The sequence below is a fragment of the Coptis chinensis genome, chromosome 9 (assembly GCF_015680905.1).
Source record: "Coptis chinensis isolate HL-2020 chromosome 9, ASM1568090v1, whole genome shotgun sequence".
Lineage (NCBI taxonomy): Eukaryota > Viridiplantae > Streptophyta > Magnoliopsida > Ranunculales > Ranunculaceae > Coptis > Coptis chinensis.
This window is the reverse complement of record NC_141464.1, coordinates 79,312,886-79,366,278: the sequence shown is the minus strand read 5'-3', so window position 1 is coordinate 79,366,278 and position 53,393 is coordinate 79,312,886. Positions and strand designations below refer to the sequence as shown.

Here is a 53,393-nt window from a genome sequence, read left to right as displayed (position 1 = left end):
TACATAATGACGGAATATCAAGTACTCAAATTGCAAATAAAACTAACTAGTGAAACTCCTGAAACTAACATTGATACAAACCCGTTACTTGCTAAATGAAACTGAATACAGTCTACAAACAGTGATATAACCCCGTTACTTGCTAAATTCATTGCAGAATATCAGACTAGCTAGTAACATACTAACATGGTCCACAGACATAATTCAATGACAAACTAGTGGCATACGATCAAGTCGCTCCTAAGTTGTCCGTGTACAAAAAATGAAAGCAGACACGACTGAGCCATTACCGCACACTACTCGAGCTGCATTCACACTAATAAGGCACTCGATGTCTAAATTACTTGAAATTCAAATCTCAGTCTTGGCAATTGCTAGCAACTTGTTATTGAGTCATTGCAATAAGCATTAAATTAAATAAAACTGCTGAAAAATCATAAACAATGATCTTAAAGCATGGTTCAATTTTGTATGGAATTGATTTAATGACCATACAGGAATAGGAATAATTAGTTACAAGTTACAAGTTACAACTACATGTCGATGTATAATCAAGTAAACTAGACAAAAATCAGCTGCAAAGGTATAAATACATATACATTGAAAATGAAATTGACATATAAATCAAAGAGGAACCAAGCAATTGCATATATTGAAAGGAAGTTACCTGATCTTTGTACACTACTTCACTCCCAAAAATCAAAATCAAAATAGGAAAGAATGAAGAAAGCAACTAGATATTGTTAATAGATGCAACTAAGGTGTGAGTTTCTAATGGATGCAACTAGATATTGTTAATGAAGCAAGTTATCTCAATTGTTTTTATGAGCAACTTAAAAGTATATACCTTCTTGACATTTTCCTTGCTATGGGCATTGATTCCATAACAAGTGCAATTCTGTTCCTTAAAATGCCTTATATATCCACTCCTAAAAATGAATAAGAACCTTATTACAACTATACTTCGAAAAAGAAAACTATAGAATGGATCAGACAAATCCATGTAGAGCTTCCTTATACAATTCCCTAAAATATTTTGATAAAGGAATTTAATTACCTTTGTTTGAGAACGACCTGCAAGGTCCATCTTGTTGAAGACTATTTTCTCATGTGTTCATATGCTGGAGAAATTTGTATTTGAGAACAATAATTTACAATGTACTTATAGCAATTTCACATTGCTTTAAAATCAGTCAAGAATTTATTCAAATATTTTGCACACACAAAGACCATCAGGTATGCTCCTGTAAATCCCAAAACCATCAGGTTATTATTATTTTTTTATTAGCCAAGCAACGAAATTATCCCAATTGTGAGCATAAATTTAGATTCCAATGTTACAGTTCCCACACAAAACTTAAATTCCCCAAATTTATCAGCAAGACAAACAAATAAACCTAATTTGAACATTTCAAGGAGCACAATTAAAAAAAAAAAATCGGAAATTCGCTAACTAGGGTTTCAGTAGAAGGAGAGAGAGAGAGAGAGAGAGAGAGAGAGAGAGAGAGAGAGAGAGAGAGAGAGAGAGAGAGAGAGAGAGAGAGAGAGAGAGAGAGAGAGAGAGAGAGTATATACCTTGTTATTTTTCATCTTCGTCGGTGAGGGTTTTTTTATCGATGTGGAAAGCATGGGAGATCATCGAGGAAAACCTGTTTTATTCAGTTCTAGTCTTTTTTTCTGTTAGTTCCACATATTCCACATATACCCTTCTTGTCTTTGTGTTCCACATTTTTTATTTGTTTCGTAACGGACGTAGTTGTTACCAAACTTTAAAATAATACTTTGATAATAATTGAAAAAATAAATTGAAATATACTAACGGATACCAAGGAGCCTCACAGTTATGTCTGTTAGAAAAGTAGTAACAGATATATTCGTTACAAATGAAAATTTTGCCCTGTTAGAAAATGGCCCTTATGGTGTAGTGCTTGGGTAAACTTGAATCAAGCCTTATGTAGTTCATCTCTATCTACTTATAGATATTTGAGCTGACCTTCCTTATTTGCTCCAGGCAGTTATCAAGTGTAGATCCATATTTTATACTATCTTGATGATTCGTCATACTTCTGTTGTTACAAAGTAAATGTCTTCTTTATTGGTGCGTTGACTGAGCTTCAAGATCGCGGTAGATCATTTGCTTCCATATATGGCTGTGTTTGATATTTGAGACGACCTGAGTTTGGGACTACCTGAGTCCTAGTGGCGTGGTACGATCGACCTGGTGATGTACGAGCTGTGAAGATACGATATGGTGTGTAAACACGCGTGCTATATTGATATGTTTGAGAACGGAGGGTACTTATACAGCCCCACTTTATTTTATTTATTTTTTGGACAGCTGTGGTGTGAAAATAAAAGATAAAAGAAAGCTCTTTACACATGTTAGACAGCTGGTTTATTTGAACAATTTTGGAAAATGTGCGGGGAACTGTTGGATCTGATCCTTGGGCCCAAGTCGCGGCGGATTTATGGGCGAGGTAAGTTGGTTATGATTGTATTTTGTTGGGGAATGCAAAACATTTTGACCTTTTTGAGGTCTGTGCAGCTGAAGGGTTTAGGGTATGGCGGTCTTTCATTTCTTCATTCTATCAACACAAAGGAAGAAAAAAGCAGAGAAAAAAAAAACCAAAAACTTTCTAACGTTTCCTCTTCAGGTGCGTCTCTTTTGAACTCAAAAATTTGATCTTTTTGTTTTCCATTTTTCTTTTGTCATGTCAATTACTAGTGATAGTTTGAGTGGAGAAGTTGCCTTGGATCAATGGAGAGAGAGAATTGTGAGTGATGGAGATTGTGGTGTTAGGGCACGTAGTGGAGGTGAGGCGTCATCGTCCTCCTTATTAGAGATGATAGCTGAGGAGGCGGTATCTAGGTCGGTGTTTGATAATTTTAGAGATTTGAGAAGGGATTTTGGGATTGAGAGTCCCGATCTGATGATATACGACCTGAGTGGTAAGAAGAACGTTTTTAGTTCAGACTATATTCCTCGAGATGGTGAGGTTGTAATTACGTATGGCCAACTGAAGGCGGGGTTGAGGTTGCCATTCTCATGTCTGACCTTGGACGTTCTAAAATTTTGTAGGAAGGCACCTTTGCAATTTGTGAGTAATAGTGGGAGTGTTTCATGTTATGGATCTGTTGGGATAGAGGGTTACAATATTTGTTTGTCTGACGTGCTAGAGCTTTTTACTGTGAAAATATCTTCTGCTATGAACTTCGGTTTACAAGTGATGAAGGGTAAATCATAGGTGATTGTTGGTGTGAGTAAGGAAGAATGGAGGCATAGGCCTCTGTTGATTGTGGGGAGTTATTGTCCTCCTAGATGTGAGTTGGAGAATCATTATGTGAGGACTGACTGGTAGGTCGTTATCTGTGTGGGTCATTTTCATGTGTAGGTCATTTACTTATGTAGGTCGTTTGTTTGTGTAGGTCGTTTGTATTGGTTACGAGTTGATATGATTACGTTATGACATTTGTTTGTTTTACAGAGGTCGTAATTCGTGGTCGTACTTCTACGGGGGCTATTAAAGAGTTTGCGAGGCTGAGTTGGGAAGAAAAAGCGTCCTTGTTGGAGGAGGTTGCACATTACCTCAAAAGACGAGGTGGTGCAAAGATAAACTTGAAGAAAGCTAAGCAGAAAAAGAGGGCTCGTCGGCTGATTTGTGTTGACTCTAATTCGGATTCAACTACTGAAATGGAGATAAGTGAAGGGTCAAATGCTAGGGGGGAGGAGTTCAAAAGGTGGTGCTGCTGCTGGGAGTCGTGATGTGTCCAGACGAGCTGGGGAGGGAGGTGAGAGTGATAGAGGAGGTCGTGGAGGTGGTAGTGCTGGGGGAGTTGGTGATGCTCCCACTCCCTTTCGTAGGCCTCAGTTGAAGAGGCTAGCTTAGGTCGGCGAGCCTGAGGGGGCTAAGAGGACTTGAACTGAGTCTGAGGAACGACCTGTTATGGTGGAAGGTAGTACTTCATCAGGTTAGGCTCCTTTGATGATGATGAACCTGAAGGAGCTGGCGGTGGATGTTGGGGTAGCTGATGCTAGGGGCAAGAAGAAGACTACTGACAGTTACCCAAAAATGCAAAGGGTCTGGGAGTGCGGGCCAAGGTGATAATAAGGCTGGTGAGTCTGACATTCTGGATAGAACGGTCACCTACTACGACCCAGTGAGTGGGTTGACGTGGCTAGTGAATAATAGGGACTGTAGTTTCAAGTCTTCACTGGTTTTGAATGGGTTGCTAGAAAGTATTGCCCAAGATGGAGATAAGCATCAGCTAGAGACTGAGAGGGATCTGGAGGCGAATCTGAAAGACATGGATTGCTCGATCTATTTTGTAAGTATCCTTCTTATATGAGTTTTTGTTTTGTGCTTTGAGTTATTGCTTTTTTATTTATTTTGTTGGTTTGTCATGTTCTAGCTATATATTGGAAGCTAAAAGAGATTGCAATTATCTCTGACCTATACAAGAAGGAGTTGGAGGTTGCCAAGGAGGCTTATGACAAGTTGTTGGCTGTGCAAGAGGTTGAACGGGCTGAAGTGGTGGGGCTAACGGCTCAAGTCGAGGATTTGGCTGGGAAGGTGGCCTTATTACAGTCATCTCTTGATGCTTCGAGGGTGGAGGTAGCACATTGGATTGCTGAGAGCAAACAATCGCAGGCCATTGCTGAACGACCTTAGAATGAATATAACGACCTGGTCGATCTGGTAGAGAGTGGTGATGTCTATGTTCTGGTGGATTACTATATGGAACTAGAACGTAAGTACAAAACTCTCAAAAGGTCTGTTGAAAGTGGGGCTTTAACAATAACTGTAGAAAATAATGTTGTAGATGCTAGTAGACAATCTGATCTACCAACCGACATGGGTGCTGCTCCAGCTACTCAGCCCACTAAAGATATTTCCACTGAAGTGCTTAATGTAAGTGGTGATCGAGCTAGTGGCTCTGTTGGTGAAGAGGGCTGGCAACTGGATCCCTTGAATGTGGAAAATCTGCCTCGTGTCAACTGATTGTGTGTCTTCTTGTAATTTGATTGATGATGTCTGAAGTTTTTGAATTATATTTTCTTTTGTTGTTGATACTGATAATTTCTATTTTTGATGGGGATGCTGAGGTCATTTTCCCAGGATAACCTAGGGGCTTCTACTATCTAACCAAATTTGTAGTAAAAAATATTTAAATTACTTACTTGTTTTGAAATGAGATTGTCTGTGAATTTTGTATGAGTGTGATTTCTTCTCATGCTTTTTGTGTTGTTATTTGACGACCTGTGTTCAGGGCCGTCCCTGAGTTTTCAATGGCCATGTGCAAACGGCGAAATGTGGTCCTCTTCCAGTCTTCCATCAACACAAATTGGATCATCGAAATATTTCCCTTATCACATTTTTGGCTGCAAAATCATCAATGAAGCTTTCAAAGTTAATTTTATTTAAAAATTCATTTTCAATAGATATTAACGCTAGCCCATTTAGACTTTCTTGTGACATAGTCGATCTAAGGTATGATTTCAATAATTTTAATTTTAAAAAATTTCTTTCTCCATACGCGACAGTAATGGGAACAATCAACAAAATTCTATAAGTTATGAATGCATTAGGAAAACAATCATGTCGTTTCAAGAAATCAAGTTAGGTGATGAATAATATTAGACTAGATTACTTTGGAATTAAATTGAGTTATTGAAATAATATTTTAGAAAAGGAAAAATTGATTTTAATCTCTAACTTACTTGAAAAATAATCAAAATTTAGGTGAATAAGTAATTGAGATTGATCGAAGTGAAAATTAATACGGATCCACAATTGTAAAGAAAGAAATTATTGAGAATGAGAGGATACTAGATGGTTATAAGGTGAATGAGGGTTTTTTTTTTTTACTAATTCTTTTTGTATTTGAGTAATTGAGGACAACTCAAGCAATTAATTGGAGTGATTTTCCAAAAGAAAACGTTATTAATTAGGAAGAGAGTGATCTAGTCATTGAGAAGATCTCCTCATCTATTATATCTATTGTTATTTTCTTTTTTTATTAATATAATTAATGAGGAAAGAGAATATGAGAGAATCGACTGTTTACTGTGAAATTTTTGGTTTTTTAGGTTTTTCATCGGTTTGGGCTTTTGATTTGCGGAATAAGTTTTTTCCACTAAAACTATTTTTTTGGGCCTTATATATTGGGGGCCCTGTGCGGTCGCCCACATGGCACCTGCTCAGGAACTGGCCTGCCTGTGTTGCATAGTAGTAGACTCGACGACCTGTCATACTTTGGTAGATTGTTTGATGCTTGTAGGTCGTAAGTGTTTGTGTATGACCTAATAGATACGCGTAGTTGACACCTAGGCTTCTTCGTGTCCTTAGGTGTGTGTATTGATTGAGTGGTTCCTTTTGGAGGAACTTCTTATTGATTGTTGACTGATAATTAGCCTTTGAGTGGTAATTATTGTTGAGTCAAACTTAACCCTTTCAAAGGCCTTAAGTTGACTTGTGATCCTTTTGGAGGTACCTTGGATTGTATTTGACTGATAATTAGCTTTTGCGTGGCAATTATAGTTGAATCGTTCTTAACCCTAGCGTTGGTATTAAGTTGACTTGCGGTCCTTTTGGGGGACAGTAGATTGAATTTGATTGATAATTAACCTCTACGTGGCAATTATAGATGAGTTGTGGCAAACCATGGCGTTGGTGCTAAGTCGATTACTTTGATATCCCAAATCGGGCAGCAAGTGTAAGATGCGTGGTAGTCATGTAATACAAGGAGAACATTTATACGTGAAATGCTAATGAAATTCTATTCATATTGATTGATAAATCTAAAGAAAAATTTATTGGTAAAAGCGCTTGAGTAGAGCTGTATTCCAAGGTCGGGAAAGCACATCACCGAGCTGAGTTTTGATCCAGTAAGCTCCATTTCCAACGACTCTATGCACTATGTATGGTCCTTCCCACGTTGGATCAAGCTTGGCTGGTGCTAAGGTCTTTTTGAGGACTAGGTCGCTAGATTGGAAAGATTTTGGGATGACCTTCTTGTTGTAAGCTCGTTGGATAGTTTGGTGGTACCGAGCTAAGAATATTGCAGCGGTTTTCCTTCGCTCTTCTAGGAGGTCGACTTCTTTGGATAAGATGTTGTCGTTTTCTCCTGATTCGACGATGTCATAATGTATAGTTGTGATTGGTATTACTGTTTCTAATCCGAAGCAAAGTGTGAAAGGAGACTCGTTAGTACTAGCTCGGGCTGTTATTTTGTATGCCCATAAGATGTTCTCTAGTTGTTCTGGCCACTGGCTTTTCTTGCTATCTAACTTCTTTTGGAGATTCTCTTTGATGGATTTGTTTGTAGCCTTTGCTTGGCCATTGCTTTGTGCATATCTTGGTATAGAAAATACTTGAGTGATACGCCACTTTTGTAGGAATGTCTTAACTTGTGTGCTGGCAAATTGGGTTCCGTTGTCCATGATGAGGGTGTGGGATAGACCAAATCTTGTGATGATATTGGTCCATATGAAGTTGATGATGTGGACTTTCTTGACTTAAGCAAGTGGGATTGCTTCAACCCATTTGGTGAAGTAATCTGTGGCTGCAAGGACTTATTTGAGTCATGTTTTCTTTTGTGGGATAAATGGTCCCATGATGTCTAGCTCCCACATATGAAAAGGCCACGGGCTGGCTATGTTGATCAACTAACGTGCTGGACTTAGGTGGTTGTGGCCAAATGTTTGACATTGGTGGCATTTAAGAACATATTTCTTTGCCTCGATGTGTATGCCTTACCAATAATACCCTTGGGTGATTGCTTTATGAGCCAGAGATCTTGCTCCTGCATGGTTGCCACATTCGCCTTTGTGAATTTCGTTGAAGATGAGTTGGCATTCGCATGGAGTTATGTATCTTAGGTGGGGTCTTCCTGCGGATTTACAGAACAATCGTTCGTTGATCATGGTATATCTAGGAGCTCAAAATTGTATGGCACGAGCATTCCTTGTTTCAGTTGGGAGCTTGCTATGTAAGAAAATTTTCATAAATGGGCCTATCCAAGATTGAGTGATCTCTTCTTCGGATGAGGGATGGAAGTCTGTGAGGCTGTTAACACTTTCTTGTTGGTAGGCGGGCCTCTCTAGGATGTCAATGTAAACTGTGCTGGGACATGCATCTTGGGTTTTTAGGCTAAGAAAGTCAAGCTGTCTGCATGTATGTTATCTTCTCGGGGAATGTGTTCCAAGGAGAATATTGTGAATGAGTTGATGATATCATTGACGACCTGAGCGTACTTAGCTAAGTTTGCTCCATTTGTCACATACTCTTTGGTGATCTGTTTGACGATTAGTTGGGAGTCATTGTAAGCTTTGAGCTTTTGGACTTATAATTGTTGTGCCATACGGAGGCTTGTGATTAACGCTTCATATTCCGCTTCATTGTTGGATGTTGAGAAATCAATCTTGATTGACTTTTGTAACTGGGTTTCTTCTGATGAAGTTAACACAGCCCCCAGTCCACTACCGCTGTTGTTGCAAGCTCCATCTACGTAGAGGTGCCATGTGTCTGGGGTAGGTGGTTGGTTGATGGAGTGAAGTAATGGGCTCAGGTTCCCAGTTGATATCTTCGTCAGAGAAGTCGACATCGGCCTAACCTTTGCGAGACATTATGGGAAAAAATTCGATGTAATGTTCTCAGAGTTCTTCAGCCCATTTAGCCATGCGAGCTATTTTGTTGGTGGAATTCAAGATCTGCTTGATGGGTACATCTGTTAAGACTTTGATGTCGTGAGCCTGAAAGTATGGTCAAAACTTACGAGCAGAGTATAACAAAGATAACATTTTTTTCTCAATTGGAAAGTAATGCTTTTCTGAATCTGTCAATGTCTTGCTGGTGAAATAGACTAGTTTTTCGAATCCCTCGCTTTTGCAAAAGAGGACCGAGCTGATGGAAAAATCGGTAGTCGCAAGGTAAAGCCCTAGTGTTTCTCCTTCATTTGGTTTAGACAAGATGGGCAGAGTTGATAGGTAAGCCTACATGTCATTGAAGGCTTTGTGGCATTCGTCTGTCCATGTGAATGTTGCGCCCTTCTTTAGTATTTGTAGGAACGGTCTGCATTTGTCAGATGCACGTGAGATGAATCTGTTGAGGGTTGACACCATGCCAGATAGCTTGTAATTTGTTGTTTGGAAGTTGGTTCTGGCATTTCAAGGAGAGCTTGTATTTGTTCTGGGTTTGCTTTAATGCGTTTTTGTGAAACGAGGTATCCTAAGAATTTTCCTGAGGCTACCCCAAATACACACTTTGCTGGGTTGAGCTTCATCTTGTTTTGGTGCAATCTTTCAAAGGCTTTTTGCACGTGAGAAATGTGATCGCCAGCCTTTGCGCTTTTGACTACCATATCATCTATGTAGACTTCCATAGTGTCGCCCAGCAAGTCTTTGAACATTTTCGTGACGGGTCTCTGGTAGGTCGCACTAGCGTTTTTTAAGCCGAACGGTAGGACGTTGTAGCAGAACATTCCTTGTTCGGTTATGAAGGACGTTTTTTCCTGGTCTTCTTCTGCAAGTGGTATTTGATTGTATCCGCTATATATGTCCATAAATGATAAAAGTTTATGGCTGCAAATTTGATCTGCCAGTATGTCAATCCTGAGTAGGGGAAGTTGTCCTTTGGGCAATGCTTGTTGTCGTTGGTGAATTCTATACAGAGTCGTACCTGGCCATTTTTCTTAGGAACAGCTACAATGTTAGCTAACCAGATCGGGTACTCGACTTTTCTAATGAATCCAACCTTTTTGAGCTTTTCTATCTTTTAATTGATGACTTTTTGAAATTTGAGTGCTAGTTTCTTAGGTCATTATTTGATTGGCTTTATAGTTGGATCTACATTTAATTGGTGGCAAGCAACCTGAGGGTCGATTCCTGGCATATTGATATACGACCAAGCAAAAACATCTTTATTGAGAGATAGAAAATTGAGAAGTTGCTCCTTGAGCTTGCGGTCTAAATCAGCCCCTACATAAACAAATTTTGGGTCATCATTTGTGCCCAAATTGACTTTCTCTCCAGGTTCGACTTGTGCTTGCTTTTCCTTGAGCTTGTCTATTGTTGATGCTGGAGGGCTGAAAGCTTGGGGATCTTGCAGCTTTGGGATGTCTTTCGTCTAGACGACCTGAGTTTTGGCCTTGGTTGTTGTGCTTACTTGATTGCATCGATGAGCTTCTAGTTTGTTGCTTATGAGCTCCATGATGCCTCGGGGTCTGGGGAACCGCAGGACTTGGTGCAAGGTTGATGGAACTGCTTAGATCTTGTGAATCCACTTACGTCCTAAGATGGCAGTTTATGATGACTTGATATCAATCACACTGAAGCGTGTTGAGGTCTTGACCATGTCCTCTTTTTCTCCCATGGATACTGGTAGGATGACGTCTCCAATGGCATATGTGCGGTCTCCATTGAACCCGTATAGTGGTGCATTTGAATCTATCATCACCGAGTCTGGCAGGTGTTTGTATGTTTGGTAGAAGAGGATGTCACAGGAGCTGCCTGGATCGATTAGGACCCGCTTGACTGTCCATCCATTAATTTTGAAGTGCACTACCAGAGCATCATTATGAGGTAAGCACACCTTGTCAAGATCTTCCTCGGTGAATGATATTGAGGTTGTAGATTGAGTGCTGGCAGGAGTGACCACTTCAGTTTTGTAGGATAGGTGGTAGATTTCTTGCAGTGCTCCTACGCGCCTGGGCTTTTCACGACCGGAGGTCTCGTTACTGGAGGTGTCTGTAATCATGTGGATTACTTTTTCCTCGTCGTGATCAGAGGAGTGCTGTCTTTGGTTGTGTCTCGACAGACCTGGAGATTTAGATCATCGGGTTGTTCTGCTTCTGCTCCTTCTACGAGCAGGTTGTTCATGACTACGACTCCTGCTCCTGTTGCGGTTGGCATTCAGTTTATGCCTAAGGTCACTTTCTGGTAGGAACTCTTTCAGTTTTTCCTCTTCTACTAAATCTTGGAGATAGTGCTTGAGGCTCCAACATTCATCGGTATTGTGGTGGTAGAGTTTGTGGTAGTGGCAGTATGGACGTCCTGATATTGCGATCACCTTGTTGATGTTTGGTTTAAAGTAAGGTTCTGTATATATCTTCTTCAGGATATGGTTTGGCGTCCTGGAGAAGTTGGAGAATTCTCTTTTGGTGTACGATAGCTTGTGGGAGTTGGTGTACCCTTGTTGTTGCCTGAGTACTGGTTGTTTTCTTTGGTCCCCGTTTGTCGCTGACTGCGAGGACTTCTTTGCCTTTGCACTTGACCATCCATTCTTTGTACTTCATGTACTTGTTGACTATGTGGTACAAGTCGTCTAGGCGTTCTGGCCTATTGCGCATGAGAGACCCTGCTAGCTCGAAGTCGTCTAGGAAAGCGTTGGTGAATGCCGAGGTTGCAAAGCTGTCCTTGAGGCCTAGCTCCATTGATAGCAGTTCCTTTTTGAAATGTCCTTGGAAAGCATGAATATTCTCGTTGTGTGCTTACTTCAGCTGGAACAACAAGTCTGGGTCGGCTTGTTTCTTCCTGTTGTGGACGAACTCTGCTGCGAATGTCTCGGCCTGCTTGTCAAAGTTGTGGATTGAATCAGGAGTTAGCGTGTAGAACAAGTCTAATGCTCCGTCTTTCAAGCTGACTGGAAAGAGTTTGCATTTGAGGTAGTCAAAGTCTGGAGTGTTGTAAAGCGCCAAGATTTGGCTGAAATGAGCTATGTGCTGGCCTGGACCCAAGCTTCCGTCGTATAACAGGAACTTTGGCTGGATAAAATCAATGGGAGGCTATTTGTCCCTGACTTCTGTGGTGAATGGTGACACTTTGTATGACTGGAGCATCTTTTGTACGATCTGGGTTGCACTGGCTTTTTCGCTTAACTTCTCCAACTACTCGGTGAAGTCCTCTAGTCATTATTTGGTGGTTATAGTGAGGGTTGTGACTGCGTTGTTTTCAATTGTGTCTGGAGCCAGGTTGTTGGTGTTGGAGGTGGTTTGCTCGCGCATAGCTTGGTTCTCTTGCTGGAGCGTGGTAAATGACTCATGGAGAAACTTTACTTGATCCACTAGAGCTTTTAGTTGTTCTTCCATGGTGGTTTTCTAACCAGTTTCGTGGGCTTGAGAAAATAGTGTAAGTGTTTTTCTCAAGGAAACGAACTGGCAGACGGCGCCAATATAGAGATATGGATTTGTATCTACGACCTAATGTTGAGGTTGATAGGGAAGGGCTACACTCTATCTTGGGATAAAAGTTGCCTACGTATCAAGTCTCTTGGGTGAACTTGAATCAAGCCTTACGTAATTCATCTCTCTCTACTTATAGATGTTTGCGCTGACCTTCCGTATTTGCTCCTGGCCGTTATCACGTGTAAATCCATATTTTGTGCTATCTTGATGATTCATCATTACTTTTGTTGTTACAAAGTAAATGTCTCGTTTATTGGTGCGTGAACTGAGCTTCAGGATCGCAGTAGATCATTTGCTTTCATATATGGTTGTGTTTGATATTTGAGACGACCTGAGTCCTGGTGGCATGGTATGACCTGGTGATGTACGAGCTGTGAAATATGACCTGGTGTGTGAACACGTGTGCTGTAGTGATATGTTTGAGAACGGATGGTACTTACAATGCACAAAGAAGAGGGTACCTCCATAGTCCAGGATTTCAAAATTACTAGAATTCCGACGGTTCCACTAACCATAAAACATATTCCGACTTAAATTCGGAATTTACATTATTCGTAATATTGTTATTTTAATTTCTTCAAAACCTAAAAATTTGACGGAATTCCGAGATTCTTTTTGAAATCATGGACTATGGATATTTTATATGGATGCTCTCACCCTCATAGTACAAAATATCACGATATATCGCTATAAATATCAAGATTTTAACAAAAGATATATAAATATCACGATATGTTTAAAGATATATAAGACTGCTATGATATTTGTGATATTTGGAGATATTTAGCGATGTTTGGAAATATTTGATAATATTTTATATAAGTAACAATTTTATTTAATATTTACAATTATATTTTAAATAAATATAAATTATATATAATTATATATCAATAAATATTTATAATATTTATCGATATTTTGAATATATCTACGATATCTGCATATGAAACAATGTCAAATATCTCCAAAAAGAGATATATATCCACAAACATATTCATAAATCAAGAATTGATATTTTGCTATATCCTAATATTTTCTACTATGCTCACACTGATTAGACCAATGTGGTATCTATTTTGTAGTGTTGATATGTCAACGATTGTGATTGATCAGTGTGAGAGTATAATTAGCACGACATGTAAGCTCATCAAATAATCTTTGGTGCCAGGTGAAGATGATCACATTGATACTCAGACGAAGCTCACATTTTTAAGCCCCCCCCCATCCTTAAAAGAGTTTATGCACTCTTTAGGCCAAGACTCAAGAAGGGAGTGGGCAGTTGCACTGTTCGGGTGTTCGGCAGGATACCTATGAATCTATGATGTTAGTGGGTGCATGATTAATGGTCATTTAAAAGGGAGCGGCTGGAAGTTGGAAATTTAGTAGTAAAGATTTTATATTCACTAAAAAATAAGGAGTAGTGCTACGAATTTACTTTTTAGACTTATTATTGTGCCTTACTATTTGGATATTTGGATAACATTGGTTTGCATTGTAATATATATGAATACGTATCTCTATGTAAATCAATGATTAGAACTTTTGACACATTAGTAGGTCAAATAAGTGAGTCGGTGTAGCATTACTGAAAAATAAATCCATCAAAAAAGAAATGAAAAATTAAAATAAGGTAATAAGTCACGTGGAAAAATTCTAATAAAATTTTATTTTAAAGAGTTGTATATTATAACATATATGGTGTATAACAACTTAACCAATGAGGCTCTCACTCACACTTTCCCACTGATGTGGAAAGTACTTGTTGTTAGAGAAAATGATACCAATCGATCTCCACTAAGATAGTTTGTATTTGGACAATCTACTACTCTAATCTAAAATATAATCTTTCACTACAACCAACAACTACAATCTAAACTATAGATATAACTATTCACAAACAAACAATTGAAATATAAAGCAAGTAAAATATAACACAACACAAAGATGTACCGTGGTTTGGCCAATGATGTCTACTTCCACAATAGCTAATCCTTTTATAAGTATGGAAAAGAAGATTATAATCACTCCTTTCAAGTCTCTCTAACTTACTAGATCACTCCTCTCTTCTTACAAGTTTTTCTCTTTGCAATAGTTTTCTCTCAATTGTGATTGCTTTCAAAATTGGATTTTTATTCAAGACTTGGTTTTCCAAAACCTAATTTCTGTGTTTTATAGTAATATGAAATTTCAGCGTGTCTGTGAAATTTCGTGTTTACTGTAGAAAAATAAGAACCTGAGATGTTAAGGCATGAGCGGACGACTTCACTCTTGCAAGGTTAACTGAAGCGGCTTGGCATCTCTTATTTTTTCATCCCAAAACTTCCAGTAGACATGTTTCGTGAGAGGGCTAAAAAAAACTATCTTCTTTTTCACGCAAGGGCGCTGGCGCGCCTTGGTCATGACCAATCTGAGTGCGTGCGCGCTCAGACCTCTTCACACGAACGGTACCTTATTTTCTCATTATTCCTTATTTTCATGCGAGGGATAACACCAACACTTGTATGTATCACAACTCTATATATTATATATTTAATATAACATATAACATATATTTTACTAATAAAAGAAAAACATTTATAGGCATAATTGCAAACTTGCAATGTAGACATGTGTGGCATGCTAAAAGAGCATATTTAGGTGAGATACTATCCTATCATCAAACACCAAATTTATAATAATTTGATATTTCATCAAACACCAAATTTATAATAATTTGATATTTTTTCATCTTCAGGAGAGACACATGTTGATAAAAACACAAAAAAAAATCAAACCAAACACCAAATCGGCCAAAATTTGGTTTAAGTTTTGGTGTTGTATCAAATCTCTCTCGCGGTTTTGAAAAAATCGCACGGTTTTTTTATTACCGCATGGGCTTAGGCTAGAGTGTGGGCTTCAATTACGCGGTTTTGCAAAACCGCGCGAGAGATTTGGAAAGAGAAAAAAGAAGAAAGTTAATGTGCGACACATTGGGCGGTTTCTGAAAAACCGCGTGGGCTTGGGCTTTTAAGATGAGATTTAGTGGCGCGGTTTTGAGAAAGCCGCGTGAGTTATATGGCGCGGTTTATCCAAAATCGTGTCATTTGATATCGAATATTTGATGTTTCTCCTGAAATTGGTTGGTGTTTTTTTTATTTGGTGTTTGGTTTGGTTAAAAAAATTGGTATTTTATTGGTTTTCTCCTAAAAATGCTCTAAGTGTATGATATTTTTTCTGGTAGTAGAATTGATTTTCTAATTCGGTACAGTACGTTATGGTCGACTCAAGGATTTGTCTAGTGTTTAGGTAATTAGGTGTCCAGATTACGTACGTTAAATACAGCCATAATTGAAGACATTAGGCATGTTGATGTTATGTGGATGTAATTTCTTGAATTAACGCATAATTTACATAGAGATATTAATTCATCGACTTAATTCATATAAAAAAAACATAGAGATATTAATGCATCTCCTTGCTAAATCAATGTTTTGTTTTGATTAGTAAAAAAGTGTCATATTATAGATAATGAGGAGATACAAGGGAAAGATCTAACAGTGTATCCTTACAGTGATGGAGATCTCACATAACAGAGAAAAAATCGAAAAAATTAAGTACATAGCAGTATTTTAAAAAAAATCAATGCGCTTTTTTGTTGATTAGATTGATCACAACCAACCTTTTATGACAATCAATTCAAATCAGTGGTCGCATGGCATGCACTCCTCGCTTTCACACGGGCCGTATCTATTCTATGCCGTTAGGGCACGGGCAAATACTAGTCCAACACAAGTGACAGATTTTAGATTGATAATAGATAAAAAAAAAATCAGATAAACAATAGTATTAAAAAAAGAGTCCAGTTCCTTTATAACCGGTACATAAATGAAGTTTTGTAACTGTGTTATTGCACCGTTAAATCTGTATCGAGATACACAACACACATGTCGAGTTCGAAATCTGTATTTCGAGGCAAATATGTGTATTTTGAAACAATCCAACCGTGCAATAACACGGTTATAGAGATTCATATTTGTATCCGGTTATAAAAGAACTAGACTCCTTAAAAAAAAAACATCAATGCGTTTTTTTGTTGAATAGATTGATCATAACCAACCACAATCAATTCAAATCAGTGGTTGCATGGCATGTCGTTATACACTGGTTTAATAACATAATCCACACCACTAAAATTATTAGGTTGCGCTTATCCCACACACAAGTGGGCTGATAGCAGCCGACTTTGTGCAAACACCGAATTTGGAATAAAACCTCTCGACGTAACAGATTTTTTTTTTTCTATAATTGGTTTAACATCTGAACCAGCTGGTGGGACATAATCGTACATTGACGCTACAGTTAGTACATAGGTTGCTTCTTAATGTTCTTATCATTAGTTCATTAGTCATTACTCTCTGTCTCTCTTTTTTTTTTCGCTATAATTTTACTCTTTGTCTCTATTATCATTAGTTCATTATTATGAAGTATTAACATTGGCAAAACTATTGTTTTTTACCCTTTTTTAATAATAGTTTTGTTTGCATTTTCTATAGAGGAAATGAACAGATATTCATGCAGGTGCTAAAAAAGATGGTGTAAAGCTTTTAGGTGACTATATCCATGGGATTGTCAATCAATATATATCATAGACAACGGTGCGAAATTTTTGGAATTATTTGTCAATCTGAATGCTTGAAAGTTTTGGTAGTTCACCAAATACACCGGGCCAGCGTACGGTAAGTCTGTAATACATTGTGCCAAGTCATTCCATATAGGCGCCACCTAGATGTCATTAGGATTTTATATTTCTAATTGTATATTATTGTAGAGTCTATAAATATCCACTCTCTACCCTCTCCAATAGAAAAGTGTTAAAAAAATATATATTTTAAACTCGGACGACGTCCCTCTTTAATTTAAATTGGGACGTTACTTAAAGTTAAGTGACGTCTGAGTTAAAAAAATTACTTTAGAATTAGAGAGGGACGTTACTCCGAGTGACGTCCGAAAGTTATTTTATTGAGACGTCAGTTCGAGTGTCGCCCGAGTTTTTTATTAACTAATAGCGAGAGGGGAAATTTCTCACCTGAAAAGAGTTTTTTGATATTTGGAGTATAAAATTTCCACTCTATACGGTTTACACCCCTCATTGGAGATGCTCTAAAAAACAAGTTTTCAGACTTTGAGACGAAATATATATATGACAATAATGACATTTATATTTTATAAGAGAAATTTAAAGAGCCATCCTTTTATGTTAGAAGCTTACATAAAGTCCCACCAATGATAAATAGCACACAACTCTATACATTGCTCAGATCACACCAGTTGTGTAGTGGTGTGGTGTAGCCTCATTGTTAAACACACATTTATTTTGTATAATTTGTGTCAATCAAATTTCAATAAAAAGACCATGAACACTGCAACAATCAAGTCCTAAGGAATTTGAGCTCATCTTTGCACTTTATGCTCAATTTACAGTATTAGTAATTGCCATATATAAGTATGAAATATTGATAGAATATCAGAAAAACATTGGAAGATAGAATGTGACACTTTTTTTTTTTTTTTGGACAGGGTATGTTGAAGGAATGAAAGTTTAACTTGAAACAATGATACCGCATAGAGATTTTTTGGTGTAACGATATCAACAACAACCAAATTTGATAAAGGGCGCCATAAGTAATTGTTGGACACGTTTTTGTTTGGATCTGCCAAAGGGCAGGCCAGTCAAGTTTTCAGAATTGTAGAAGTAAATGGTCCATGCTTCCCAACCAGATTCACAGATTGACCCGAAAGGAAGGGGAACAAATGCCAATCAATTAGAAAAAATGGGAAAAAGAGAAGTCCTCCTTAATAAAGGCTCCAAAGTTTCCAACCATATACAACATCAGCCAATAGCACTTAAACAGCAGCCAATAGGCCAAAAACTGTTTCAGTAATAAATTGTCCAGCAGGATAACCCAATCTACTTTTAATGAGTTCAATTCAATGTAAGAATGGGTGTACTGATTTGGGTCGAGATTGTTGACACAGTCTAATTTTGGACAGACATGATGGCACAAAAGCTAGGCAACCTATTAGTTAAACCGACATGATGGCACAAAAGCTAGGCAACCAGTTAAAGTTGAGCGTTAAAGGTGAGAGTTAAAGAGGAGAATGACTATTGCACATTGTTTTTTTATTAAAAAAAAAAGACTATTGCACATTATTTTAGTACAATTACCATTTGCCTTAAAAGGAGACCTTTGTTATAGGAAACAATAAAAAGAATAGAAAGAAAAAATTATAATATTTTGCACTCCCAAAGACATTTTGATGTCAAACTGTTGTCTAAAGACACTATTGTTGAAATCACCCTACAATCCAGAAATCTAATTAGATATTTCTATTTTCTAGCCCTTCCTTCAAACTTTTAGCTTTGATTTTTTTTGGTAAAGTTTTTTTTTTTTTTTTTTTTTCTTTTTTTATTGCCACTCATTAAGTAAATGTACCTAACCTACCCTAATAAGAATATCTGGTTCAGCCTTTGACACCATCGATTGTGCACCAAGGGTCCATTGGTCCAAGACGCGCATCTAGTACAATTTTGAGGTTTGATACTTTGATGCTACCTTAGCTGTAGTGCAGTACTACATTTGACTTCTACCATTTGGCATTTTTGAGCGGGTTGAATAGTGCAACTCCGTAAAGGTATTGGCGTATTGCTGCTTAGCGTTCCTATTGCTAGCTTGATATTAGATGGGTTGGCTGTTAAACCGATCAACAGTTTGGCGCATTTATTTTAATTATCACAAAAATATATTATGAACTGTGAGATATATGACTCTGCGAAGAGTTCAAAAAAGATTTCTAAGCTTTCAACCCAAGTGGTTGGCATGACAGGGTGTTGTGCGGAGAGAAGGGTGTTAAACAGTTAGAGTAATGAATGCATGAACTGATGAACTAAGCGTGCTCCCATAATAACAATCTGGGCCCGTTTTTGCATGTTCATGGAAGAAGGATGCATCCAAAATTCATGCATCATTCAATTTTTTTTCCTGCCACTGCACCTCCAATCTTCAAAGCAGCTTAGCTAGTTTGCCAATTGTCTATATCCCATCTCGAAACTTGGACCAAATCCTTGAATTTTCTTGGATGTATACATGATTTTTTTTGAAACATGAATGAATCTTCCCAAACACCATTTCGTGCACAGATGAAAGTTTTTGTTATACACTTATATCTGACGACCAAATGTGCTTAACGTTTTGGTATTTCAATAATCAACTTCAAGACCTACAATAGATTTCGTACTGGTCTTTTGATATGTGCTGAACTAGTTTGAATTATATTTCACTTATATTTCATGAATAATAAATTTGGTTTTTCGGGACTTCGAATTTCAGCCAGTTAGAGATCGATTTTTATTCATGTGTTGAAACTTCTCTGGCCACGAGACTCTACCCTGCAATATTCAGTTTATTATTTACTTGAAGAACAGGTTTTAGGATGTTTACATGTATGATTGATGTATGGCTGCGATTTATGGAGCTACCTAAATAGAGTGGTGATACTCCGTGATACATGCATTATCATGCATCATAGAAAGGTCGTATTCAATAAACGGTATTGAATTTGTACATATGTTGTCAGCACAAGGAAACAGTTAGATTCAGCTGTACATAAATTTCGTATCTTCATTTATAACTAGTGCCTGAAATATTCAATATTCATACCTACAACCTTAAGGGAAGTGAAACTGCCTTCAAGACTAAGTTCTATAAAGCGAGCAGAGAAGAACCCCATCAGAGAACAAAGAAAAGAAGGAAAGAAGGATGGCTACTAATCCTGGAATTCTCACTGACTGGCCTTGGACAAAACTGGGAAGGTTCAAGGTATTCTCAAATTATTTAGCACTTCTTTTCTTCCTACTTAAGTGAATGTTTGATTGCACTAGTTTGCTAGAAGATACAAGTATTAAGATCATAACTGCTTGCAACTGTTTAAAAAATGTTTCTTTCTTTGGTTCAAACTTCAAAGGTGGGTCTTCAACTATTTCCTGTCTTGCATTTTGTAGTTAGTGGCTGCATTTTTGTGTACTTTTGGCTTGCTCATTGCCTCATTGTAGTAAATTTCCTGTAACTAACTTATTTCGCTGGTCTTATGTACATATAGGGTACTTAGAGTAGTCTCAAATTGATAGGAATGATTAAGAAAATCACAAATGCTACAACACTTTTTTGGTGTAAGATTAGATAACGTCATGCGCATTATCATATGAGACCGGTTTCTCTATAACCGGGTACAGAGATTGATCTCTGTATCACACACACACAGGTATCGAGGCACACACACAGGTATCGAGGCACACACACATCTCGGATTCGGATCAACAGCGAGATAACACGGTTACAGAAATGATCTCTGTACCCAGTTGTAAAGATCTCGAATCCTTATCATATTCATATGCATTGTATTGAACAAGATTGGGGGAGTGGGGCATGCCATAGAAAATGAAATGAAATGAAAAAAAAATAAAAAAATAAAACGAAAGACAGAAAGATGCCAGAGAATGTTTGCAAGAAAACAGAGATCGACCACTTTTCTTTATACAAGTAGTTTATCAGGACTTTATCTGTTTCTGTGAATCGAGAGTATTCCCCCACATTAAGTTGTGACTTGTAACCAATAAAGGTTACCACCACATGTTAAGTGGATTGTATATTTGTATGTAACCTTGAGGGGTAGCACAGCTGGTCTGGCCTTGGGTTTACTCTCTAACGCGCGTAAACTGGCCCAATGAATTTTTAGTAATACCTAGAAACCATTCAATTTAGCATGCAGAAAAAAGTGGCAGGGTAAGATTATGGGACCCTACAAAGCCTTTTGATACCAAAAATAGAAGGCTGCAACCATGATTTCATGTACCATGTCTTAGCATTAATTTGCGTTATAAATAAAACAATGGTAAATGATGATATGGCAAGTTTGGTAGGTGGATCAATGAATGGGCCACTTGAATTCAACCGCGGTCGCTAGTATATATCGTTTTCATGCTTCTTTGATCTTTCTTTCCATAAAAAAGATCTATGTTGTAACAATATATTTTGCATTTTATGTTCAGTAAGCCGTAAAATTTTCTACTATGCTAATTTTTCTTCTCGTTTGTTTGAAGTACATCGTTTTGGCCCCTTGGGTGGTACGTAGCATATATTCCTACACAACAAAAGGAGAAGGAGAGAGGGATTTGACCAACTTTCTGATTCTCCCTATGCTTATATGGCGAGTAATACACAACCAAATGTGGATTAGCTTTTCCCGTTACCAAACTGCGAGAGGGAAGAACAGGATTGTTGACAAGAGTATTGAATTCGAACAAGTTGACAGAGAAAGTAACTGGTAAGTATTATTCATAGCTTTAGTCTTATTTATTTAAGTAACAATGTAACCATACTATATTCAGGAGGGAACCAAAAACTAAAGTTCCGGGTACGAATTACATGTATTATAAATTTATAATTGACCTCTCAATTTTTCAACCTGGGCACACCCCATGTTTCCAGGGCCAGCCTTAGGCCTATGCTGTTTAAGGCTTTTCATAGCCCCCAATATAAACAAAAAAAAATAAAATCCCGTGAAACTCTTAAAATCCCACTATAGTTTTAGAAAACCAGACAAAAACCCGTTAACAAGAAAAGAAAAAGGAAACAAAAGTCCAATTGTTCGGACTTTGCATTGGGCCCTTTGAAAACTCAGGGCCGGCCCTGCATGTTTCCATCCTTGGTTATATGTATACTGTAGGTGGTAACTCTAACTATGATGTATAAATGGATTGTAATTAATTTATTCGGTCTAATAATATGCTTGAGTTTGATGAATGGAGTGCAGGGATGATCAGATTATATTCAATGCTTTGCTATTTTACGTGGGGAATAATTACTTAAAAGGAGGCCAAAATCTACCACTCTGGAGAACTGATGGTGTTCTGTTCACTGCTCTAATTCATATCGGTCCAGTGGAGTTCCTCTATTACTGGCTTCATAGAGCATTGCACCACCACTACCTTTACACACGCTACCACTCTCACCATCATTCCTCCATTGCGACTGAACCCATAACATGTAAGACTATCAAATTGGACTATATATTATATATTTCAACTAAGTAAAGGCGCAAATATATGTACCAACCATATTTTGTAAACAATTTTTTGTTTTCAAGAACTAATCTGTTTGGTTTATTTCAGCTGTGATTCATCCATTTGGTGAGCATATCGCGTATTTCTTGCTGTTTGCAATCCCAGTATTGTCCCTTGTCTTTACTGGAACAGCTTCTGTAGTAGCTGTTGCTGGGTATGTCACATATATTGATCTCATGAACAACATGGGGCATTGCAACTTTGAGTTTCTTCCCAGGTGGCTCTTCAAAGTATTCCCTATCATCAAGTATCTCATGTACACTCCATCGTAAGTGCATAATGTTTGACAAGACAAAAGCAACCAACATTTCAAAATTTTCATTTTTACTGATATGGATAATTTACTCGGTAGGTTTCACTCTCTCCATCACACTCAGTTTCGGACCAACTACTCACTTTTCATGCCATTCTACGATTACATATATGGTACTATGGATAAATCTACAGATACCCTATACGAAAGCTCACTTGGCCGACGTGATAATTCGCCACATGTAGTTTATCTCACTCATCCAACTACACTGGACTCAATCTACCATCTACATGTGGGATTGGCCTCCTTCGCGGCTGACCCCTACAAATCCAAATGGTACATGTGGATGCTGTGGCCACTAACCCTGTGGTCTGTGTTGCTAACTTGGGTGTCTAGTCACTCCTTTGTTGTGGAAAGAAACATATTCAATCATTTGAAAATGCAGACATGGGCGGTTCCAAGATATCGCTTCCAAGTAAGAATTATGCTATATCTCTGATATTTTCAAATCCAAATCATCTCTGTCAGGGAGTCAATATTGAATTTTATCAGCAACGTAACGTTGGAATTAACACGCTTTTAATTTTCTTGCAGTATCTTTTACCATGGCAAAAAGAGAAAATAAACAGATTGATTGAAGAAGCCATCTTGGATGCAGATGCAGCAGGTGTGAAGGTGTTGAGTTTAGGCCTTCTAAACCAGGTGTTGACACGAACTATATTTCATTCTGAATTACATCAGTAACATATTCATGATCACTAGGGTGTAGAACATATTTGTTGCCTCCTCTATAATCTTGTAGTAATCTCAAATGAAAACTTAACATTGTAACTCAATTTACCTTAATTTCTCATATTGGATTAACATTTTTTCCATTTCTTCAAACGTACAAATACTTATATGCTCCCATACATGCAGGGGGATGAACTTAATGGGAATGGTGAGCTGTACATCCAGAAACACCCAAATCTAAATGTGAGGCTGGTGGATGGGAATAGCTTGGCTGCTGCTAGTGTGGTTAATAGTATTCCCAATGGCACAAAACAAGTACTTCTGAGAGGAAACCTGTCTAAGGTGGCTTATGCTGTTGCCAGAGGATTATGCGAAAAGGGTGTCAAGGTGCATAAACTCACTTGTATCTATTGGTTTCATGAAAATCATTTCATCGGAAGTTTATCTGTTAATTTAAGTCATTTCTGGATATTTATTTATCTCTAGATGTAGTTTAAACAAAACGTATTTATTAACTAACCCCTTAATGAACAGGTTGCCACACCTTGCAAGGAAGAGTATGAGAAGCTCAAAGGAAGGCTTGGCTCAGAATTGGGAAGTAATTTGATCCTTACAAGCAGTTATGCTGATGAGGTACATTGTATATCAAACTTATGTATATAAGTTTGTTGTAGCTAGGTAAACACATAGTTTAACAAAGCCATAAACTAACTTGCAGGTATGGTTGGTGGGAGATGGACTGACTGATGATGAGCAAAATAAGGCAGGAAAGAACACAATATTCATTCCGTTCTCACAATTCCCTCCTATTAGAGTTCGAAAAAATTGCATCTACTACAGTACTCCTGCATTTATCATCCCCAAAGCTGTCGAAAACATGGACTCCTGTGAGGTTAGTAAGACTTCAATGAATCACATCCATGCTCACATTAGAATTACGTTCTAAAAATGTTCTAGTCTCATTTTGTCATACTCTTCAAGTATTCCAACTAAATATTTTCTGATCCTCTGTTTTCATTTGCAGAATTGGTTACCAAGAAGGGTGATGAGTGCATGGCGGGTGGCTGGAATAGTTCATGCCTTGGAAGAATGGGGCAAACATGAGTGTGGCGAGACAATGTTTGATATAGAGAAAGTATGGCAAGCAGCTCTTCGACATGGATTCCGTCCATTACATTCCACCTGAACCAATCACACCAACTATTGTTCTTCTACGGATATAAATGTACTCTTGACTCTTGAACAAGACTTTCTATATGATATCATACGTATATCTATGTATTAGTGACTTTTAGTAAAAGCTATGTTTTCAATCAGTTTTGTGTCCAAGGCTTGATACTCATCTTTATATGACCCTGTTATGACTGTTTTGAGGGAAGGAATGTTCTTCGATCCACCAGGATCAAGCTTTTTTTGAGTTCCTTGGTTGACAGATAAACTCAGTGTGCATGGACGTCTACTCAATAGATGATCTGAATTGATTCACACTTGAATATCTTGTGAAGATCTCTTCTCACTCAATTATATAGTGTTTCACTCTCAAATATTAAGCTCTGAAAGAAATCTCTAAAATTCTCAGAAAATGTCATCAGTGATTTCTTAATATAAATGCAAATAGTAGTTCACAAAGTAGGCAAATATACATCGTGTCTGTGTGGACTTACAAGAGTTGCAATTCCGATAGTTTTTATATTATTTGTGCTCCTGAATTCTAATATTGTAGGAGTTGAAATTTTCCTCATATAAGTGAGAAGTTCTGTTAGTCTTAAAGAGCAAGGAATTTAGCAGTGTGACTACAAAATCATGACTATCCCTACAGAAAACAAACCAGAACTCCCTGAACGTCACACCTGGTACCTTAGCAGAATTTAAACAACGCCTTTATTTGGTAGGAGTGTTGGCAAATCCATCTGTAGATACTGAAGCAATGACATACTATAGACTCAAGGCATACCAATCTTGATATATATCAAGCACTATAACTATGTCCATGGAGAGGAAAAAAAATGTATGATTTCAAAAGATTACAACTAATACAGAATATCGCTTTCATGGAAATGAAAACCAAGAAAGAAAACAAAGAATAAGTAATGAAGAACAGAAAATTATATATATAAAAACTACAGGTAAAGTAAGCATCTGGCCCCTGCTCCTTGCCTTGTATTTGAAGGATCATCTTTACACCCCACACATTAATGTAACCCAAATACTCCTTGCAAGAAAAGAACCAAAACCTTTCATACAAACATATGTATAAGAACACCACACCCTTTAGCTCATTCTATACCTTCTTTGAGCTATCTTTTGTAACATTCTGTTTCTTTTAGATCGACATTGTAGTGATGGCTAACGATCAGTTAAAGCCCATTGCAAGTTTACTTTTGCTCCTCAATTTCTGCCTGTATATCATTGTTGCAGCAATTGGAGGATGGGCGCTTAATAGGGCAATAAATCATGGTTTCATCATTGGTAAGTTCATTCACGACATTGTTTTTCATGGCTAAAGGGGCACATATGAGTATAATCAGAAATGTGTCAGGTGTAACATTAAGGTTATCAACTTAGTTAGTGAAAAAATTGATGGATGTTTACTCAATTTCCCTTTGCTGATCATTTTTCTTCTCAAGTGTGTTTGAAACTTTGAACAGTCTTTCTCTTAAACGGACATGTTCTTCGAAAAGCTTATATAGTGTCGTCCGTTAAACAAGTTAATAAACCATAAATTAAAAGGTTTTGGACGACATTGTATAAGCTTTCCAAGACACTATATAACCTTCCCAAAGACATGTCCGTTTAAGAGAAGGCCTGAAACTTTGAATATACTAATGTAACTTGACTTCGTTGCAGGGTCAGAACTTGAACTCCCAGCTCACTTTTCTCCCATCTACTTCCCAATGGGAAATGCTGCAACTGGATTTTTTGTAATATTTTCATTGATTGCCTCAGTTGTAGGTGCCGCGTCAGCACTTGCTGGTATCAACCATATTCGACTCTGGCACGCTGACAGTTTACCTTCTGCTGCATCAGTAGCTATAATGGCCTGGAGTCTTACTATCCTTGCCATGGGGTAACGTCTTAATACCTAGTCTCTCAATGTTTACGCATGTTATGAACTACTCTAGTTGGACAAGTTTGAGGTTGTTTTTCTTTACTAATCACTACATTTATATATACAGGTTGGCCTGGAAAGAAATTGAACTAAATGTCAGAAACGCGCGTCTGGTAACAATATAAACAGCTTCATCTGATTTGACACAATATACTTATTCACATTTATATTTCTTCTTAAGATTATAAGGTATTTAACGATAATAGAAGTATTCATGTGTATTTTTCCTCATTTACAGAAAACCATGGAGGCGTTCTTGATTATTCTTACTGCTACACAGTTCCTATATATTCTGGCCATTCATGGCGCATCATCTGTAGCAAGAAGATGAATTAGACAAGTAAAAAAGGAGATGAATTAGACAAGTAAAAAAGGAGATGAATTAGACAAGTAAAAAAGGAGATGAAGTTGAGATTTTACTCAAATGGATTGTGATTTTCTTTCCCTTGCATTGTTATATTGTTTATTAATTTGGTGTGGAGTGTGGCATTGGGTTTACTGTAAGTAAATGTGAATTGGTTGTGTATATGAGAGTTCGTGATAGTGACCATGAATTGTTTGAATGTTCCACTTTTGATATACGTACGGATTCGTTCTATATAAATTGTCCTCACTTGTTTATGTTATAATGTAAACCTCTGATTAAGGCTTACCTTAGAACAGGGTAAAGCTGTAATGTGTTGCTAGATTACCTCAACTGTCAATCCCCCGTTGTTTAGAACTTCGATAGTTTTCATTAGCATATTATGCTATATACAGAGAAAACTTGAAGCTGACATACTGGATATGCATAGCATGTTCATGCAGTTTCAGCAAGTTAAGGGCATGATAATTTCCAAGTCTCAGTCAACCAATGAGAAAACATAATTTTTTTGCCAGCGATATGTATCCAGTGAATTAACTAGGCCGAAAAGAACTGTTGGAAAAGAGTAAAAGACAGCCTGTTCACAAAGTCCAGAGAAAAAAAATGCCTTAATCTTCATTTAGAAATTATCCTGGCCATACTGAACGGAATATATGGCAATGTCTACAAGAAAGTACATGATCAACAAAGCGTATTCAGTGACAATCCATAGTTGCCAGACAAGATAACAGATGCTGGTAAAGAGCAACAACAGATTGGAGCCGAAATGCCAACTAAAGTTTTGATATCAAAAGATGCTGACAAAGAACACTAGGAGAAAGGAAGCAAAAGTTGAAACAAGTGCGCGTGGGCAACTCATAAAGCATACCTACAAATTATACGTTGGTTTTGCAGGAGGAGTTGATGGGCCTCATAATTTGAATAAAAATCTACGGTGATAAGAGTGAGCATGATCTTGATAGGTATAGTTGATGAAAAACCAGGTGGCGGTTGGAAGGAGGAGGAAAAGGGTCATCTCAAAGACCAACTGAGATTAACCTCAAACGAACTAGAAATAAGTAATATCAGTCAATCGAGACGTAATGATACAAGAGGGGTACAAAAATGATAAAATTCAGAACATGCTTCTCAATAGGAATCAATGCTAGTTGAAGTGGTTACGCTTCCAAGTGAGACCCTGTATATTATGGAATGGTTATCAAGTTGTTACTTGCATATTATACTAGAGAGTCGAGACCACATTTCCACAAGCAAACTGAAATATATTATTGAAGTAAGAGACACAACCAATGTTAATAAAAGAATGACTTCATGTTTGTTATGCTACAAGTTTAGCAGTAGCTCTGTACACAAGCTATAGCATAACAGTGATAAGAAAAACAATCTTTGTATGGCGGCAAACTCCAGGTCACACAATTGCTTATAATTATCATAATGTTTCTCAAAAAAATAAAAAAACTGCTAGGACCAGAAACAATACCTATCACAAAAGTTCTATAGCAAGACATTTTGCAAGGGTTTTAAAGTCAAGCCTACCAAACAACAGCATCATCAACATCATCCCTGTTCCGATTCCAATCACCTTGTATAGACAGCGGCCTCGTCGTGTCTACTGGATTCTTCAGGAAAATGGCACTTAAAAAAAATGCTCACAAAGTGCAAATTATAAACAAATTTGAAATACCATACTCGCCAGACCTAGTCCTCAAGCTTCATCAATCAAATACTGAATTATGATTTTCTTTTTACAGTACATCTGCAACACAAGAAGACAGTAGATAAAACACGAGTCAATGCAAACATATTCAATCACTGGGCATGCTGTATATGTTTGGCATATATCCTTAGGTTGTTGAATAATTGATTACGGCTTTACCTTTAAAACAATTCAGTTTCTAAAAAAGGCTAATGAAAAGACAGAAGTAAACTACATGGAATTCCCAGACACTAATAGCAATATTCCAACAGAACAAGGAAAATAAAAGCAGACCAACAGAAATCTCTCCGACAGACGAAAATTACAGGTTGCACACATATCACATTTCCGACAGACAGAAGGAAAATCACATTATAAGTTCATGGAAGAAAGGATCCAAAACTGGAAAAATTCAGTATGAGGCAGCCAGGCAGGAAACAAAATAGAAAAAAAAAATTAACTGCCAACTGCATTACTATATAAGAAATGCTACTTCTAGAAAGCCATTTTCGAACAGGTTATGTGGCAATAGATCATTCTGCCGAACATGATAGTAACAGAAGTGATACCAATTTTTGATAGGATAACAAGCATCACACATTGTTAGAGCACCTCAGAATTACATAAGATGAGACAAATGCTCCTACTGCTTCCTTGTCCAGTGCAGTGCACCATGAAGTATATAAATGTTTAAACACCCCTACTTCAGGCCAATATAAATGTTTGTAGGAAAGGGTGACTTGAACCAAGATGACGTAAGGAAAGCTTCACTGACTATAATTAGCCCCTTGATCTCCCATGAATGCGTACTGTAAGATGCACAGTGATTTTTGTTAATTGGGATAGACTCTGTTTGCAAAAGCAGGTCAGTGGTTGTTCAGCTCTTCCGTTTAAGAGGCTTATCCTTGACTTCTTAGTCATACTGCTCTCTTAAAAACCTTCAGTTTTCTATTGCTCCTTTCTCATTTGCTAGATACTAGAGTTTATCCGTGTTTCTCAGGCATGTATTCTTCTCAATCTCCTCTGCCGTATGCTATTTTTCCCTATGACTTAGTTGCATTCACAATTGCATTCTTAGATTAAGAAGCAGTAAACTACATATCAAGAATAGGACTTTTTTTTTTGCCAAATGACATGGATGAAGGTGTTGGACAAAACTATGGGAAATCATAATCACAGTCCTCAGCATTCAAGAATTCAACAGTTGAACCAAAGGGGAAAATGAGAGGAAAGAAAATTCCAGGACAGAATAACAGTGCATCAAATATAAATCAGATGTATAGAAGGTAAATCAAAGAAAAAGAGGTGTAGGCTACATTAGTCTTCACTAGTTAGTCGACACCTCATCTAAGACAGAAAGGCCTGAGGATGAGCTTAATATATTGGTATCTCATTGTTACGAGGGGAAGGAGATTAAAGGATTGCAAATTCCTTATAGTTCCCAGTGAATTTCAGTAATGGTTGACAAATCAAAAGGGATAATAAAGTGATAACAGAGCAGTTCTACAATTGACTAGTGGTGTCTCACATGATAAGGAGAAAGGGTTGTTAGTGAAACTTATGTGTAATGTGGATTATATTACCTTATTTATGGTTTGTTAGTTTAGTGTTTCAAAGTGGAAACATGTTTGCTCTTCAGAAATCATCTTTGGTTAACATTTGGAAATTCCATATTACTAAACCAAGACCTGTATAGATGATCAAAAATTCGAAGACTCAACAACTTGCAGAATCTCCATTCTACGTACAGCTAGCAACAACAACTATAATTCAATCATCTTCCATTAACACATATTTGACTGATGAATACAGACAATTGAATCAAACAGGAGAGGCTTTTTCACTTACTCTTATCTATTGGAGCCTGATAGAACATCAAACAATCCACAACAACTCTTCCATGTAGTTCTCTGCACCAACGGTTGAATGAAAGGCACATTTTCCACCTCCTGATCCATTAACACGGTTAAAGAATATAATGATTTGCTTAACAAACAAAGCAGGACAGAAAAAGCACATATATAAAACAACTAAAAAAATCTTTTCACCTGATTTTGAGGGACTTCAATAGAATCAGACTCTTCAGGTTCATCACTAGTTTCAACAATAGCGTCTCGCGACAACACCAATTTGTCCTCATTTTTCTCAGGAAGCAATCCAGTTACACTTGAATCCCCAGTTTTTACAGCAGGATTGTCTTCCAGAACTTGAATCATCTCTTCAGAAATCAAAACAGCCTTATCAATAGGATGAGAAGAAACCACTTCAGTGGTTGAAGAGCCAGCCTCTTCAACCTCAACAGGACGAACAGCTTCAACAAATGAATCCTTATCTTCTTCTTTCAATAACACTGGCTTCTCATCTACCAAAGACTCATTCTTTTCAACCATTTGAGGCTCTTCAAGAGAAGTAGTGCCTTCATCAACATACTCAATGCTAACAGCTCTACTCACAGAATCACCCTCAGATTCATTTTCTCTCACAACCCTTTCCTCCTCCATTCCTGATTCCGGTTTCTTCTTCAATGGTTTTTCACCTCCATCATTCCCAGATCCCTCCATTAAACTTGATTCTAAGACAAGCCCAACAGTACTGGTAGAACAACTCTCTTCTTGTATTTTTCCATTTTGTTTACGATCATCAGATGTAAAGGTGACACAGCCACGTTCATTTTCTCCTGTTTATAAAAGAGAAAACATAGATATATGCAAAACAGAGAAAATGAGATGGAAAGCAACGTCATGGGCACACATACATGAATAAGTTGACAGAAGTGATGTAGACATAAAACTAACAAGTATATCATGCAAGCATGTCTTGTTGAATAACAGGTAAGTACGTACCTTGAAAGTTAGTTGTAGGAGAATGTACGTCGTTGATGCCTTTGTTGTTGTTGGTAAATTTGTTGTAAGATTTGTTTTTTTTCTTTTTCTTGGCAGCCTTTCTTTTCTTTTTTTTATTAGAAGAACCTGCTGAAGTCATGATGATGATTGTTTATTCCGCTTATTTCTTGTTGTGTGGAGCTACTTTAAGAGAATGACAGAGAGAGATGATTGTTTTTCTATCTTTGGCGTCTTCTTTATTTGCTTACCCTTTGCTTTTTCTTTCCAGCCTATCTTTCCTATTCAGTTTTCTAGCATCCCCCTCCCCCACACACCACCACACCCCCAAAAAATTTAGGCCAATTAGCTTTATCCACACACACACCCCTTTTTTTAATCTAGATATTTATCCCCCAAAACCACATCACATCCAAGTCAACCATGCTTGACTATTATCTTTTTGGTAAATAAATATAAAAAGACTTCATTGTCTTTTGTCATTTTAACAGATTTTTAGCTTTACACCCTCCCCTCCCAGAACTTACGTCAATTAGTTTTAGTTCTTTAATCTAGAGGTTTACACACACCCCTCCTGTAATTTCATAATGTTAAGGGTGTGGATGTCATTTGATAAGGATTGGTGGTAGCCGTCAGATAGAGTTAACAAGATCAAGACATGTGTCCTTGATGATTTGAATTCCAATTTTGTCTTTGCCAAAATCACAGGGTATTTATGAAATTATACATAAACCAAAAACATTACGGTCAAACTCAATTTACTTGGATGTGTTAATAATGACAAAGGGCAATTAAGTCTTTTTACATGTATTGACAAAAAAGATAACAGTGAAGCATGGTTGACTTGGATGTGATGTGGTCTTAGAGGGGGATCTACTATCTATATACTAAAGCAGAGAGTTTTAAATGAGGATTTTCTCTCTCCTATGTGGCACTTTAATATGAGAGTTAGTCTTTTCTCTATCCTATGTGGCACTATAATATAAAAGATAGTATTTTCTGATAGCCTACAGTCCCATGTAAATGGAATCTCTTTGGAGAGTTTGAGTGTATTTCTAATTCTTATATTTAGAGAGTTTGAGTGTATTTCCAATTTTTATATATTTGATCAAATAAAAAAAAATTGCTAAAAAATAAGTAATTTGTATAAGGTAATTTCCTATTACGAATTAAACATTTTTAGTGTTCCAATTATTATTAAACATTTTTAATGTTCCAATTATATATGCACCGGCTCTTTTGAAAATATTTAATTTTTTTTTAGAAAATTAGAACTACTGTTTTAGTCGCTAAACCGTTTTAATTTTCTAACAAATTGTTTTAATTAAGTTTTAAAAACCAGTTTTTTTCAATTGGGAGAGAGATCATGTTTTAATAGGAGAATAATTTCCGTTTTAATTAGATATGCTAGATTTTCCCTTTTCAATAGGGGAGGAATTTTCATTTTAATAGGAGAATGATTCTCGCTTTAATCAGAAGTGCTGGAATTTGTTTTAATAGGATAGGAATTCCCATTCTAATAGGAGAGAAATTCTCATTGTATAAAAAGATTATCGTTTTTCAAATAGGAGAAATTCCCGTTTTAATAGGAAATGACGTGGAATTTTAATAGAGCTCGAAAAATACCCCTTGTGGGAGCTTTAATATTAAGATATAGATTTGATCAAATAAAAAAAAAATTGCTAAAAAATAGGTGATTTGTATAAACTAATTCCCTATTACAAATCATACAATTTTAGTGTCTATGATAAAGCACCAATTTATTTCGAATATCCTTAACACGGCCTCCAAATATAGTTAAAAATAATTATATAAAAAATAATATCACAAAATATATAATAGAAAATGAAAAAATAAAAAATAATAACGGTAAAGCAATAATAACAAATATTTTAAAGTATGTATAATACTAAATGAAATTAATGTAAAAAAATAATTAATGGGGAACCAAAAACTGGATGCAAAATGTCTCAAACTAACCTCAAATAATATTTAACGAGAAATCAGAAACTGAATACAAATGCAATCATTAAACTAATATTAAAAAGTAATTAATAGAAAATCGGAATATGGATACAACTATATTAAACTAACCTTAAATAATAATTGACGGAAAATCAAAACTTGGATGCAAATACATCAAACTAACATCAAAAAATAATTGTCAGAAAATCAGAAACTGGATGCAAATGCATTGAGCTAACCCTCAAAGATTAAATTAACAGAAAATCGGAAACTAGATGCAAATGCATTAAACTAATCTCAAAGAAAAATTAATAATAAATTGGAAACATAATGCAAATGCGTAGAACGTACTAATCTCAAAACATAATTAACGGAAAATCGAAAACCATAAACAACTGCACTGAACTAATCTCAAAAAATACACTGGATGCAAAACCTCAAGAAATAATTAACGGGAAATCGGAAACTGGTTGCAAATTCATTTAACTTACCTAAAACAATAATTAACGAAAAATTGAAAACTAAATGCAAATGCAAATTTATCAAATAATAAACGAGAAACCGAAAACTGGAAACTGGATGCAAATGTATTAAACTAATCTCACATAATAATTAACGGAAAATCAAAAACTGGATGCAAATGCATTGAACTGACCTCGAAGAACAATTAATAGGAAATTGGAAGTTTGATGCAAATGTATTGAACTAACCGAAAAGAATAATTAACGAGAAATCAGAAACTGGATGCAACTACATTGAACTGATTTCAAAAAATAAATAACGGGAATTGGAAATTGGTTGCAACTGCATTGAACTAATCTCAAAATATAAATAACGAAAAATTAGAAACTGGATGCAAATGCATTGAACTAACCTCAAAACATAGTTGGGTTATATGTTGTGGGAATGTCTCGATAAATATAGTTTTGCATTTAAAATGATGTTTATCTTATCTTTTTCTGTATGACTAGGAACTCATTACTATTCAAATAGCTTCAATATATATGAACTTCGTCTTATTAGGCAATCTCACAAAACGATCAATCAAACTTCTATTATTAAACAACAAAATGAAGTTGTAGGGTTTTATCAAATGTGTTTTTTTTTTTTTTTAATGGAGAGTGAGGTTTTCACATTATAAGAAATTTGGTTGAGTGATCAATATAATATTAATATATAATAGTTATGCATATTTGCAAATATTTTTCAGAATAATTAATATAACAACACCCGTTCGTAGATAATCTTTAAAGATTCCACATAGTGAGTCATGTATAATTGAAAGAATAATTAATGGGAAATCAGGAACTGGATAATCTTCGATGATCCCACATAATAAATTAAACATAATTTACTTTTTATATCATGTTTGCAAGGACACTACAGATAGATCAATAGAAGTTGGTATTACACACCACATTGGACAATTATAAATAAATCGGAAACTGGATTCAAATATATAACTGAGCTCAAAGAGTAATTAATGGGAAATCAGAAACTTTATGCAAATTGAATTAAACTAACGACAGAGAATAACTAATGAGAAATTAAAAATTGGATGCAAGTCTTTTGAAAAATATTTAACGAAAAATCGGAAAAGGTGTGAAAATACATCAAACAAACCTAAAATAATAATTAATGGGAAACCGGAAACTGTATGCAAATGCATCGAACTTAACTCAAAAATTAATTAACAGAAAATCAAAAACCGAATGCAACTGCATTGAACTAACCTCATAGAATAATTGCTGGAAAATCGGAAACTAAATACAAATACATTGAAATAACCTCAAAGAATAGTTAACAAGAAATCAGAAATCAAATATAATTGTATCGAACTAACCTCAAAGCATAAATAATCAGAAACTAGATGTAGATGTATTAAACTAACCTTAAAGAGTTATTAATAGGAAATCGGAAACTAGATCCAAATGTAATGAACTAATCTCAAAAACTAATTAACGAAACATTGAAAAATGAATGAAACTGGACTGAACTAACCTAAATGAATAATTAACAGGAAATTATAAATTTGATATAACTGCATTGAACTAACCTCAAAAAATAATTATCGGGAAATCAGAAACTTGATGCAAATGCATTGAACTAACCTCAAAGAACAATTAACATAAAATCGGAAATTGGATGCAACTGCATTTAACTAACCTCAAATAATAATTAACGGAAACCAAAAACTGGATGCAACTGCATTAAACTAAAATTAGATATTAACTAACGGAAATCAGAAATTGGATGCAAATGCATTGAAATAACCTCAAAAAATAGTTAACTAGAAATCAGAAGTCGGATGTAACTGCATCACACTGATTTCAAAGCATAAATGTCCACTTTTTTAGCCTTCTCACATGAGTAATTAGGAACCCAAAACGAAAGTGAGTTTATAAAAACAGACTCTTACATGTATGCAAACTGTATAGAAATTATAAACTATCGAGCTAACCTAGAAAAATAATTAACGGGAAATCAGAAACTGGATGCAGATGTATTAAACTAACCTCAAAGAGTAATTAATAGGAGATTGGAACTTGGATGCAAATGCAATGAACTAATCTCAAAGACTAATTAACGAAATATCGAAAATTGGATGCAACTGTACTGAATTAACCTTAATGAATAACTAACGGGAAATCATAAAATGGATGCAATTGCACTGAACTAACCTCAAATAATAATTAATGGAAAATCGGAAACTTGATGCAACTGCATTGAACTAACCTCAAAGAATAATTAATGAGAAATTGGAAACTGGATGCACGTACTACATTAAACTACCCTCAAAGAATAATTAATGGAAAATCAAAAACTTGATGCAAATACATTAAACTAATAACCCTAAAACATATTTGTATTATATGTAGGGAGAATAAATGTCTTGACAAATATAGTTTTGCATTTTAAATAGTATTTATCATAATTATTTTATTGTGATTGGTTGGAATGTCTTACGATTCAAATAGCTTCAATATTATCTTCGCCGCATTGGGCATTCTCACAAAACTTCAATTAAACTTCTATTATTAAACCTAATAATAAAAAGAAGTCAATGAGTTTTATCAAGGTTTGATACTTCCTTTTTATAGAGAGTGGTGCAAGAAATTTAAATGAGTAATTAATATAATTTTTCATATCTCATAGCTATGCATAGTTGCTAATATTTTTTAGAATAATTTAATATAATGACACCCGTTCGTAGGACACATTTATGTGATAAATTTTTCAAGTGGGAGTAGTGTATTCTTTGAGGATATGGAAACAATCAATCTATTTTAGTGATTTGTACACATTAATACGTAAGCCGAACGGTGATGATTTACCGCTAAATCACTATAAATCTAATAAAACTATTATACAAGCTAGATCGAGTTTAAGATAATTCAATTTGAAAATTACAGATTAATATTCTAAATCACAAAGTGAAGGGTCTATCTCAATTTGATTAATTGGTTTCCAAGTACTTATGAACTATTATCGCTGCTCATTAACGTATTTCGGTTTATTTTCAATAAAAATATATTCTGATTCGAAAATTTGCCGCTAAATCACCATAAATCTAAGAAAAAGATAATTCTATTTGAAAATTACGGATTAATATCCTAAATCACAAAGTGAATAGGCTATCTCAATTTGATCCCTAGTTTCCAAGTACTTATGCACCATAGTCGCTGCTCATTAACGTATTTTGGTTTATTTTCAAATAAAAATATATTCTGATTCGAAAATTTGCCGCTAAATTACCATAAATCTAAAAAAATTATTATACAAGCTAGATCGAGTTTAAGATAATATAATTATATTTGAAAATTACGAATTAATATCTTAAACCACAAAGTGAAGAGACTATCTCAATTTGATTCCTTAGTTTCCAAATACTTATGCACCATAATCGTTGGTCATTAACGTGTTTTGGTTTATTTTCAATAAAAATATATTCTAATTCAAAAATTTGTATGAGACATTTTGTAAAGTCTTTTCAGCACACAAAATATTTAATAGATCCCGGGCGTATGCCCGGTCCAAAATCTAGTAAACCTTTAAATGAAATAATTAGGGGGTAGAGCTAGAAAACTGAAATCTTATTCACTAAAAATATTTATTTTTTGAATTTACCCAAACACCCTTACAATGTATGGCTATTGGTTGTATTATGTATACTTTTAGGTCTGGTTGCATGAATGAATCTAGGATTCATCGTTGCTGATCAAACTATGCATCGAGGCCTAATGTTACTTCTTCATATGTCCACGCTTTTTTTAAATCACCATTTTGGGATGGCAGTATGGCACATTACTCTGAGAAATGATATCAGGCACTGCACCGAGTGAGCTGCACGCATGCTACACAAGTGAAGATAAAAAGTGCGATGAAATCCTAAACTTGTAGACCATGATTCAAAGGAAGAACATGAAATTGGTTCTAGGCGTTAATTGATTAGTAAGTTTTAATCCCGTCTTTTTGCTTGCAGTCAGACCACCTAAAACTTTTGTCAACATGCTTGCAAAGTCTAGGCACTCTTTCGCTTTTCTGCTGAAGTTCCAAACCAGTCCAAGCCAACATATCAAGGTCGGTTTTACTTTACTTTAGCTGAATTTCAAACTTGAATTTTGCACGATAAAGCTAATTGACACAGAAGCAAAAAAATTTAAAAAAAAAAAAAAATACTGACTAACTGGCTGAGCCTTCTTGTCTGAAAGAAGCTATACAAATATTGTTGACAATAACCACAGTTCTATACTGGAAATGGAAACAGAGAAATTAACCAAAATCAGTAGTGGGATTGGTGTCGCCCAGAAAACTAATCTGTTGTAAGCTGCAAATTACCTAAAAAGTAACACAAAAATGACCCTCCCCGATTAGCAACTGTGTATCTTCTACATCATATAAAACCATATATGCATCTCTAGGCTACCAGAAGAAAACATAGTCCTTCCTTAAGCATACTCAACCGACACGTCAGGGTATGACGCCTCCATTCACAACCTAAGAATACTTTCGCTGTCTATGTCACTGCCGATATGTCTCCATTGTGGGGACTGCAATCCAAATGATGCTTCAGCTGCACTGTATTTCACTTATTCCATGGCCTTTTAAGGCTCCTTGCTAAGTATTTTGTCAAGTAATCTAGGCTCCATTAAGTGAAGATTGACAATGTGAACATATCGAATACCACTTTACTGTAATTCTTTGGAGTTCTACTACGTACTAACAACAGCACACATAACAGTCTGTAAATCACATTCCCCTTTCTTCCAATTAGGAGGAACTAGCTCCTTTGCATCATAATAGATGGGAATTGAGTTAAACACACAAGCAAAAGCACAACTAAACATTCTGTAAACTATTTCAAATCTAGTTAAACTAGTAGATACTTGAAATGGCTTGACCTTAGAGTGTGCAACATGTTGCAACTCTAAATACCCTCTGTACTTTCTTTTTACTTTAATACATTTAACCTTACCTAGCAAAAAAAGAGAGAATATATTAGAGTCTAACATCTTCAAGTCACTCAACAACAATTATTTCGTATCTGACACCTCCAAGACTTCCAATCTTCCTAAAAATAACTACCAAGTGGCATAACCTTCACTTCCACTATTGATTGTGTTGGGGTTAAACACCGATACCAATCGATTCTCCACTACACAGATAATTTGTATTTGAACTCAATTCAACTCCAGACAACAATCTCAATATCAAATACAACCTAGCTAACATGCCCAACTCGCTAAACAACTATTAACAACAGATAATAATGTAAACCGGTAAAAACAAACCACAACACAAAGATATACCGTAGTTCGGCCAATGATGCCTACTTCCACAAAAGTTAGTCTTTTTATAAAGTGGGAAGGAAGATTACAATCTCTCCTTTCAGTCTCTCACCTTACTAAATAACTCTTATCTCTTTACAGAGTTGTATCTCTGTAAATGTTATCTCTCAATCTTGATAGCTTTCAAGATTGGATTTTCTCTGACTTTTGTGCTGCCTCTCGTGTGTTTGGTTTTGCCAAAAATCCAAACATATAGTGCAAAACTCGCGGTTCCGCAAAAATAGAATCCTGCCAAAATAGGCATGGGCTCGGGCGCGCTCTTTCCTTGGACGATGTCCAGGCGCTTGAGCGCGTGGCGCGCTCTTGCCTTGGACGATGTCCATGCACTTTAGCTCGGGGCGCACTTCAGAATGGCTTGTGGAGGGCGTGGGGCGCGCTCTGTCTTCTCCACACAAGCTAAGCTGATTTCTTTCCTTCTCCTCATGTGAGGGATAACTCCAACAATCTCCCCCTCCCGAACAGTGAGGGGGGATACCTCCATGCAATTTCCAAATCAACAGGAAGAGTCTGCTACCATTACGGCGGTAGCACAACAAATATCAAACTTACCTTTCGGTAAGACTTTGGTCATCATATCCGACCCGTTCTTGTCGGTATGGATCTTCTCGATACACAAATGCTTGTCTTCGAGTACTTTTCTAATCCAATGATAACGCACATGTATGTGTTTGGATCTAGAATGGAAACTCGGATTCTTGCTCAAATGGATGGGCACTCGATTGTCATATAGAACTACAAACTATTTTTGCTTTAGCCCTAGTTCGTCGAAGAATCTCTTCATCCATAGCATCTCTTTGCAACACTCAGTGGCTGCGATATACTCGGCTTCTATAGTGGAGAGGGCAATACACTTTTGCAACTTTGATTGCCAAGAAACTGCTCCCCTTGCAAAAGTAACTAGATAACCAGAAGTGGACTTCATCGAGTCAACATCACCTACCATGTCTGAATCAGTGTAGCATTCAAGTAAGGGCTTACTTCCACCAAAGCACAAACACGATTTGGAAGTGCCCTTGAGATATCTCAATATTCACTTAACACCTTCCTAATGTTCCTTACCCGGATTTGACAGAAATCGGCTTACAACACCAATGACGAAAGCAATATTCGGTCTTCTACACACCATTGCGTACATCAAGTTGCCCATTGCATATGCATAAGGAATCTTTTCCATCTGACTCTGCTCATGCTCACCCTTTGGACACATCTCTTTGGTCATACAGAACTGGCCACCAAGCAAACAACTAACTGGCTTCGCTTGATCCATGTTAAATCTCTTCAACACCTTCTCAATGTAGCTTTCTTGAGAAAGCCACAACTTTCCACTTTTTCTGTCTTGAGTGATCTGCATCCCAAGTATCTATCTTGCTTGACCCAAATCCTTCATCTCAAAAGACTTACTCAAGTCTTTCTTTAGCTTGGATATCTTGTTAATGTTTGGGCCAACTATCAACATATCATCCACATACAGCAATAGTACTATGAAATCCCCATCTGGAAATCTCTGAACAAACACACAATGATCAGAAGTAGACTTCTTGTATCCTTGCTTCGCCATAAATGAATCAAACTTTATGTACCACTGTCTCGGTGCTTGCTTTAATCCATACAAGCTCTTTATCAACTTGCATACTAGGTGCTCCTTGCATTTGACCTCAAACCCCTCTAGCTAGTCCATGTAGACATCTTCTTTGAGGTCTCCATGAAGAAAAGTTGTCTTAACATCTAGCTGCTCAATCTCTAGGTTCATACTTGCGGTAATACCCAATACCACCCGGATAGAAGTCATCTTCACTACAGTAGAGAAAATCTCATCAAAGTTAATCCCTTTTCTTTGACCGAATCCCTTCACAACAAGGCAAGTTTTGTGCCTTGGGTGAGGATTGTTCTCCTCATGCTTGACTTTGTATATCCACTTATTCTTGAGAATTTTTCGTCCTTATGGTTTCTCAACTAACTCATAAGTGTGATTCTTATGCAAAGAATCCATCTCGTCATGCATGACCTTCAACCACTTTTCTTTGTCTGTACCTTCAAGTGCATCTTGATAGTACATAGGTTCTCCACCATCCGATAGTAGCACGTGCATATATGGTGGATACCTGGTTGAAGCTAGTCTCTCTCTATTTGACCTCCTTGCCCCATCTGCTGGTGCCTCAGGAGGATGCACTTCTGCTTGCTCTGGTGGTGGTTCATGCACTTCATCTGCATCTTCTATACCAATAGGTTCTATCCCATCATGAGCAATATGATTCTCATCATGAGCTTCAAACTCATGGTTCTCTGCATTCTCAATGCCTCTGCACGTTCCACAGTAGAAACTTCTGGTTCTGAATCAACAAGATCATTGGTGAAAGCCTGTAGCTTCTCACCCTCCTCAAAGTCTACTATGATTTGGTCTTCCAAGAACACAACATCTCGACTTTGGATTACCTTCTTGTTAATCGGATCATAGAGTTTGTAACCAAACTTTTCATCTCCATAACCCAGAAAAATGCACTGTTTGGCTTTGTCATCAAGCTTGGATCTCTCATCCTTTGGAATATGCACAAATGCCATGCACCCAAATACCATCAAGTATCCATAATCAACATCTCTACCTGACCATGCATCTCTCTCTGGATAATCACTATTTAGAGGCTTTGACGGCGATAGATTGATCACATGCACGGCTGTACGCATTGCTTCTACCCAGTAGGTTTTAGGTAGCTTAGAGTGAGACAACATGCATCTCATCCTCTTTACAATGGTATGGTTCATTCTCTCTGCTATTCCATTCTGTTGCGGTGTCTTGGGAACAGTTTACTCATGACGAATCCCATGACTCTGGCAATACTATTCAAATGACCTAATGTACTCACCCCCATTATCTGAGCGAATACACTTCAACAACTTTTCAGTCTCTCTTTCCACCATGTTGTGGAATTTCTCAAACACACCAAGTATTTCATCCTTGGTCTCCAGACTATAGGCCCATATCTTTCTTGATGCATCATCAATGAAGGTCACAAAATATGAAGCTCCCCCATAGGACTTCACTTTTATAGGACCACATAAGTCTGTGTGCACTAGTTCAAGGACATTGTCTTTTTGTGAGACGGGAATCTTTGGAAAGACACCCTGTGTTGCTTTCTTACCAAACAGTAAGTACATGTATTTAAATGTGTACCTTTGATGTCTGGCAAGGCCTTTTGCCTAGCAAGAACTTCCATCCCTTTTATGCCCATATGACACAAGTCTCTTGTGCCATAATTCGGAGGAAGCTTCTTCTTCTGCCGCATTCACTTCTGCTTTACACAAACTAGCCTGTGTTTTGTAAAGAGAGCAAGTTTGCTTCCCTCTGGTTGCTACAATGGAACCTCTGCTCAGTTTCCATACCCCGTTACCAAACGAGTTTACAAAGTCATCGTCATCTAATTTTCCAGCCGAAATTAGGCTTAGCCAAATGTCAGGGACATGTCTTACATCATTGAGTTTCAAGGTGTAGCCGACATTGGTTTATACATGAACATCACCAATGCCTATAATCTTTAAGACGCCACTATTACCCATCTTCACTTCACCATATTCACCACAACTATAGGTAGTGAAGAATTCCCTGTGCGGTGTGACGTGATAGGATGCTCCTATATCTATCGCCCACTCTGTATCCTGACATGAGATACTAAGACAGCACTCACCACAATCTGACACAATTCCCATTAGGTCGTCGACTAGTGCGGTAGTATCTCTGCCTGTGTTTCCGTTCTTCTGCACCATGTCTTCATGTACACAGTTATTCTTTTCATCCCTCTTCAGTGTTCTGCACTCATATCTAAAGTGGCCCCTTGGTGGCACAATAGTAATATTGCCTCTCTGCCTTAGGAGTTCTAGCTTCACCCCTAGATTTACTTCTGTCATCACCTCTAGAACGAGATGATTTTCTGTATCTACCTCTCCCCCGTTCTCTGTGACAAGGATCTCTGAGCGAGAGGAGCTACCTTTTGAACTCCTTCTAGTCTCCTCATTCAACAAAGACGTGGTAGCCATGTAACGCCCATATTTAAAATAGGTATTTATTTATTTATTAATTAATTAATTTATTTATTTAAAATTTGTTGGACTAGATTTGGGATATGTGGGCCTGATTTTTGGGCCCGAGTCTGTGTAGGGCTTAGGTTTCAAATCCAGGTATATATTCATATTTTTCCAGAGAATAGGGTTTTTAGATAAAAATAAAATAAAAATGGAGGCGGAGATAAAAGCTCGATTGCTAGAGAGTTGGAACACGACGATTTGGACTATGAGGGATTCGTGGAGCTTTTAATACAGGTGAGTAGTTAGTTTTTCTTTTTCACGAAATCCAAAGTTTTACGGGTATACAGACAAAATTTTACTGTCTAAGGTTTCCATTCATTTTTCTGTAGTTATTCTGCTATAATGTCGAACTGTTAAACGGGTTAAATGTTAGTATAGTGCTTGCTTAATTATTGAACTGTCGAAGCTTCGAGAAGCTGTTAATGGCGGCGCAAGCCCCACAGCAAGATTTCGGCCTTGTTTCGTTTAAACTCTTTTTGTTTGTGGTTTTGAACTCTTATCTTGTTGGGTTATGGGGTGTGGCTGTGAAGCTTGAAATATTCAGTAATGGTGTCTTCGCGATTTGTTGGAGGGTGAGTGGTTGGTATGGGTGCTGTCGGGGTGTATGGGTGAAGTGCATTGTTTGAATTGTGGGTGGAAGGTGGCTGTCGATTTGGGTTGTGTGTTGTCGTTGGATGGAATATGGTGGTTGGGCTGTTGAAGCTTTGAAAAAGGTTGTAATGGCATCGCAAGAAATCGTTCGGATTATTGTTTGAACTCGTTTTTGTTGTGGTATAGTTGGTGGTAGTGAGTGATTGAGTGTTGTAGAGTGAGAGCGAGGTAGTGAGGTAGTGATTGAGTGTTGAAGAAGCATTAATGGAAGTCGAAAATATCCAGATCCAGTTTGGAGGGAGTGAGAGCGAGGTAGTGAATCGAGTGTGTGCTTTTGTTAAAGTGGTAGGGGTTTTTGCAGGGATTAAAACCGCTAGAATGAGGAAGTGAGATGGGGGTGGCCGGAATTCGAGCTGGTGGTGGCTGGTGGAGCTGCTGGAGCTGAGGGAGATGACCGGTTGGGCCTTGGGCCGAAACCTATTAGTGGGGCTTGGGCCTTAGTTGGTTTCTTTGGGCCCGATTTTATTTTGTTTTGGTTGGGCCGGTTTTGATTTCAGTTTTGGGCCTAAACACTAGTTAGTTGTTGGGCTGGATTAATCTTTTGTTTTGGGCCAGTTTAGATTAGTTTCCTTGGGCCAATTTGGGTTAGTTTTGTTGTTGGGTCGGACCAGTTTAGTTTAAGTTTTGGACCAATTTTAGTTTAAGTTTTGGGCCGGTTTCAGTTTAATTCTTTGGGCCGAACCCATTTGTATTTTGAGCTAGTTTCTAATTTGGTTTTGGGCCGGTCCATATAACTTAAAATAGATCCAATGGGGTCCTTAAATATTTAGACTTTTGGGCTTTGATTGTGAACTTTTTGACTGTTGAATTGTGCTATGTGTTTATGTTGTAAATTGTATGGACAAGTCCAATGATAGAATATTGTGAAAGCCTGTATAAATTGGTTTGTCATTATCTAATTGAGATTTGACGCGAGTAGTGTATAAAATATATAAATATTGGCACATAACAATAGGGGAATTCTTATAAGACTTAGATATATACGTTTTTATGAGAATTAAATTATATACGGACTTAGATTCATGGACTTTAGTATTGGGCTTTGATGGGGAATTGAGTTCACATAAATATATTGAACGAATACTTTACATGATTGAGTACTATTATGAGTTGCTATTTAAATGAATTGTAGTATTTATGAAGGCTTGAGATATTCCATATGGTATAGTTCAATATATAATTGGCACGTGAAATAATAAGTTTTGAGATTTGATATAGAGATACTTGGATATATTGCAATAAATAGTATTGGCACGTGATAATGTGGATTTTATTATAATGAGAAACGTTGAGCTTCAATACAATTAAGTATACTGGCATGAGATAAAACAAGAATTATTATGAGATATAAATGTATGACACTTGAATAAATTACGTAATGAAAATCCTAGAACCTAGCTACCACAACTCATGTGATTTGGCCCTAGTGATGGTATGTGATATGATTGGCCCTTCCGGGCGTTCAGATTGAATTTGAATGGCCCCCCGGGCGAAGTAGCGAATGATTGGCTTGAATTATTCCGTTAAAAAAATTAGAGTTAATAGTGGCTTGAATATTTTATGCGAAAATTAATAACGCAAATATTTTCACATAATGACTTCCGTGTGAGGATTATCTATATGCAATATCCCGCTTAGGGTAGCTACGCACGGAGTGGTTCATTGTGTGAGGGGAGACATGTGGATGTACATGTTCGGCGTTGGGTAGCGATTGTGATAGCCAGGGAAACTAGGTAAGACATAGAGACGACGTGATTTTAGGGACACGCAAAGAAAGTCTTAAATAATATAATTATGGTAATATGTTGGTTAATGATATATCTTTAAATATATGATTGTATATGGCTTTGCTGAAGGGTGGGTCAAACTAATTACTTGGGCAAAGACGAGCCACTTTGTAATTGAGCATGAAATGCGGTACATATAGAATATGCTTGGTTGGTTATTAGTTTAGTTAGAACCTAAGGCGCCTCGGGGGAGGAACTAAATGTCTTTTATTATGCGTATGGTTTGTTGTGTGGTTAGTGGGAAGTTAAGGCGCCTTAGTGGAGGAACTAACTGTCTTACATGTTGTATGTACATAACGATATGATTATTTTTATTATTGGAAGCTAAGGCGCCTCAGTGGAGGAACTACCTGCCTTAATTACGGTACTTAAGAATGTTGTATTAGTTGTTGGAAGTTAAGGTGCCTCGGTGGAGGAACTAAATGCCTTATGGATTGTGTATATATATGTATAAGTATAATTTACATTTTAGGGCTACTTACACCAGCTTTGTTTATAATGCTGACCCGATTTGCATGTTTGCTTATCGGGCTGTGTTCATTAAATGAACATAGTTGATAAGTCTTGACAAGTTTCATGTTGAAGTAGGTTGGTTGCTGCTTGTGGTTTGCATTAGCGTCGCATTCAGGATATGTTTTGTTTTCCCTTAAGGTGTAATAGATTTTAGTTGAGACAGATGTTGTTTTATATTTTCAGTTGTAATTATAACTAAATAGGGTTGAAAGGAGATTTGTAACTTAATCAGATTTGTGAATTTTTGTAATGAAGATGACTTTTGTTTATTTGAAATTTTTTTATTGGTTTTTAATTATCCGCGTATTTAAACTGATTATGGGTTTTTGGGAGTTGAGAGTGCATCACACCTCGAAAATCGAAGAGTCGGGAACAAATATTGTTTTTCTGAATTATGTTGAAATTCGGGGTGTGACAAGCTATCTCCATGATAACGATTCCATCATTGGATGCTCCGTGTAGAGAGACTGCTAATGTCTCCCAACTTTCGGGTAGAGCCTAATAGAAACAAAGCATCAACTTCGTTTCCCAAATTAATCTTCATCAAATGTATCTGATTGATGGTATTCTGTAATTCGTTAAGATGTTCAGACATTGAAGAACCTTCTTGGTACTTTCGTGGTCGGCAAAAACTTCTTTAACGACAAAGACTTTTTCCGCCCGAATTCCTCTCATAAAGGTCTTCGAGTTTCTTCCACAAGCCAAAAGATGTAGTCTCTTGGGATACATGGTGAAAGACACTATCGTCAATCCACTGTCGAATGTACCCAATTATTTTTCTATCAAGCTTTCTCCACGCAGTCGCAGCAACCGTTTTGGTCTTTCTCCTCCATTCTCAATGGGTTGTGCCAAGTCCTTGCAAGAAAGCAAGTTGTAACGCCCCGATTTTCCAGACAATTGAATATTCAGATAAAATAGCTTGATCCAATTATTCAACCGTTTGATAAACCAAGACGTGAGCGGGTTTGACTCCCACGAGTCCAAACTATAACTAAAATATAAACAACCTCTTTGAACATTGCGTTCAAAGAAATTTCGACAGAGTTTCCTCTGTATTTCCAACATTTCATAAATTTACAACCTGTCCTAACTTGAAAATCAAATAATATACTTCCATTTAATATAATAAAACCTCAGCCGTAAACCCAACTACTAAAAAATATTGATTCATGACACCGGCTACTTAACCATCTCGACAAATGTCAGTTAAATCAAGTAGTTGCAGCACCCTAAAACCACTCTTTTACTCTAGATCGGTCTTTCACACTTAGAACGCTCATCAACGTCCTAATTTCTACCAAATGGATGCATTCTAGTATGGATTCATTCTTAAATACAATAAAGAAATAATAATTTATTTATTAAAACACGCGCTTAGAATGAATAATTGAAATTAAAATAAATAGGTAAAGGAACCGTTGTATCACTCAAAGTGTGCTTCATTCACATTAAATTGTTCTTGGATAAAATTCCGGGTCATTACATCCAACCCTCCTTAGATAAATTTCATCCGCGAAATTAAAGTATATACAAGCCCATGAATATGTAATCCTCATACTAGCATCCACGAATTTAGAGTACAAACAGACTATTCACCCGACAACTTCATACCCTACTTTACAACTAACAATCTCATGTACACATCAAATTTCACACTTAGCTTGCACACACACTAAAGACAAGTTGCAATGCAACGCTTACTTGAAGCGAATGCTCCACACAATTCACCCAATGCACACATTCCTACATCACAATAATACTAAAAGTGTACAACATTGAAATTACGGCGAACAGAATATTCACGAGTTACACACAAATCAAAGACAACCAAACACTCATTGAACATATCCAACAACCACGTATTCCAATTACAAGACACTAATCACTTGGCTTAAACTTAGAAGAAACCTACACCAAGTCAACACACATAATTCATATTCCACAAATTGTAGTGAGACTAATTTACACATTCAAACTCTCAAGGTAGACATACCAAAATTAAACACAAAACTTTATAGAAAAACGAAAATAGTAACTATCTCTGATAACTCGCACCATCATATTTCATTTTAAATTAAAAGCAAAACAAACAAACTCATTTAATTGACCATTTAGTTAAATTAAAGTTAAATGTACTAACCTTATTGTCCGCTTCCAATGTATAAAACTTAATAAGAACTCCATTTAATGGTGATATAATCTGCCAAGTGTATAATAAGATCCAATAATAGATGTAGAAGACTTAATGAGCTGAAAAGCTTTAAGCATACGTCAGCTCCGCATACATCAGCTCCATAGTGCCAAGAAGTTCCAGATGAAAATAGGAAATATGATAGAAGCCATATCAACTCCACGAACGATAGTGTGTTGTGAGAGCTCCAATAATATAGAGAGAACTAACAAATTTAACAAATCCATATGATGATCCAATAGAGAAACACGAAGTATATACACCAGTGCCAAAAATAGCTCCAACTTGCATGAAGAGAAGATATATATCAGGTGTATCTCGCAAAATCCCAATGAAGAAATATTAGTCTTTTCCGAATAAAAGAAAAAGGAGAGCAAGATAATACGACGCCAAATGATAGCCATCAGCATATAGTCCAAGAATCAAGCTCCAATATGAAATCCAACGTCCAAGATACCGGAACCAATAACCAAATATAAGACTCAAAGAAATAACTAGATAATAAAGACCCCCTCAGATACTGCAGCTGATATATTAACACTATCCAACCATACACAAAGACGGAACCCCCAATAAATAGAAGCCATCCGTACCGTATCCGGAAAATAAAAGTCCCACCACAACTCGGAGCAAGGAAACCAACTCTATCACTTAAAAGAAATATTGGCATCCACCATATAGAAAACCAATCATCCTCACAGTACAAGAGGTTCACGAAACACCGACTATCGGAACAATACCCTGATACACCTCTTGCCACATGCAACATGAAATATGCATATACTATATAGCTATAATAACTACCTAATACAACCATCATACTAATATTGTGGTCGCTACATCCTATTAGAGATGGGAGGATACGACTGGTACTCAACCCCAGTCCCAGGCAATATCTCGGTTCAGTACTTCCAAGTGTGAACTATGCACCGTTATTTTCCTGATTTTATCGGCAGGGAGCTGAAATGCCGTTGTTGTGATCTTATACACAAAACCCAAAGCTTTTAGGGCTCAGGTGGGCCCTATAACCACGACCCCTATACGGGCTATCACCTAACTTACGGTGGTCAACCGTTCGACGACTGAAGATTGCTTCGGTACCGGAAGCCAATCCAGGAGTGAATCTATATAACCACCCCTCGCGTCTAAACCTCATCGAGGTAGCATGTATCCTCCACCAAACTAAGCACCAAACAGCGTGCCACGTACAAACAGGGTCATCTAGAAAAATAGAAAAAGAATTCCTAGACTACACCCTGTGATGCACCCCTTTAAAGCTGACCCATTCACCTCGAGAGGTGTACACCACAGTTGTAACTCCTAGAATGAACTGTCGTCGCCGACATATGACAACAACTCATTCTTTATAAGAATTCACAAATCCTTTTCTAAATCACCTCGTGATAAGAATAGTAGTATATTATTGTATTTCCAGTTATTCCAAAATAGTTACATATATATAGTTTTATGCCAATGGTTATGTTCATTAACTGTGTCGTAAGTTACTTTACCTGACATGCGTTCATTACAATATCCTCTATAACTCCTTCTATCGGGCTCGGTCATAATGTACTAATCTAACCATGTCCAGATCAAAGAAACTTACGCATCCAACTATGTAGATTTTAAGAAAACGGTTTTGTTCATTAACTGTGCCACAAGTTACTTTACCTGACATGTGTTCACTAGCTACAATATCATCTATGACTCCCTCTATCGGGCTCGGTCATGATGTACTAATCCAACCATGTCCAGATCAAAGAAACTTACTCACACAAATCATACAACCAGAATTTCTCCTTCCGCACACAAAATCAATCTCATTTCTGTCACAAGAAATGGGATAGCGAACCCATGAACATGCTTTGAATAATCTAAATTCACTCAATACTAGACCCCGTTTTTTGTGAAAATCTATTTTCACACACAACTTTTTTTTGAATGAATAAACAATTATAATATGTTGAAGAAATAAATAGGAAAGTGAGGCATACCTTTTGTGTGCTTCCGTTAATTACCTCATACTATGGACGAGCGATATCCAAGATGATTCTAACACAAATACCCAGCTTCCCCATATCGTCAAGTACTTTAGCAAAACCTGGCTGATCAAGAATCTGAAAACACCTAAAAATATCAAAAAAAATTTAAGCAGATTAATATTAAAAAGAAAATTCTTACTGGTACCCTGCCCAATTCGGATTTAAAGCCATGCTCTGATACTATTTGTAACGCCCCGATTTTCCAGCCAATTGAATATTCAGATAAAATAGCTTGATCCAATTATTCAACCGTCTGATAAACCAAGATGTGAGTGGGTTTGACTCCCACGAGTCCAAACTATAACTAAAATATAAACAACCTCTGAACATCACGCTCAAAGAAATTTCGACAGAGTTTCCTCTGTATTTCCAATATTTCATAAATTTACAACCTATCCTAACCTGAAAATCAAATAATATACTACCATTTAATATAATAAAACCTTAGCAGTAAACCCAACTACTAAAAAATATTGATTCGTGGCACCGGCTACTTAACCATCTCGACAAATGCCAGTTAAATCAAGTAGCTGCAATGCCCCGAAACCACTCTTTTACTTTAGATCGGTCTTTCACACTTAGAACACTCATCAACGTCCTAATTTCTACCAAATGGATGCATTCTAGTATGGATTCATTCTTAAATACAATAAAGAAATAATAATTTATTAAAACACGCGCTTAGAATGAATAATTGAAATTAAAATAAATAGGTAAAGGAACCGTTGTATCACTCAGAGTGCGCTTCATTCACGTTAAATTGTTCTTAGGTAAATTCTGGGTCATTACACATGTATTCCATCTTGGCTTTCCAAATGGTGTAGTTCTTCCTATTCAGACTCGTCATGCGAGTGTTCATAGAATGGTCCATTTCTACAAGTTATTTAAACTCAAATCTTCTCTTAGGAATTTTGTCAAACACCTTCCGACCAAGATTTGGATAATACCCTAGGCTAATCTAACCTGGCTCTGATGCCACTTGTTGGGGTTAAACACCGATACCAATCGATTCTCCACTACACAGATAACTTGTATTTGAACTCAATTCAACTCCAGACAACAATCTCAATATCAAATACAACCTAGCTAACATGCCAAACTCGCTAAACAACTATTAACAACAGATAATAATGTAAACTGGTAAAAGCAAACCACAACACAAAGATATACCGTGGTTCGGCCAATGGTGCCTACTTCCACAAAAGCTAGTCCTTTTATAAAGTGGGAAGGAAGATTACAATCTCTCCTTTCAATCTCTCACCTTACTAGATCACTCTTATCTCTTTACAGGGTTGTATCTCTGTAAAGGTTATCTCTCAATCTTGATACCTTTCAAGATTGGGTTTTCTCTTACTTTTGTGCTGCCTCTCGTGTGTTTGGTTTTGCCAAAAACCCAAACATATAGTGCAAAACTCGCGGTTCCGCAAAAATAGAATCCTGCCAAAATAGGCATAGGCGCGGGGCGCGCTTGAAATTGTGCTATCGAGGGCGCGGGGTGCGCTTTTGCCTTGGACAATGTCCAGGTGCTTGAGCGTGTGGAGCGCTCTTGCTTTGGACGATGTCCAGGCACTTTAGCGTGGGGCACGCTTCAGAATGGCTTGTGGAGGGCGTGGGGCGCGCTCTGTCTTCTCCACACAAGCTGAACTGATTTCTCTCCTTCTCCTCATGTGAGGGATAACTCCAACAAATTGTTGTGCAAAGCTCTTGTTTAAATTCTTGCAATTCTACTTACACAGGCACAGAACAAGTGGGTGATCTTCAGATAAGGAGTATAAGCATGTAAATATCATCTTTCATATAACCCAAATACTTTACTAGGTAAGTTTCTTTCAATCCTCTTACTCAATATAACCCAAATACTTTACTGGGTAAGTTTCTTTCAATCCTCTTACTCAAAGTGAGATCCGACTTTATTCACTCCTTAAAAATTTGAAGCTTAAAACCATTTTCTGTGTCGTGAGCTTTAATTCTCCGAACTTTTATTAAGATTCTTTTGTCGATGTGCAACTATCAGTACTCAGGTAAATTATGAAATAAATAGAACAATCGATAGGATAAATTACATTACTGTCAATCAAGCCTTGGATACGTGGTTGCCCCCATGTTTTACAATCAGTTCTACGAATCATGATATCTTAGAAGTAACTATGACCCACCTCAAGAAGGTTTTGCATCTTATCAGGATGTAAACCAAGCAGGTGTCCACTAGCAAAGTCGATAAAACCTTTGGGTGATGATACTAGAGGTCTGGGTAAAACAGGCTTGCCAATCAAAAAAAAAAAAAAAACTAACAGAGCCATTAGAAGAAAGCTACAAATGAAGGTCACTCAGAGTTTTACAGCATCCCGTCTCCTGTAAATAATACTAGGAAATATCAACATTACCAGAATTCTACTCTAAAGGATTCTCCAGTCTTCCTTGTTAGGGCATCACCAATGCAGGCCCTCAAAATAGAGGGCCACATAAGCCTTTTCAAGGTGTGTTTAAAGGAGACAATGGACAACGAGGACCCTTATATTTTAGTTTATACAATGCAAACTTTATATCTATATCTTAATATTAAAGCTCCCACAAGGGGTATTTTTCGAGCTCTATTAAAATTTCACGTCATCTCATATTAAAACGATAATTTCTCTCCTATTTGAAAAAAAAAAAAAAACTTGAATTTCTCTTCTATTATAACGAGAATTTTTCTCCTATTAAAACAAATTCTAACACTTTTAATTAAAGCGAGAATCATTCTCCTATTAAAATGAGAATTCATCCCCTATTAAAAACTAAGCGAAAATCTAGCGTATCTAATTAAAACTGGAATCATTCTCCTATTAAAACAAAATCTCTCTCCCAATTAAATAAACGGGTTTTTAAACTTAATTTAAAATAATTTGTTATAAAATTAAAACGGGTTAGCGACTAAAATGGTAGTCTTAATTTTATAAAAAAAAATATAAATGTTTTCAAAAGAGTCGGTGCGTATGTACGAGC

At 36.8% G+C, this 53,393-nt stretch overlaps 3 protein-coding genes across 3 annotated transcripts; 2 read left to right on the top strand and 1 right to left on the bottom strand.

Annotated features, from left to right (window-relative positions):
* The first annotated feature begins 19,859 nt into the window (after positions 1 to 19,859).
* Positions 19,860 to 24,640, top strand: LOC147478437 (very-long-chain aldehyde decarbonylase CER1-like). The gene is made up of 10 exons (XM_086582107.1): positions 19,860 to 20,036; positions 21,317 to 21,540; positions 22,030 to 22,262; positions 22,388 to 22,607; positions 22,692 to 23,067; positions 23,187 to 23,294; positions 23,511 to 23,711; positions 23,859 to 23,957; positions 24,043 to 24,216; positions 24,349 to 24,640. The coding sequence occupies exons 1-10, from the start codon at positions 19,977 to 19,979 to the stop codon at positions 24,508 to 24,510; spliced, it is 1,857 nt and encodes a 618-aa protein (XP_086438233.1). The 5' UTR covers positions 19,860 to 19,976; the 3' UTR covers positions 24,511 to 24,640.
* A 959-nt stretch (positions 24,641 to 25,599) lies between these two features.
* LOC147478436 (membrane protein PM19L-like) lies at positions 25,600 to 26,976 on the top strand. The gene is made up of 4 exons (XM_086583177.1): positions 25,600 to 25,793; positions 26,172 to 26,391; positions 26,501 to 26,546; positions 26,672 to 26,976. The coding sequence occupies exons 1-4, from the start codon at positions 25,667 to 25,669 to the stop codon at positions 26,762 to 26,764; spliced, it is 486 nt and encodes a 161-aa protein (XP_086439303.1). The 5' UTR covers positions 25,600 to 25,666; the 3' UTR covers positions 26,765 to 26,976.
* Positions 26,977 to 28,038: 1,062 nt separating this feature from the next.
* Positions 28,039 to 31,620, bottom strand: LOC147478435 (uncharacterized). Its single transcript, XM_086582795.1, has 4 exons — positions 31,337 to 31,620; positions 30,542 to 31,170; positions 30,342 to 30,442; positions 28,039 to 28,553 (listed from the first exon to the last, which is right to left on the bottom strand). Exons 1-3 carry the CDS (start codon positions 31,473 to 31,475, stop codon positions 30,344 to 30,346), a joined length of 867 nt encoding a protein of 288 aa, XP_086438921.1. The 5' UTR covers positions 31,476 to 31,620; the 3' UTR covers positions 28,039 to 28,553; positions 30,342 to 30,343.
* Between the last annotated feature and the right edge of the window lie 21,773 nt (positions 31,621 to 53,393).

What these genes read in the sequence shown, in the direction of transcription:
- LOC147478437 (XM_086582107.1), top strand. Translation starts at nt 19,977, where the DNA reads ATGGCTACTAATCCTGGAATTCTCACTGACTGGCCTTGGACAAAACTG. An exon ending in GTTGACAGAGAAAGTAACTG is followed by an intron (nt 21,541 to 22,029) that starts GTAAGTATTATT and finishes AATGGAGTGCAG; the next exon opens with GGATGATCAGATTATATTCA. An exon ending in AAAACATGGACTCCTGTGAG is followed by an intron (nt 24,217 to 24,348) that starts GTTAGTAAGACT and finishes TTTCATTTGCAG; the next exon opens with AATTGGTTACCAAGAAGGGT.
- LOC147478436 (XM_086583177.1), top strand. Translation starts at nt 25,667, where the DNA reads ATGGCTAACGATCAGTTAAAGCCCATTGCAAGTTTACTTTTGCTCCTC. An exon ending in AAATCATGGTTTCATCATTG is followed by an intron (nt 25,794 to 26,171) that starts GTAAGTTCATTC and finishes ACTTCGTTGCAG; the next exon opens with GGTCAGAACTTGAACTCCCA. An exon ending in ATGTCAGAAACGCGCGTCTG is followed by an intron (nt 26,547 to 26,671) that starts GTAACAATATAA and finishes CCTCATTTACAG; the next exon opens with AAAACCATGGAGGCGTTCTT.
- LOC147478435 (XM_086582795.1), bottom strand. Translation starts at nt 31,475, where the DNA reads ATGACTTCAGCAGGTTCTTCTAATAAAAAAAAGAAAAGAAAGGCTGCC. An exon ending in TCCTACAACTAACTTTCAAG is followed by an intron (nt 31,171 to 31,336) that starts GTACGTACTTAC and finishes TTTTATAAACAG; the next exon opens with GAGAAAATGAACGTGGCTGT. An exon ending in TTGAAGTCCCTCAAAATCAG is followed by an intron (nt 30,443 to 30,541) that starts GTGAAAAGATTT and finishes TTAATGGATCAG; the next exon opens with GAGGTGGAAAATGTGCCTTT.